The following is a 72,089-nucleotide window of genomic DNA, read 5'->3' on the forward strand; positions in this document are numbered from 1 at the left end:
CACCTGCAGAGGTTTCTAACCATGAACACTACGTTGAAAATTGTTGGTCATTGTAATACGGTGAACTGACTTTTTTTGAAATGTGCGGATAGCAAGAGTCGCCACCGACTTTTATTTTATCCAATTGGAAAGGCAAAAAGAACAGGAAAGACCTTTGAAATATTTTGAGTTCGGGGGGTAAGTTATACAAAGGGAAGGTTTAAAGCACCCTTTGTATCCATGGTTATCCATGGGCTCTTAATTGCTTAGCTCACTTGTTTGTTTGAATTTTTTGAAAAGAAATGTAGTGTGTGTTTAGAAAAGATTTGAATAAGGACTCTAGCTTGTAAATAAGCGTAGCCTTTTTTATTTGATTCTTTGAAAAAGAGGTGTGAAAAGTAATTTGAAAGTTTGAATGTGTGAGCAAGCATTTAAGAACTACCTACCCTAAGATTGTCTTTCTCGTTCTTTAAGTCTTTCGGACGAAAGGGACTATCTATACCATGAGAGGGCATGAAGTTTTTCAATTGGATGTGCGGGTCATCGAAGGGTCATCGAGAATAATCGTTCGCCACAAGACTGTCCCTACCATAAAGAGGTCAGGTAGTCTAAGGGAAGGATATAATAGTCATTTTAGGCAACATTAAAGATACCTTAGCATTCGAAGGGACTATCACCATTTTATTGAGGGATGATATCATATTTATTGTAGACAACTAGAAGGGACTATGATCTTTTATCGGAGGGACATGATGATTTTGAATCGAAGGCAGCAGGCTAAGGTATCCCTACATCCGAGGGACTTGACTATTTTTGATCGAGAAGGCAGCATAAGAGTGGTTACCTTAAAGGTGGGTGTGTGCACCAATCACGTGAGTTCAGTTCGAATATTTATCTTTTAATTATTAGTGATTCTAAATTAATTTGCAGGCTTGTACTCCCTAGGATTACTAACCACGTAGAAAATAGAACAGTTTAATATTCCTACGCTATTACAATAAACACTTGTTGATGCGGGAAAATTAAAGGCAGAAAAATAAACCTAATTACTACTACAATAAAACCCTTGAAGGGTAACAGAAAATAAAAGGCGGAAAGAAATGTAGAAAACTTTTTGTACATGGCTTTGGGGCAGATACAATAAAGTAAACAGATCAAAAAATTAAAATTGTAATAATTAGGCAAATAAAATAAAAAGGCAAGGCAAAAATAAAGGCGAAAATTAAATAAAGGCAAAAATTAAATAAAGGCAGAAATCAAATAAATAAACAAGTTTTACCCCAAGACTGGGAAAAAACAAACGACAATCATAGAATATGAGATGAGAAGAGAATACGCGTTTGAAGAAATTTAATGTTTAATTACAAAGGCAAACCTAATCCTTGAAGGTTAATGGCTAAAAACCTAATGAGAGATTTTTATAGGGGAACTAATTACTAAGCCTAACTGTTGTTATAAGAAAAAGTCAATTGATTAAATAAACCTAAATCTTATTAAATTAACCTAATTATTAAATTAATTAACTAATCCTAAATTAATTTATTTAATTATTAACCTAAAACCTATTACTAATTTATTAAATAAATTACCTAAAATTAATTACTAAATTATTGAATTAATTATCTAAGTATTTAATCTAATTTAAATTAACTAAAAATAATAATAATTTTATAAAAAACAAAAAGGTTTTAAAGTTTTGTATAAAAACCCAAAAAAAACCATGTTAACAAAACTATATTGGCTTAAAAGAAAAATTTATATAAATGAAAATAAAACAAAATAAACAAATAATAATAAAATAAAATTAAAAAAATTAAAAACCTGGGCGCTGGAATCTGGTACGGTGGAGTCTTGAAGGAACACCATGAGCATCATGTGCTCGGGCCGTTGGATAGCATTGCTATGGAGATCTAATGGCAAAGGCGTGAGAGTGCATGGAGCGTGAACACGCGTTGGGTGTACCAGATCCGTAGGTAAGGTAAAACAAAGAAAATACCACAAAATTAACGCAAGAGCCAGGGATCGAACCCCTGCCCTCGCGCTTAAAACCTTTTACGTATTGTTCCTCCACCAAGCCATTGACTTCTTCACTGACGACAATCAACCAAAAAATAATATGTATAAAAATACCTGGGTAACGGTAATTCAACCAAAGTCCAACGCTGGGCCCCACGAGGCATTTGACTGGCCGACCAGGAGAAGGGAGAGAGCCTGGTAGTTGAACGACGAATGAAAAGAAGCCACGCGTGGGGGGAATTACTATTCATCATCTTCCTCTCATGCACCTGCGGATTCTATTGCGATTTTTCTCACGAAATAACTTGCGGATTTCACAGCTTTTCCTGGGAACTTTCATAACTTGCAAAAACACGATGAAACAACAATCCCAACGGACCATATCTCCATAAAATCACGTTTTGAATTCAAATATGAGGTTTCTTTGATCTGAAGCTGCTTGGAGCATGGGATATGAAAGCTTTCAAGCTTGGTGCCCTAATAATGGTGATTGTCGTTCCGGCCACCAAAAGCTGCAAATGAATGATCAAATTGCTTCTAATACATCACATGAACGTGTTAGCAACGTTATTTCTAATCGAAATAGACAATAAGATTGAAAAAGATTATAAACATGTTTTGAGAAATATGAATGTGCATGTGCAGCATAGGACGAGCATGGGACTGTACCAGGAATGCTTCTTACCTTCCTTTACCTGCAGAACCAGGCTGGATGATTAGTAGACTTTGAAGAGGTCTGTGAATCAAGTTTTTGAAAATTGTGAACTTTAGGTGTAACTTTGCACTTGGAAACCCTAGTCCTCCTTGGCCAATTTTCGTCCCCCTTAAGGCTGAGTATTAAGAGCAATATATAAGGGTGAGATTAGGGTTAGATGAACTTGGAAAGAAACAATTGGATTGTGTGGAAAAAATTTGATTTGAAAAATCATATAAAATCTTTCTAATTCAAGCTCCCATTCTATTTTCCAATATTTTTCCTTCACGTGTTCCTTTGCTTGTGATTGTGATTTGGATCTGAATAAATAAACAAGAGTAATTCAAAGAATATCCTTTTATTCAATTATGTTTTTATTTGAATTAAAATGACTTTAAATGAATAAAAATAAAAATAATTAAAATAAAATTCACAAAACGAATAAATATTGGCTCATGGGCCTCTTGCAAGCTTAGAATCACGTGGGAGAGCCAAAAGTCCAAACCCAATATTCAAAAGTATGAATTTTGTCCATTTGAGTTCCATGCATTTCTCAAAATTAGTCCAAATCGCACCATCCATAACTCTCTCAATTTTTATTGTATGGAAGTGTTTTTGAGCTTTTTAGAAAGCTTAGAGTGTCCTCTAAATGATGCTTTTGGTTTCATCTCAATTAAATATTCCATGCTTAGGTTATGAGCTTTGACCCAAAAGGTATTTTTGTTGACTTTTTGGAGGACCTGTAATGTTTTGGCTCATATCTCTCAAATGAAGAATTTATAGCCTTGGCATGTGAGAGACAAAATTGTAGATAATTAAATTTCCTTAAAAATGAGATTTTTATGGGAAATTTCTGATGTTCCATGTGACAGTTATGGCTGGTCAAAGTTCAGTTGACTTTCTTCTATGAAACCCTAATTTAGAAACTTTGGATTTTGTTGATTTCTGAAATTTTCTTGATGAATCATGATAAATCCTTGATCAAATGATGAATGATACTTAAAAATTAGGTTGGTGACAAAAAAATCAGGAGTTTTGACTGTACTTTGACCATAGTTGACTTTTAGGTCAAACTAGTCGACTGTTGATTTTCTGAGCAATTGACTGGTCAATCCTTAGAATTGAAGCCTGGATTTTGTCATGGAGATAGTTTGAAACATCATAAGCCATATGAAATGCATTGGGGATCTTGATTTATTAAGTTTCTTCAGAAGAATCAAAACCCTAGTTTATTGAGCCATTGTTTAGGAGAATGTGTCTTTGAATCTTGAGTCTTGGTATGAGCTTGGGAAGTAAAATGAGATGGGCAAATTTTGGGGTATGACAGTCATGCTGAAGAAGCAAGAAGGATACCTTTTACATTAGCTGAAAAGGAAAAAGAATGGTTATATTGTCTCCCGGCGGGCAGTATTACATCATGGGAAGAGATGGAAAAGGATTTCTTGAATGAGTATTTTCCATCATTGGTATTTCTAAGAAAGAGGTATAAAATCCTGAACTTCAAAAAGAAGGAGAGTGAGTCTTTAGGAGATGCCTACAAAATATTCAAAAGGATCCTCGTGGTGTGCCCAACTCATACAAAGTAGTTGATCGATACAGCAGTCGGTGGCTCGACTAATTTCTCAACATCCACTAGTATTAAGAAGATCATTGAAGCGATATTTTAAAATGAGCATTTGGAGTTGTATGACATGTGTACTAGCAAACTTGAGGGAGTTATTGATGTGAAGTTGGAAACCAATGAAATTTGTGTAAAAGATACAATAGCTGCAGAAATTGAAAAGAAAATGAAGGCTATGAATATAGGTTCACAACAGGTAGCTCAAGTTCAACCTGCTCAGACTGTCAGTTGTAGGATTTGTAATGGACCTCACCAAACTGTGTACTGCTTTGCAACTCCACAACAAATTGAAGAGATCAAGTTCTTAAAGTAAAACTAATCGTATTCAAACACCTATAATCCGGGGTGGAAGAATCATCCAGACTTCTCCTGGAAATAATAATAACAAGTTCCACAAAAGACAGAAATGGAAGTAGCTATAGAGAAAATGGTTGCACACAGTTCTTAGTTTCAAGAAGAGACAAGAAGCAACCACGGGAACCTTCAATCAAAAATCTTTAAGTTCAAGTGGGTCAGATAGCACAACATCTATCTCTGCATGCACATGATACTGTTCCGAGCTCAACTGTGAAAAATCCAAAAAATTAAGAGAATGTTAATGTTGTCACAACAAGAAGCCAGAAAGTGTAAGTATATAAAGAAGAATAGGCAATAGATGATAACTTTGTCATAGAGGTAGATCTGGAAGTGAGAGAAAATCAGAAAAAGCCTGAAGAGGTTGCACTACCGGTTAAGCCATTTGAGAAAATGAGGCATAAGGAGTACTAACTCTGGGACAAAAACAACAAAAAAACACAAGGAAATACACAACTAAACAACCCACCACAAACTGTAAAAGAAAAAAGAGGAAAACCACAGAATTCGGAATTCCGACTGAGTTACTCTCTTGAATCCAAGGAAACCTGCACAAACAACAATCCACAAAATTACAAGAACACATTTACGGAAGGACAAAGCAACTCACCCCGCTACTAGTTCAAAAATATGATAGGAATCGTTTGATTGGCACAGAGACCTCGCCTAGAGTAGTTCCTCATAAAGGTATTACTATCTAATGAGTATTCGTTATGGCGGTAATATTTTAAAACAGGATTTGTGACTTTAGGGACCTTTTATTTAGAACCGTGAACTCGTTATTATGACTGATGGTTGTGTAGTGTTAACCTTCGAGACGTAGGTCTCACTTGGTTGATGCAAAGAACTTATTCAGAATATATTCTTTTGGAGATATTACTGTCTATTGAGCAGTCGTTATGCTGGTAATATTTTCAAATAGGATATATGATTTTGAGAACTTTATCTAGAACCTTGGAGTCGATGGTTATATAGTTTTGAACTTCAAGATGTAAGACTCGTTTTGGTTTATGCAAAAGACCTTACCTAGAAGAGATCCTCTAGAGGGTATTTTACTTTTACGAGTATTCATTATGGTGACAGTATTTTCAAACAAGATCCATAACTCTAGGAACTTTCTTAAACCCTAGAGCCTACTTTTGAGGGGAGTACTGGTTGGATATCACTCATAATCCTTCTACCATGAGAAACTATACGCAGAATTTTTGAAACCACCTGATGCATACCTTTGTGCATCCACGTATAGCATAACGTTGCATTTCATAAAAGTCATTTTGCACATAAAAAAACACATTCAATTCCTTTCCATTGTTTCTATCCAAAGCAAGCTGATTACCCGACCCTCGCTTAGAATTTGAAGCATGTCTTGAAAAGCTATGGGTAAACTCAAGCAAGGCTTGCAAGCCATTTGAAAATTGTTAAGAGATGAGGCCAGCCATTTGAAAAACAAGATGGGCCTGGCCATAAGAGGTAGCTTCGGAGTGCGCTATTTAGTTTCGTTGAATCTAGTGGGTCTTGCTCTGATATGTAACATCGGGATTGGGATCAATTAGTTGTGAACCTTGAGCATTTTGTTATTTCGAAGATTTTGTATTACTTTTATAATCACGAAGTATGATGATTTTATCGATGTTTGAACTACATTTCATGGTAATGATTAATTTATGAATAAGTTTCAAATAAATATTTATTCCCCCGCGGAGTTTAAAATAATTTGATTAATGGTCCTAAAGATGCTATTTATCTTTAAATGTTTTACAACCCGTGTTACGGAGCATGATTAATTGTTATGTGAGGTTTTATGAAGATGTGACATTCTTGCTTTGCTTTACGTTTATTTATTTATTAAAAATATTTATGAAAATCGTGGGGTTTTATAAGGGTGTTACACAAACTGTGGTAGGTTCTTCAACAACTCTTGCTACCTCATTAACATAATGTAGAACAACAACAACAGCATCTCCAATGTATTCAGTATCAATATTATCAACAGACCCGACATTGTTTTGATCAACAACCGCAACCCCTTCATCCTCAACAAACTGATTGACAACAGCCTCAGGGGAGTTTAGCCCATATTTCTGCCCAGTAGGTTCTTGATACTTGGGATTTGTATATTGTGATGTTTTCTCAGCAGCTTGCACTCTTACACTACATGACCTGTCTTCTTGCAATGACTACAGAAATCGGGTAGATTCTCATACTCAATATCAAAGAGGAAGTCGAATCATTCTCTTTCCACCAACACATTATGGTTCAGAGGCATTGCTAAATCCATATCAACAAGCAGTCTTAGAAAATGACTAAAAGTTATGTCCACCTTTGGTTTGGAAGATGCAGAACCAATGTAGACAGAGGTCCCTACACATCTTGCGATAGAAAATAAAATATGGAGTCTCCAATACTCCCGAGAAACCCCTAAAAATCGCATCCAAACTAGGGATGTCAACGGGACAGGGAATGCTCGGAGGATGCTTCCCTGCTTCCCGCCCACCCCTAATTTATTCCCCATCACCATCCCTAATCTACGCCACGGGGGGATATTTCCCCCCATACCCATCCCCACGGAGATCTAATCTCTAGAAAATTTCTATACTTTTTGATCAAAACTATGACACTAGTATTTCGTTATTACCATATATTTGAAGAGTAATTACCATAAACACAATGAACAAAAAGAGTTGTTGTTGTGATGATGGAGAGAATAGAGAAGATGATAAATGAAGAAGGCAAAGATAATTGAGAAAAGAAAATAAGGAGACGGTGTGTACATTCTATGTATTGGGTGCACTTTTTAGAGTTAGATAATTGGGTAGTGAAACAATACATTATAAAATAACACATAAAAATAAAATGTTACACCAATGACTCTTCATTATTTTATTACATTAATATTTTTTATGTAAAATTTTATAATTATATATTATGTAATATACAAAATATAAAAGTTAAATAATATGGTCGGAGTCGGGGAATCCACGGGGCGGAGGGTATTTTCCCAATCCCCTCCCCAAAGTATCATCGGGGAAACTTTTCCCTACATCCTCGTCCCCATAGGGAAAAAATCTCCAACTTCTGTGCTCCAAACAGATAATCCCCATAGGGATCTCCATTCACAAATGCAAATTGACATCCCTAATCCAAACTTGAGCAGAAGTTTTGTTTTGTAATGCTGGGTTAAAACCTCTTGTCCAAGACAAGAGCTTCAAAGATTTAAGGTTTAGATTGATTGATCCTCAAGCCCTAAATCTATGTATATCCTCAGTAATTGAGAACGTGAATTCATAGTAGCATTTCCCCAAAGACTGAACTACCCCATTTTTCACCCCAGACAACACAAGATTAAGCTTCTTTCGCAACACAACAACCGTAAGCGGTGTGGATCCTTTTGGCCATAACATTCTACCATGAAATTATTCTTACATTCATCAAATCCAACTTTGTATTCATCCTCAAGGATGATGATTAGGGGTGTAATTGGATCGATTTGGACCGATTTTTGGTTAAAAAAAGGTCCGAACTAATGATATTTCCATCGGTTTGGTTTGGTTCGGTTTTCAACATTTTTTTAAAATGGAACCGAATCAAACTAGTCGATTTGGTTCGGTTCAGTTTGGTTGATCGGTTTACAATGTTTATTTTTTAAAACATTATATTCATCCATATATTCTCCATTATCGTGTTTTTTGGTGTATTTTATACTATTATTTTTTAAAATATTATATTCATCTGTATATTCTCCATTATCGTATTTTTTGGTATATTTTATACTATTATTTTTTAAAATAATAAATTTCATGTTATTTATTTCATGCTATATTTGTTCAAATAAATTACAAGTTGCTCTTAATCCATACGAAATAGTGACACGATTTCCATTGCATCATGAAATAAGTTCACTATCAAATATAAAGGTTAATACTTAGCATCAGAAAATTGGAAAGGGATTTCAAAGCTTAACATATAGAATATAACAAAACACATATTCATTAACATGTTTCACACCTCAAACACGCATCAAAACTATTTTGTAACAAAACCTGAATGAATTTTGATGAAGAAAAAGAAGAAGAAACAAAATATATGAAAATTAACAAAGAGAACTTGAACACGAAGAAGACGACAATAACATATCAGAATGACGATAGTGAAAGGAACAATAGTTGTGGACAGCAAGAGCAGTAGTTCTGGGAAAGCATATTTTTTGCGACTTATGGTTTCTACTTTCTATGCTTTAGAGTTTGGTTATAGATGTGTGTTTTGCTTAAATAAAGAAAGTCTAAACAAAGATGGATAATGGTTGGACCGATAAAAAATTTGAGTTTATTGATGGGTAGAATAAAATATTTAGAGCATCATTATTTCCATTGGTTCGGTTCATCGGTTTGGTGGTTCCTAAAAATTAAAACCTAGAACCAAACCAAACCACATTGGTTTTTATTGGGTTGGTTCGATTTTTGAACCAAACCAATAATAATCGATCTAATTTTGGTTTGGTTTGGTTTGGATTGTTGGTTTAATTGGATTTTATTTATCCGCTTACACCCATAATAATGATAGAGGGTCTGTCTGCTTTTGATATTATTAAAAAAAACTAAATATTAATGAAAAAAATTTTAAATACAATTTTAATTGCAGATTATAATACTTTTCTAGACTTGATATATAGCTTATGTTGTGAGCAGATTGAATAGGTGTACTCATAGCCCCAATGAGCATCATTGGGAAGCGCTTGCAAGAATTATGAAGTACTATATATGAATTATGGTATCAAGTACAATCGATTCCCCGCTATCCTGGAAGGTTACAATGATTCCAATTGGATCTCGAATTCAGACGAGATAAAATCCACTAATGGTTATATATTCACAATTGGTGGTGGTGCAGTTATTTGGAAATCAGCCAAGCAATTTATTATAGCCTGATCCATAATGGAATCAGAGTTTTTAGCTCTGGAGATGGCTGGTAGTGAAGCTGAGTGGTTGAGAAACTTTTTATCATACATTTCATTTGGAATAAAACCCACTCCATCAATGTCAATACATTGTGATAACCAGTCCTCAATTGCAATTGCTAAGAACAAGACATTCAATGAAAATAATCGACATGTTTGATTAAGACACAATATGGTAAAACACCTGTTGAAAGATGGAATAATTTTCATAGATTATGTGAAATCAGAGGTAAATTTGGCCGACCTCTGACTAAACCCTTGGGTAGAAAAATGATTTATGAATCATTGAAAGGAATGGGACTTGATCCAATTTGAATTTGGTAAATAATGGTAACCCCAACCTTTGTTATTAGAGATCCTATAAAGAAGGTTCATATGGGTAATAATAAGTTATTTACTGAACTGACATCACTAATATCCATTCCTACTATGGAGTGCTGAGGTGCATTAGTAGAGGATAAGCTTAGGAGCTTTTATTGATTTCCATAGCCCTTATGGGTAGTATATGAAGTGCATCATATATATACTTGATGAATTCACATATATGAGTGTTAAGTGGAGCTGCTTGCATGAGATTTGGCAAATCTTTATAACACTCTTGAACGCCAAGCAGGCGCATGGTCGAGTTGGCGCACAACGGCGATGTCAGCAAGAAATTGTGGGGGTGTAATGACTGGTAAGGCCTCTAGCACACACCAAAGTGTACTGGTTCATAGAGCTTGCTTCACCTATTCACTTGTGAGTTAAGTATTATTAGTCTAGGCACTGGTTCATAACCCAAAAGGCACTAGACTAAAAAAATTACATTTTCGAAAATTGTCCATGAAATTTCCTCCTTAAACCCTTTATTTGGAACTTTGAAGTATGTGGGGGATTTTTGGAAAATTAGTGTATTTTAAATTCCATCCTCCACCAGTGGAAGTTAGTGCAAAATCAGACCAAAATACTACTGCAGCTTTTTTAAGAACAACTTCCACTAGTGGAAGTTTAGTGCAAAATCAGACCAAAACACTACTACAACTTTTTAAGAACAACTTCCACCAGTAGAAGTTTATTACTAAATTAGTATGGTTTGATGTGTTGTCGTCCAAGTTATTAAACTTTGCACCATCCACTTTGACTAAATCAATGTGGTTTGTTGTGCTGTCGTCCAAGTTATTAAACTTTGCTGCCCATCATTTAGTTCCTTCCTCTACCTTGTTGTTCACTAATTTTGTCCTATAAATAGTTTGCTTATTTCTCATTAAATAAGATACCAGAAAATTATCTTCTTCTCCTCCCTTCTTTGTTCCTGGAAAATATATTTGAAATTCTCGCTAGTTCTTGAGTTACTGATTTCTACAACCAGAGTGTTTAGCATAGTACCTGAATAAAACTCTCAAGGACAGTGAATCTAATTCACGACTCGGTTCGGTTACTTTCCTTAATTTACATTGTGGTTTCGTTGTTGTTGAACTTGTTGCTATTTTTGCTCTCTTAATCCAATAATATATAGGGCGTGCACGTTTTTTGACAGATTAAAATTATAATCTCAAAAATGTCATTTCTAAAAATCTTAATGTCGGAAATTTAAGTCCCATCAATTTGTTTGGTAAATAATTAAGGTTTTTAGAAATTTTTTTTAATTTTTTTTATTTATAATTTTAAAAATATAAAATAATATGTTAAGATAATAAGAAATTGGGTAGTTATTGTTACTTATTGTTTATTCTCATGAGAATATACGATTCTCACACTTTGACACAAGAATAAGTATTTAGTCTATGTTTGGTAAGACATTTTTTGAGCTTATAGTTTATATATCTTATAGCTTATAAGCTCATAAGACAATTTAGATATGTTTGGTGACAGTATTTTCATCACGGGCTTATAGCTTATTTTGCTAGCTTATAACTTATTTTTCAAAAGCTATTTCAAATAACGTTTTAACTTATAGATTATAGCTTATGTTTTTTTATCCTTATTATTTTACCAAAAATCTACCTTTATCCTTTATAATGTATTTTAGTTTAAAACGTAATAACCATGTATTAAATATCTTTTATGTCAACTTACATTTATAAGTTAGTTAAGCAACTAATTTAACCAAACACTTCAATTAACTTATCAGCTATCAACTCAACCATCAATTATAAGCTATCAGTCATCAGCCATCAGCCATAAGCTATCAGCTAGCTTATCAGTCAACCCTTAATTTTCCCAAACAGACCCTTAAAATTTCATCTGTATATTCCAAAGTATTTTTATGAAATAAAAGAATAATGATTTCCTGTCTCAAGTTCTCATAAACCTTTTTTCTAGCACCGAAACAAACACGCCCATAAAACTATAGATTTTCCATAAATCTAGTTTTGTTTTTTTAGGCATCTTTATTTCATTATACTTTATAAATTTATATATTACATGGATTAAAATGATATTTTCTAAAAGCAAATATGATATATATATATATATATATATATATATATATATATATATATATATATATATATATATATATATATATATATATATATATATAAAGAAAAATGATTTTTCACAGCGATAACAATTGTTGAGAAAAACACAAAGTTGCTGCAAATTGTATTTTTTACCACGAAAAAAATTCCGTTGCATGTCATTGGTATACATGTCGCTGTAAAAAGTTTTGTAATGAAATTTGATATCGTTGTCATAACTGTTTTCACAACAATAATTATTGTTGCCTTTTTTTATACAACATAATGTTAATAATCGTTATAAAATGATTCTTTTAACAACAATTTCAATTATTTTTTTTGGAGAATATATAACTTTTATTATTCCTCAAAAACAGTTACGTACAACCGACCCACTTGGATTCGGTAACCAAAATATTCAATGATTATTAATTTTTAATTTTATTTTAAATTAATATCATTTAAATTTTTAATCTAAATTGTCATCATTATTTAAAAATGAATGATTTTACAATATAAATCATGACATTATTAATATAATTTATCTTCAATCCAAAATAATAACTAATATAACATTAAAATATCATCAATTATTCCAATTAACATAAAAATTGAAATACCTAAAAAAAATAAAAAATCAAAAAACAATAAATAATTATCATGAAACAGAATAAAACAATAGAAGAAAGAGAGAAGAAGAGAATATATTCTATTAATCATATTCGGAATGTGAGAGATTCTGATACAATATGAGTCATATTCATAGGACATATCTAATAAATGGAAAATTAACCTGAAATTTCTTAATTGATGGACATCCATAATCATACCGTTTATAACACTCTTCCTTGGATGTCCATAAAGAATAAGTCTCGTTAAAACCTTATTAGAAAAAACTCAGTGAAAAAGTTCTAGTGAAGGAAAAAAATACAACATTCTTTGTGAAGGAACTACCTTGTTATTAATCAATACACATTATTACAAATAAGAAAGAAATTTATAGGGAGATAATAATTCATTATTCATAATAGTCCTCCTTGATGTTTGTTCAGGATATGGCTCGTTAAAACCTTACTAGAAAAAATTCAGTGGGAAAAAATCTAGTGTAGGAAAAAGAGTACAATTTCTTTTAAGAAAAATTCATTTCTCCCCCCTTACCTCAACGAATTCATTTCTCCCTCTCAGCTGAACGATTATTTCATTGAGAATTTTTTGCACATTGTTTCATATCAATTCAGAAACATTTCTCACTCATTCATAAAACACTTGAGCACTATTATATAATTGTAAATTGCTTGTTTGAAAGAGAAGATCAATCCTAGTGATTGATAAATATTCATCTACTTTCGTTACTTAAATAATTTTTAGATTTGGTTGTAATACCTTGTTGTCCAGGATTGTTGGATACAAGAGAGTGGAAAAGAAAGAACTATTTTCTTTGTCTACTTGATTGGTTTGTATATCTTGTTGTCCAGGATTGTTGGAAGCAAGAGAGTTGAGTTTGAGAGGATTGTTCTCATTTCAACTTGGTTGATCATAAAAGGATTGTTCTTGGTGATTGTGTTGGTCTTGTATGAGTCTTAACAATACTAAAATCTCTTTCATGTTGAAAAAGGACTAGAGTACTCTCGGATTGTGACGGAAACCAAGATACATCCTTGTGTTTTTTATTGTTTTCAGCACTTTATCATTTTCATAAACACTTTCAAACTAGAAAAATAAAGCAACATACCACTAAAATAAAAAATTGACCAGAGCTCCAAGATAATATTCCTATTTAAGCATAGCCTCCCAAGTCTTGTTTTTTGTCTCAGATGAAATTGCCTCAGATAAACATACAAAGCTTTTCTTTGGGTGTTTCAAATATATAATTTATAATTGATGATCTCATAAGTATCAACTATATATTTAACTTTAGACATCTAAAGAATGGATCTTCATGTCCATTGTCTTTTTATGAACATATTTATTACATGATATTCAATATCAATTTTAACAATATATGTGATACATATACATGAATTTCTAAATAATCCAAAAAACAAGATATTAGTCTAATTAATTGAGAAAATAATTTCACAAACTTTTGGTTGTGAGTAGAAACATATGCATGATCTTTTAGTCGATGCAACAATTAATATCATAAAAATTCAAATTCTCAAATTTTTCTTTGGAAACATACAAATTTATTGCATTGAAGAAACTTATGGTTCTCCAAAACTAATTCTCGCATCATAGTAGATTTGAGATGATCCAACTGATTTTGCCAACAACACATTTCAGTGTGTTGTGGTTACAATAATACATATATGTATTTTAATTATTCTAAATTGTTTGAATAAACTCTATGATTTTCTAGTAAATAAATCTTCATAAACCATACATACATATTTTATTTGATTTAATTGTTATAAATTAAATCTAAATTTATTTCATAATAATATTATTCAAGTCACACACATTAAGTCAAAAGAACTCTATGAATCAACCCTATTTTATATTGTCAAAATATTTTAAAAAACATAAATATTAGCTATTTTTAGTTATAAACACTAAATGATTTTATAATAAAAGGTAAGTAATTTATTAAATTATTTCCATGAAATTATATAAAAACATTAAATTTCATTAATTAAGTTATGGTAAGTTAATTATGGTTTTATGTTAATACTATTTAACCATACGTGTCATAAATATGGACAGGGTTAATTTGGATGTAGTATTATGATTTTTCTCAAGTTTATATAATGAAATATTTTAATTATATTCTAGGGTTTAAATGAAGTAGAAAATAAACGAGCGCCATATTCAAAAAGAATAAATAACAAAACCCAAGCTCCGCCAAATTTCAAGTCTAAAATAACTACTATAAAACATAAGGCTTATTCAAATTCAAATCTCAATCATAACTACAAATTTGTATCTCTTTCTCATTGTGTTTCAGTAAACTATAGCCGTAGAGAGAAATGGAGAGTGGTGGCTCAATGAAAAGAACAACCAGCAATGAATCACCTTTTACTCCTCTTGATCCAAAAAGGCCGAGAGTTGTTTCGGATGAAATTCCAGATGTTCCTCCTGCTTTTCGGCCTATAACTCCAGATGTTCCTCCTGGTTTTCTGCCTATACAGATTTCCAATTTGGATGAGCCAGTTTGTAACCGAAGAACCAATGCCAAACGTGACAATCAACATATTGATGAGCCTTACGTATCCGACATCTCCGAATATCTTCGCATGATGGAGGTAATCTATTACTGCCATCTCTGTTATATCATTGCGTAATTTCTGTGTCTTTAAATTAATGTCTTCTTGCTTGTTTCTCAGATCGAGGAAAAACGAAAACCGGCTATTGATTACATTGAAAGAGTTCAGAGATGCATGATGACTACAAACATGAGAGAAAAATTGGTTGATTGGCTAGTTGAGGTTGCAGATGTATACAAACTTTTACCAGAAACTCTTCATCTAGCTGTTTCCTATATTGACAGATTCCTATCTATCCAATCTCTCAATACATCCAAGCTTCAGTTGCTTGGGATTTCTGCTATGCTCATTGCGTCGTAAGATCTCAACAATATTTTTTTTCCATCAAAATTATCAACGTTTTCTTTGTTTGCTTAAGCATTAAAATTTCATGACTTTTAAATATGCAGCAAGTATGAAGAAGTCAATCCAACAAGAGCGGTACAGTTCTGCCAAATTACTACCTATGAACTGCATGAGGTATCACACTCATTTCTCTACTTTTTAGTCAAATTTTCTATAGTTTTATTCTCTGTTGCTTTGTTTCTCATAATTATTGCTTTTAATGTAGGTTTTAGAAATGGAAGCTCGCATACTCAAGTCCCTAAATTATGAAATGGGAAACCCTAATGTCATCACATTTTTAAGGCATGGATTTTTTTTTTCATATCTTAAATTTGAATATCTAAACTTTGCTGTACTGATTATATTAATCATTTGCCATTTGGTTTGTTTTACTTCAGGACGTTTGCTGTGATTGCTTGTGAGAATCAAACGGTAAGTTGAAATGTTGTTTTATTACTAGTCGATAACGTCTAATGTTTTCAAAGTGATATTAATTATTGTTGGTTTTTGTTTGCAGACTTCCCATTCCCAGTTTAAATATTTGTGCAACTATCTTGCCGATTTGAGCCTGCTTGACTACGAGTGTCTACAATTTAAGCCTTCTACATTGGCTGCCTCCGTTATATTTCTGGCCAAATTTATTATCCGGCCTCGAGTAAATCCTTGGGTAAATATTTAATGTTATGGACTATAATCTAGTATTTCGATGTACTTAATATTTTCTTGCCAAATTTATTATCTGGCCTAGATTACATGTTTGATGTTAGAGACTATAATCTATTTGATTGTCTAAAAGGATAGTATTTCAATGTACTTAATGTTTTGAATCTATTGCAGACTTTGTCCCTCCATGAATCTTTGGGTTATGGATCTGATGATTTGGAAGATTGTGCTACCATTCTACATGATTTGTATTTGTCAAGAAGGGCAGCATCCTTGAAAACTGTCCGTGACAAATACAAGCGGAGCAAGGTGATTTTTTCGACTTTTTGTTGCAGTAATTTTTAGTATTGCAAGTGTATTGACATGAAATCATTCCCTGGAACAGTACAAATGTGTAGCAAACTTGTCTTCCCCGCCTGAGCTGCCAGAAAGTTACTTTGAAGATGTTCATGCCTTCTACCAGTGCAATGGAGGCGCGAACATCACGACAGACGATGAGTGGGATTGAGCATGGTGGTTAGGGAAGATAACAGTGAAAGGATGTTGTGGCCGCTACATAGAGATGCAAGGGTTTCGATGATGCCATAACTAGTGAAGCTAAGTCCATGATCAAGTCAATATGGATTTAAGTACCATAGATGATCGTATCAGTAAGGCTCAATAATTCTTACGATGAAGGACTTATATGAAGTGCATCACTGGAAATGAAAAGGTGATTTACATGTTATTAGGTGGAGGTGGTTCCTATCTGCGAGGTAGCTTTGTTACTAGTGCTCTTGGTTTTAGCTGTTGGGCGTTGTGGGTTTTTCGTGGTTGTTGTCGTTAGTATTTAGCAGTACTGTTCGGACTTTATGAATCACTAACATAAAATTATAAAATGTATTAATTAATTTTTACATTAATTTTTTTTTATGAGAACTCATTAACTAATTTATGGACTGTATTAACCACCTTAAATATAATATTAATAAAAATAGGGTAATGTTAACGAGTGCCCCAAGGGCACTATTTAAGCATTCTATATAAAAAAAATTCCTTAAATAAATGATTTATTTCAATATTCAATACATTGAATACATGTTATTTTTCAATAAAATAAACTTTCTTATTCTTTAAAAAAGGCTATTATTTCCATTTTTAAAATATTAAATGTAAGTAGTACTTACCTTTTTAAACTCTTAACAAGTGCACCAGGGGCACTCGTTAGCATTCCCCATAAAAAAAATATAAGACTTAACTTTTAATGTCACACACTAATAACAAGTTTAATTTCCCATTTAAGAGTACTTAATGTCGCGATATCTATTATGAAAAATACCACAAAATACACCGCTGTGAACTGTGAAGAGTTGACTCCTAAATCAATTGATTCAAGGCATTTTATCCAACTAACAGATATCAGTAGAGTTACTCATGTTAAATAAAAAAAATCCATACTGATTGAAATAAAATAAATGGAACTCCCTTGTAACATTCTATGTCTAAACATTCTTGCATCGTTAATTTTTTTTTTATTTTAATTTGGATTGTTATTAATCAAACAATTTTGTTTGAAATATAATTAAAAATTAAATTACAGAAATAATAATAAAATTTTAAGTTTTTTTTTTATAACAACTTTGTATTCCAACGATAGTTTTAGGGGTATTCTAACTCAATACAAAATAAATGATTCCATTATTATATCACTCTAGTTTAAGATAATGAATTGGACATTTGAATCATTCATAAAAATTACAATTTATTCTGTCTTTTGCACATATAGCAAGAAAACCACGCGGCATTGAAGTATATTTCTTTAAAATCCCCCACAGTTTCATTGAATAATATGTCGTTGTTTCCAGATGCACCAACAAACAGTCAACCACAACACTTCTGCCCTTTTATTTGACATCCTCTCAGGACCGGCCCAATATATATTGAGGCCTAAGGCGGATTTTAAGTAAAATTTAATATAAAATATTTAAATTTAGTTTTTAATTTTTTAAAACTTAAAATTATTTATTAAATTATTCTAATCGATTTTATTTAATATGTTTTTTTTCAATAAATGTTAAAATAAATTCATTCAATATTTACTTATACAAGTTTAAAATTAAAAAGTATTAATTTTAATATAGCTATTATTATTATTATTATTAATTAGGGGTAATGACATAAAATGGTAAAATAAAAATGATTGAATTTTTTTACAGTAAAAAATATATTTATATTACACAAAAAAATAGTATATATATTAAATTTATGGTGGTCGCTTAATGCATATTGCTGGATGTATATTATTGTTGTTAATAATAATAATTGATTTAAATAATAAAAATAATATGTGTAACACTTTGAGTTCTTCCATTACTATTCTTTGCAGGATTTTTGTTGATTCTCTCTCCAAATTAAATGCAAATATTAAATTATGCCATCTATATTTTCTCTTATAGCCAATAAAAAGTGTAAAGTGATCCTAATATAACATAACCTAGTACTAATCCTAATGCATATAAGGAAAAAAAATAGAGGCCCAAGGCAGTGGCCTAGGTTGCCTACCCCTTGGGCCGGCCCTGCATCCTCTATTTTTATGAATGAAATCACCTTCAGAATTTGACGGCTGCAGTTTTTTCCGCAAGTATTTCAACCTCCAACCACACCTCAATCTTCTGCCTTTTTTTTTAGCATAGGACAATGTATCATAATATGATTTATGTCTTTTTCCTGAGTAAAACAACACACACAGACTTTATCATGAGTATTATGGATGATACCCCTTTTAGAAAGTTGCTTCCTACCATAAAGAGGGCATGTAGTCTAAGGGAAGGATATAATAGTCATTTTAGGCAACATCAAAGATACCTTAGCATTCGAAGGGACTATCACCATTTTATTGAGGGACGAGATCATATTTATTGTAGGCAACTCGAAGGGACTATGATCTTTTATCGGAGGGACATGATGATTTTGAATCGAAGGCAGCAGGCTAAGGTATCCCTACATCCGAGGGACTTGACTATTTTTGATCGAGAAGGCAGCATAAGAGTGGTTACCTTAATGGTGGGTGTGTGCACCAATCACGTGAGTTCAGTTTGATTATTTATCTTGTAATTATTAGTGATTCTAAATTAATTTGCAGACTTGCACTCCCTAGGATTACTAACCACGCAGAAAATAGAACAGTTTAATATTCCTACGCTATTACAATAAACACATGTTGATGCGGGAAAATTAAAGGCAGAAAAATAAACCTAATTACTACTACAATAAAACCCTTGAAGGGTAACAGAAAATAAAAGGCGGAAAGAAATGTAGAAAACTTTTTGTACATGGCTTTGGGGCAGATACAATAAAGTAAACAGATCAAAAAATTAAAATTGTAATAATTAGGCAAATAAAATAAAAAGGCAAGGCAAAAATAAAGGCGGAAATTAAATAAAGGCAAAAATTAAATAAAGGCAGAAATCAAATAAATAAACAAGTTTTACCCCAAGGCTGAGAAAAAACATACGACAATCATAGAATATGAGATGAGAAGAGAATACGAGTTTGAAGAAATTTAATGTTTAATTACAAAGGCAAACCTAAACCTTGAAGGTTAATGGCTAAAAACCTAATGGGAGTTTTTTATAGGGGAACTAATTACTAAGCCTAACTGTTGTTATAAGAAAAAGTCAATTGATTAAATAAACCTAAATCTAATTAAATTAACCTAATTATTAAATTAATTAACTAATCCTAAATTAATTTATTTAATTATTAACCTAAAACCTATTACTAATTTATTAAATCAATTACCTAAAATTAATTACTAAATTATTGAATTAATTATCTAAGTATTTAATCTAATTTAAATTAATTAAAAATAATGATAATTTTATAAAAAACAAAAAGGTTTTAAAAACCCAAAAAAAAACCATGTTAACAAAACTATATTGGCTTAAAAGAAAAATTTATATAAATGAAAATAAAACAAAATAAACAAATAATAATAAAATTAAAAAAAATTAAAAATTTGGGCGTTGGAATCTGGTATGGTGGAGTCCTGAAGGAACACCATGAGCATCATGTGCTCGGGCCGTTGGATAGCATTGTTGTGGAGATCTAATGGCAAAGGCGTGAGGGTGCATGGAGCGTGCACACGCGTTGGGTGTACCAGATCCGTAGGTAAGGTAAAACAAAGAAAATACCACAAAATTAACGCAAGAGCCAGGGATCAAACTCCTGTCCTCGCGCTTAAAACCTTTTACGCATTGTTCCTCCACCAAGCCATTGACTTCTTCACTGATGTCATACCCCAAAATTTGCCCACACTTTTCAAAAATTTAAAACTATTTCAAAAAATTGAATTTTATAAAATCTCGGGTTCATTTACATTTACATCTTAAATTTTATAAATACTCGATTTAAAGTCTATTTTAAAATATAGTAGTTTACTCTTAAATTGCTTATATTTTAATAAATAGCAAAATGCTGGCTGATGCTTCATACACTTTCAATTGTTTTTTTTTTAACAAATAATATAGCACAATTAGTAGGGAAGTAACATTTGCAAGTATAAGGTCCTGAGTTCAAATCCCAATTTTGACATTTTCCCTTTTTTTCTAACTTTACCTTTATTTTTATTTCAAAAAATCACAAAAGAATATTTTTCCTTTTAATTTTCGTTTTTATTTATTTATTTATTTATTTATTTTATCTTTTAAAAAAAACTATTTTATGATTTATGCACTTTTATCACAAATTAATCAAAATCACAAAAGTATAAAAAAGTAAGTTATTCATTTATTTATTTTCCATGTTTAGAATAGTATTTTTAGAAGTGAGTGAATGCAATTGATTTCTAAGTTAAATATTTTTATCACATTTATCTTCCTACCATTTGTGTTAACCCAATTTGTATAAAAAAGGGACCAATTATATTCCAATGGGGATACCAATCGTTAGTTGGTCCAGTGGTGATTGGCGCTGGACTTGGCAGGGAGAACCACGGTTCGATCCCCCGCAACTGCGATCGGGAGGGGGCTTGACCCACTTGATGCCAGAGCTGTTCCCCCGAACCGGACTAAACCGGTGGTTATAAACCAAAAAAAATCACGGTTGGCTTTTAGAAATAAAATCGAACCAAACCAAACCAATGCGGTTTGGATTGGTTTGGTTGGTTCGGTTTTTTTACGAAAATTTATTGAGTCATACATATACATATAAATGACAACATAATTTTATATTTAGTCATTTATGCGTTATCAATTAACAACGAAATTCATCATATTTGGATAACAACTCTCCATTTGATATACAAAAATAAGATTAGATAAAAGTGGAATAAAAAACATAAAATAGTAGCATAAAACAATATCAAAAACATTATATTGAAATAGAAAAAAAGATTAAAGATTAAAGAAGATGAAAAAGAAAGAGTAGAAGAGAGGAGAGATTATATAAGAAGAGAAACATTAAAAACGTAATTGGAAGAGAGAACAACGTAATTGGAAGAGAGAATAGTAGAATAAAAATAATAATATAAAAAAGAAAGAACTTAAGAGATGAAAGTATAGAAAAGAAGAGGTGATATGTACTTGGAAAAGAAGATGAGAAGAATGTGCAATACCGCTAGGAGAGATTTGAGAAGACTTAAAGTGAAACCTTAAGTGTGGGGAAGAGAAAACCATTTGAAATCATAAAGTTAAGGCATAATATGTTTGAGTTTGGGTTGGATATAGGTTAAGTGAAGTTCGAGGTTGTAACATAATGCGGTTTGGCTCGGTTTGGTTTGGTTTGTAAAATTCAAACCGCAAACCGAACCAATCGCGCGGTTTGTTAAAAAATGGCCCAAACACATCCGAACCAAATGCGGTTTTTTACGGTTTCGGTTTGGTTCGGTTTTGCGGTTTTCTATTAGGCCGGTTTGATTTTGAACACCCCTATCCACCACTGCCGCCGTTGACGACAACGCACACGGTCGGCTTCCGTCCTCAACCAAACCGCGACCACCGCGAGCCGTCAAAGCCACCACTCGCTTCCGACGCAGCACCCCCCACGCAGGCCAGCCTCGACGGAGCTCCTCCACTCTTTCAACCACTTGCGGCCCACGCCGTCCGGCCACCACTCGTCATAAAATTAGCATCCCTGTCGGCCTCGCGGATCCGTTGAGACTCAGCCACCGTGAGTAATTTCTTCAGTCTGCTTTTATGTATTGATTTTAAGTATCTATTTGTTTGAAATTTTGAATCTATAATTGACTATGGTTTTTTTATTGCCTACTGTAAGAGAAGAAGGGGATAGAGTGATTTGAGAAAAAAGAAGTGAACAATAAATCTAGGTTTCGTGTACATCTAGTATATTATGTTTTCTTATTTTTTTTCCTTAATTTGGGCCACGTGTCTAAGCTCCATTGGCTGGGCTGTTGGTTGTAAAATAAAATGGAAATGGTAGAGATTCACCGTCTCTGTATGCTTAGACTATTTACAATGGTTTCCAAATTCAACACCCTACTTTTTCACTTTTTATACTCCACATCATCTTCTCTCTCTTCCACCTAATAATTCTAACACACATTCAACTTTTACTCACTGCAATAGTTTTGTTTAATAAAATTCAACACCCTACCCCACTACTTTTATTTCATATTCTTATTTTCTTTTATATTTTTGTTTTATGATTATATATTAAAATTAATTATATATTAATATTATTATCAATTGAAATTAAATTAAAATAATTAAGATTTAAATAATTTATTTTAATTTTTTCTAATTTAATAGCTTATTTAATTTTTTTTCTAATTTTATATTCTTAAATTTTTTCCTTGCAAGTAATAAATAAGAGAAATAGGGATAAGCATTATTAAAACAAATAAAATTATAAAAAACTAAAAATCCAATACAATACACTAAACACACAACACACCTAAAATGAAACACATAATTTAATTAGTACAATAGACTCAGTTCACAAACAATTTATTTAATCATGAAACATTCCGAACTTTGCCCATATGTGTTTGACTAGATCTGCTTGCAATTCGTGATGTACATTTGAATCACGCATCACAGATCTAACACGCACATGATTCGCAAATGCAGGTAGCACCTCGGTCGAGAATGACTCCGGTGTACTAGACTCACTTGCCTCAGATTGATCATAATTTGTCCAATGTTGAGCATATGTATCTCGTTCATCCTCAACAATCATATTATTTAATATGATACATGACCTCATGATAAGAGCCAAATTGGTTATGTCCCACAAACGGGTTGGTTCGCGAATGATTTTAAATCGAGCCTGTAACACCCCAAATGCACGTTCGATGTCCTTCTGACATCCCTCCTGATATTCTGCAAATAACTTATCTGGTTCACTTTGAGGAAGTCTAATTGATTTGACGAAAGTCGGATAAGAAGGGTAGATACCGTCAGCTAGATAGTATGCCATATTATATGGACGTTGATTCACAAAAAAGTTCACTCTTGGAGTATTTCCCTGTTCAACATCATCGAACACGGGTGAACGGTCTAGAACATTTATATCGTTCAATGTGCCCGGACATCCAAAAAAGGCATGCCAAATCCATAGATCATAAGTTGAAACTGCTTCAAGAATAACAGTAGTGGTTCCCTTATCTCCCCGAGTAAATAGACCTTCCCATGCTGTAGGACAATTTTTCCATTCCCAGTGCATGCAATCAATACTCCCAATCATCCCCGGGAACCCCCGCATTTCACAAACATGCAGTATTCTTTGCAGGTCATCTTGAGTTGGGGCTCTGAGATACACTGGCTCATACAACTGTATGATTCCTTTACAAAATCTACGCAAGCACTCCAATGCTGTAGTACCTCCTATTTTGATGTATTCATCGACCGCATCGGCTGCCACACCATATCCTAACATTCGCATGGCCGTGGTACATTTTGCTAATGGAGATATACCTTATTTATTAGTTGCGTCAACTCTTTGGGTAAAGTAGTTGTCAGTGCTAGATAGGTCCTCAACGATCCAAAGGAACACATGTTTCCGCATCCGGAATCGCCGACGAAACATTGCATCGTCATATGTAGGTTGGTCTGCAAAGTAATCGTCAATTAGTCTTTGGTTTGCCGCTGCATGATCTCTATTGAGATATTTTCTCTTGACACGATGTGTATATCCTCCCTCTAATTAGAACCAAATTTTGATCAGTGGTCCATTTGGGGCTTTTCCGGCGTACAGGAGTTGAATCCTCTGCATTTGGAGTGGCACGAAGAGCCATTTGTGTAAAAATTCAAGAAATTCATCAACTCCAACATTTGGGACATTTTCATTTCCCATTGGAGTCAAAGAATAACCAGGGGGTGCTTGAGATGAATATGACATCATTGATCCATAATATGGACGATAATTTGGATTAGATGACGACATTATGAAATTTGGAGGAAATCCATAATTTGGTATATTTTGGGGACCTTGTTGGTTGGAAGATTGATTTTGAAGTATATAATTGTTGGGATTTTGGTAGTTGAAAGGATAATTAGTAGAATTTTGGGTGTTAGAAGGGTTATTTTTGTGATCCATTTCACTCCAAGTATGTTTAGAGCTACAAACAAGAGTTTGTTGAAGGTCAAATAGAAAAATTAGAGAGAAAAAAGTGGAATTTTTTGGTGTGTCCAAATCAAATGAACCAAGTCTCTATTTATAGACAAAAAAAAATGATGAATTTTGGTGAAAATAAAAATAAATAAAAAATTTATTTACTATAAAATAAATGACATTAAATAATTATCATGAAATAAAAATATAAACACTCACAACAACCAATAATAATTTACCAAAAATATTATGTGGCCCCCACTAATTTCTCATTCAACATGTTGAATGTTTTCAACACTAAATAATCCACATCACTTTCAACATATGATTCAACACACCATTGTACCAATTCAACTATTGAAAAAAAAAATTCAACACCTCCATTGTAAATAGTCTTAGAAGTTTGCTTTGTCATTGCTTAGAAAAATGTTATAGTAATTAGTTTCTTTCTTATAATATATAAAATACAAAAAAAAGAAACTAACAATAAAAAAAATAAAAAAACATATGTTTAGAATTAGAATTAACTTTTATTAAAAACACAAAAAATATATTACTTTAATTTCTCATAATAAAAATGCCAAAATATATTATTTAATTCTAATTGTCTGTTAGAGATTAATTTGCTTATTTCTAAACTTCTTTTATTAATTTTTAGTCAATATTTGTTCATATTTTTTCTATTATTTGTATGTCATTTTATGCATCATTATTTTACTAACATTTTTTGTGTTTATGTTGAGGTACTTATCTTGGGGCATTTGAACTATTTCATGGACATTCACAAGATTGTTCATGTTTGTACATATTATGGTCGCTTTTATTTTTTGGGTTTGTAATATTTTTTTTCATCCCCGTTTGGTAATTTTTACTCCCCTAACCCTGAAGTTGTAATAGCGTAGATTTACGTTTCTGCACTCCTATGAACTGTTGATATATCTGTTTAGATGCATGCTTAGGATTGTATGGCAAGATTTAAAATCAACTGTTAGATCGCTAACACAAAGATTAAAAAAAGATTAAAATATCCGAAATAACACACTCGCACTCACTCACCTCTAGGGTACGCCCCTTTTGGTTGCCTTCGAATATAAGGTCGTGTCCCTCGAAATGTAGAGGTACCCATTAGCAAAAGTCCCTCAATATAAAACCGTCGATTGTTGCCTACGAAAAAGTGACGATAGTCCCTTCGAACTTGCTAAAGGTACCTCTACCTGTTGCCTTCAACGACCTCCGATGACCCTTCGATTGTCCCGAACACGTCCAATATAAACAAGGACTACCTACTTCTACATAGTATGGATAGTCCTAGGAACTTTAAAAAGCATAGAAAAAGACCAACTATTAGGGTAGTGCTCTTAGATTTCTTGCTCAAATACAAAGCTATTTTCACACTCCTTTCAAAAACAAAGGCTACGCTTTTAAGCTAAAGCCCTTTTTTATTTAAAAAGCTCTTTCCAAACAAACGAAAACAAACATGAGATAAGCAAACTAATAGCCCGTAGATAACTACGGATGAAAAGGGTGCTTACACCTTCCCTTTTCATAACTTACCCCCCGAGCCCGTTTTCTTTTTAAGGTCTTTTTCTGTACTTTTTACCTTTCCTAAAATTGGACAAAATAAAAGTCAGTGGCGACTCATGCTTAACCGTGACATTTTAAAGTCAGTTCACCGAGTTACAACTGACAACAATCAAACAAAAAATAATATGTACAAAAATACTTGGGTAATGGTAATTCAACCAAAGTCCAACGCTGGGCCCCACGAGGCATTTGACTGGCCAACCAGGAGAAGAGAGAGAGCCTGGTAGTTGAACGACGAATGAAAAGAAGCCACGCGTGGGGGGAATTACTATTCATCATCTTCCTCCCATGCACCTGCGGATTCTATTGTGATTTTTCTCACAGAATAACTTGCGGATTTCACAGCTTTTCCTGGGAACTTTCATAACCTGCAAAAACACGATGAAACAACAATCCCAACCGACCATATCTCCATAAAATCACGTTTTGAATTCAAATATGAGGTTTCTTTGATCTGAATCTTCTTGGAGCATGGGATACGAAAGCTTTCAAGCTTGGTGCCCTAATAATGGTGATTGTCGTTCCGGCCACCAAAAGCTGCAAATGAATGATCAAATTGCTTCTAATACATCACATGAACATGTTAGCAACGTTATTTCTAATCGAAATAGACAATAAGATTGAAAACGATTATAAACATGTTTTGAGAAATATGAATGTGCATGTGCAGCATAGGACGAGCATGGAACTGTACCAGGAATGCTTCTTACCTTCCCTTACCTGCAGAACCAGGCTGGATGATTAGTAGACTTTGAAGAGGTCTGCGAATCAAGTTTTTGAAAATTGTGAACTTTAGGTGTAACTTTGCACTTGGAAACCCTAGTCCTCCTTGTCCAATTTTCGTCCCCCTTAAGGCTGAGTATTAAGAGCAATATATAAGGGTGAGATTAGGGTTAGATGAACTTGGAAAGAAACAATTGGATTGTGTGGAAAAAATTTGATTTGAAAAATCATATAAAATCTTTCTAATTCAAGATCCCATTCTATTTTCCAATATTTTTCCTTCACGTGTTCCTTTGCTTGTGATTGTGATTTGGATCTGAATAAATAAACAAGAGTAATTCAAAGAATATCCTTTTATTCAATTATGTTTTTATTTGAATTAAAATGACTTTAAATGAATAAAAATAAAAATAATTAAAATAAAATTCACAAAACGAATAAATATTGGCTCATGGGCCTCTTGCAAGCTTAGAATCACGTGGGAGAGCCAAAAGTCCAAGCCCAATATTCAAAAGTATGAATTTTGTCCATTTGAGTTCCATGCATTTCTCAAAATTAGTCCAACTCGCACCATCCATAACTCTCTCAATTGTTATTGTATGGAAGTGTTTTTGAGCTTTTTAGAAAGCTTGGAGTGTCCTCTAAATGATGCTTTTGGTTTCATCTCAATTAAATATTCCATGCTTAGGTTATGAGCTTTGACCCAAAAGGTGTTTTTGTTGACTTTTTGGAGGACCTGTAATGTTTTGGCTCATATCTCTCAAATGAAGAATTTTTAGCCTTGGCATGTGAGAGACAAAATTGTAGATAATTAAATTTCCTTCAAAATGAGATTTGGATGGGAAATTTCTGATGTTCCATGTAAGAGTTATGGCTGGTCAAAGTTCAGTTGACTTTCTTCTATGAAACCCTAATTTAGAAACTTTGGATTTTGTTGATTTCTGAACTTTTCTTGATGAATCATGATCAATCCTTGATCAAATGATGAATGATACTTCAAAATTAGGTTGTTGACAAAAAAATAAGGAGTTTTGACTGTACTTTGACCATAGTTGACTTTTAGGTCAAACTAGTCGACTGTTGACTTTCTGAGCAATTGACTGGTCAATCCTTAGAATTGAAGCCTGGATTTTGTCATGGAGATAGTTTGAAACATCATAAGCCATATGAAATGCATTGGGGATCTTGATTTATTAAGTTTCTTCAGAAGAATCAAAACCCTAGTTTATTGAGCCATTGTTTAGGAGAATGTGTCTTTGAATCTTGAGTCTTGGTATGAGCTTGGGAAGTAAAATGAGATGGGCAAATTTTGGGGTATGACAGTCATGCTGAAGAAGCAAGAAGGATCCCTTTTACATTAGCTGAAAAGGAAAAAGAATGGTTATATTGTCTCCCGGCGGGCAGTATTACATCATGGGAAGAGATGGAAAAGGATTTCTTGAATGAGTATTTTCCATCATTGGTATTTTTAAGAAAGAGGTATGAAATCCTGAACTTCAAAAAGAAGGAGAGTGAGTCTTTAGGAGATGCCTACAAAATATTCAAAAGGATCCTCGTGGTGTGCCCAACTCATACAAAGTAGTTGATCGATATAGCAGTCGGTGGCTCGACTAATTTCTCAACATCCACTAGTATTAAGAAGATCATTGAAGCGATATTTGCAAATGAGAATTTGGAGTTGTATGACATGTGTACTAGGAAACCTGAGGGAGTTATTGATGTGAAGTTAGAAACCAATAAAATTTGTGTAAAAGATACAATAGCTGCAGAAATTGAACAGAAATTGAAGGCTATGAATATAGGTTCACAACAGGTAGCTCAAGTTCAACCTGCTCAGACTATCAGTTGTAGGATTTGTAATGGACCTCACCAAACTGTGTACTGCTTTGCAACTCCACAACAAATTGAAGAGATCAAGTTCTTAAAGTAAAACTAATTGTATTCGAACACCTATAATCCGGGGTGGAAGAATCATCCAAACTTCTCCTGGAAATAATAATAACAAGTTCCACAAAAGACAGAAATGGAAGTAGCTATAGAGAAAATGGTTGCACACTGTTCTTAGTTTCAAGAAGAGACGAGAAGCAACCACAGGAACCTTCAATCAAAAATCTTTAAGTTCAAGTGGGTCAGATAACACAGCATCTATCTCTGCATGCACAAGATACTGTTCCGAGCTCAACTGTGACAAATCCAAAAAATGAAGAGAATGTTATTGTTGTCACAACAAGAAGTCAGAAAGTGTAAGTATATGAAGAAGAATAGGAAACAGATGACAACTTTGTCATAGAGGTAGATCTGGAAGTGAGAGAAAATCAGAAAAAAGCCTGAAGAGGTTGCACTACCGGTTAAGCCACTTGAAGAAAAAAATAAGAAGGAGGCGAAATATGTGATCAAGTTACCATTCCCCTTTATAGTAGCAAAGAAAGATTCAAAGGAGAAAGATTTTGAGAAATTAACTACATTGTTGTTTAAGCAGTAAAGCGGCAAGCAACAAAAGTTTTGGAAATATTTATCCGAAAAATTATCGTCTCCATAGGTACTAGTGCATTGAACTTCCGTTCAACAGTTTCCACGGTTATGAGTTTGGCTTAGAACAGTTAAAGCATAAAAATGGAAAAGTATATATGAACATAAAAAGAATACATTTTTTGGAAAGAAATAACTTATCAAGCATGTAAATACACTCACTCCTCACAAACTTAAACTTATCACTCCATTGCACTCAACTTACAATACTCGTCAAAATCACCACGTTCCTCTCACATCAATGTCCATTTCTGCAACACCGACGAGAGTTCAACCATATTTCTCTTTCGATGATGTCTCAACCGGTCGAACAACACAGAGGCATTAAACTTCGATATTATGTGGATGTTAACCCCAATCCTATCTCTAGAATCAAAATCTAACAGATATCTCCCTAATCAAGACTTGTGATGTCTATTTCTATTACAACACAAATCCAAAGTATTTAAGCAAAAAGATCAAGGAAACATCGACAAAGATTTGTAAAGCAAAATTTATACAACAATAGAGTAACAAATATACATATATTTAGAGTAAATATACATACAAACCCAACACAAAGGAAACATACAAAGAGGAGAAGAGATAAACCAAATATCTCACGGGTTGTCAGCTCCGATTGATGAGCAATCCACCTTTAATCATCCAAATGCACAACCCCATGTTGTTTTCAAGCTCTCTCTACCAAAAATTTAAGGTTTGATGGATTGGAACCAAAAATACCCAAAACATAACCTAAAAATGTGATTTTTTTTACCCCTTTTAATGTATTTATGTCCTACCAAATTCGTTGGGGGAGCCTGGATTCGTCGGGAGAACTACTCCAATAGGAACAACAAAAAATTATGCAATATTTTGGCCATAACTTGAGAACCATAACTCTGATTTATGCCCGGTTTGAAGCGTTGGAAAGCTTATTCAATTTTCTATCTAACAATGAATAAATATCAATCAAATTTATGATTTCTTATTCTTTGATTTTGAGCCTTATTTGTGGATGAGTTGCTCAAAATCGCGCGTTAGAAGTCGTGTCTTCGACATTTTATTGCTCATGCTCCAAATACGTCTTAATACCTACAAAATGAATATAAAACTATCAAACGGTACATAAATACACTAAAACTCGATTAAATACAAATGTATACATATTTATGTAAAGTACACTAAAACGCGTACAAGTTGAGTTAAAATAGTAGATAAGTGCACCAATACTATAAACCAAAGTAACAACAAAAACGCACTTATCAAACTCTCGCCTAACTTAAACTTGTTTGTCCCTAAACAAGAAGTAATCAACTCAAATAAACAAAAGCGACATCCAAGCAATTACACAACGAGTGGTTTTAAAAAACAGAAACAAATGTATGGTTCAAATAAAAAATGGTACACACAAAGTAAATACTTACCACTAAACTACGACAATAACATAAATATGACACAAATGCTAAATACAAAGAATATACTAAAAATTCTAAAACAACACTAGTTCACACATGAATCACACCTAGCATACAATTATCGGTAGATGAAAAACACAAAAAAGGGAATTTTCACTCATCCAACAATCTTGTAAACAAAAGACTAAATTATACAGTCATCCAAAAATCATGTTGAAAACACAAAGGCAAGAATCACAAGGACTTTTCAAGGTTGTAATGTGAACTGGTCAACAAACAAGGGATAATTCCTAAGGCTAATCAAAACAAAAATTTGCCCAAACCTAAGGGAGTGATCAATTCACCAAAGATTCAAACACCAAATTCCAATCAAACCTCTTCTGAATCCCAAATTTCACACCAAAGCACATACTTATTCGCACAATTATTCGAACTATTTTTTGTTTTTCTTTATTAAAGCATTTTCCTTTTTTTTCTTTTACTTTTTCTTTTCTCTTTCAACCTCATAGCAATCAACCACAAGTGCATAATCATTTTACTCTCCAACTTGAGTTCAACTGTTTCATTATGTGAATACTCCCTACTTTCTAAGGCAAGGTAAAAATTCATACAACAACACAACGTTGAAGGTTCAAGAAAAAATTAACTATCAAAATCCATATAAAAAGTGAACTAAATACTTATTGACAAGCATCAAATTCAAATAATATAGACAATTACAAAAGGCTCAAAGGGGTTATGAATGATCACACACTCACAAGATGAAATGACAATTTGGTTAGGTAGTTGTGCTTAAAATGAAACAAAAATGCCTTGATTATTTTCATGCTTTCATATAGTCAACACAAACAAAAGATTAAGCATAATAAAATCTAGTTAGAACAAGAATGTTGGTCTCCAGCATATGTGAACAATTGAAAGCTACATCACAAAAAAGGTAGGAACTAAAGTAATTCACAAACGAACAAGTATACGAAAGAATGAATGGCATAAAAATTGTAAAAAGCCTAAGTATCATGAATATGCTAAAGTCAAGAAAGTGATAAACACATACCTTGAATGTGTACAAAACTTTAACAAAATCATTATCATACACTCGCAAGTTGAAACGATTAAACTTGGAAAATCACCTCCAATTCCATAAGTTACTCAAAACGAGCTTATTGACAAACATACTCTGTTTGATAAGACATGTTTTCGAGCTTATAGCTTATGTCTTATGTCTTATAAGCTCGTGTGATAATTTAGACTTGTTTGGTAACGGTCTTTTCATCACAAGCTTATAGCTTATTTTACTAGATTATAGCTTATTTTCCAGACGCTATTTCAAATAGCGTTTTAGCTAATGTCTTATAGCTTATTATTTTTTCTTCTTTTTTATCCTTATTATTTTAACCTTTATAATTTATTTTAATTTAAAATAAAATATTTATATATTAAATATCTTGTATGTCATTTTACATTTATAAGTTAATTTTACCAAACACTTCAATTAGCTTATAAGCTATCAATCTCAACCATCCGCTATAAGCTATAAGCCATCAGTCATCAGTCATCTGTCATAAGCTATAAGCTATCAGGTAGCTTATCAGTCAACCGCTATTTTTATCAAACAGACTCAAAGTATTACTATAAACAAATTAAGAGACCGAATGAAATTGTCTAAACAAATTTAAAAGTGAAGATTTGAAGTTTAAGAATTGGTCCGATCTAAATTTGTTTAGACAATTTCATCACACTACCTAAACTAAACAAAAACTAAAAATATAGACATGCTTGTTTAACGTCGTAAGCTCGACGTCTGTTATTTAAGAACGTTTCTCCAAGTTACTTCCGTCCAACTATTCCTAACCATACACAAGCAAACGTGAAAGGAAACCAACAATGATATAACAAATTCACAAGTAGGGGTGGAAATAGGCTAGGCTAGGCTAGGCTTTAGAAGGCCTGGGCCTGGCCTACGATAAACTTTAAAGGCCTAAGCCTGGCCTAAGGCCTATCATAGGCTTGGTTTTGTGGCCTGGCCTGGCCTTTTTAAAAGTCTGGCCTGGCCTGAAAGCCTATTTAAAAAGCCTGTATCTCATTAAAGTTTTTAATTAATCTATATAACTTAAGAAGTCTTGTAGGTCGGCCTATATATACATATATAAGTGAACCTATTCAGCATTTGTTATATATATATATATATATATATATATATATATATATATATATATATATATATATATATATATATATATATATATATATAGGGTAGGCTATTCAGTTTTTTCTAATATATATGCATACATGAATCAATTTATTTAACATATCTCTAATATATATGAAAATATAGGCCGGCCTATAAGGCTTCATAGGCTTTTTTAATAGCCTAAGCCTGGCCTATTTAATAAAATAGGCTTTTAAAAAAGCCTAAGCCTGGTCTCTTTATTAAATAGGCTTGGCCTGGCCTAGGCCTATGTCGGCTGGGCCGTAGGCCCCTGTAGGCCGGCCTGGCCTATTCCCACCCCTATTCACAAGTATAGAAAACATGTGCAAGTATAGTAAACATGTACACAAATATAGACAAGTTATAATATACAATATATGCGATATATACAAAACTCAAAATATTAGAAACTATCGCAATGCAATTCAATAAAAACACAAATCCCCGGTAACGACACCATTTTATTGAAGCGGTAAAGTGGCAAGCAATAAAAGTTTTGGAAATATTTATCCCAGAAATTATCGTCTCCACAAGGACTAGTGAATTAAACTGTCGTTCAACAGTTTCCACATTTATGAGTTTGGTTTAGAACGGTTAAAGCATAAAAATGGAAAAGTAAATATGAACATAAAAAGAATACATTCTTTGGAAAGAAATAACTTATCAGGCAGTGGCGGAGCCAGGAATTTTATGTAGCCTGGGCAAAAAATTTAACTGCATGTTATATGTGACAATATATAAATAGTCATAAAATGTACCACCAAATATTTACAATATCTTTGCATTAACTCTTCTAGATTAGGAAATGCATCTAAAATTAGGATGCTGCCTTTTTCAAAGCGAGGCTTGATTACAAAAATATATCAATAGAAGTTATTTTAGTATTAGATGACCTTGCGATAATTTCTTTACTATCTTATGCCACAAGTCATAAAGTGGAGATTTCTTAGTGATATTGCATTCACTTTAATGTTCGGCCCTCCCGAGCGGCTTAAAGGGAAAACAATAGAAATAATAAGTTGCATTCTTCGACTCACTATATTCAATCCATGTATAATTCTTATACTATGCTTTACAAAATGCTCTTGAAGACTTCCCAAATTGAGTACGACGAAATCTTGCTAAATTTGGTTGTGTTGGACCCTTCAATATATATGCCCTCCTCACTTGGTCTGGAATATCCGGAGCATACTCATGAATTTGTTTCCTACATCCTGATCACGCACAATCTCATTTGGATTAAACTCATTGGCCACATTAGGGAGTGTTTCTTCTACTTCGGCTTTAGGGTGCTTAACATTCACTTTCTCCATACTTGTTCTAAGAACAAAAAACCTCATCATCTTTGAAATTTAATAATTTAATTAAAAAAATTAAATAAAAAATTTTTAACGCACAAATTGACGAGTCCGAATATTAAAATAAAATAAATAAATTGTAGCAACAAAGTTATTTTATTTAATTATTGTAGTATTTGTTAAAATAAAAACTACAATATAATATTAGAATCTAAATAAAAACTACAATATATAAACTATAGTATGTCAAGTAAAATAATTTATATAGCAATTGTAGTACAGTATTAACCATATAAAAATGAAATTGAACCTATAACCTATATTGCAAATTGCAATTGTGGTACAGGTACTAAGTTACTAACTATAAGAATTAACCTATATAATATAATATATATAATATAATAATAATATATTGTTATAATAAAAAGAAAATTTAAGAGAAGTACAAGTACCATTACCTGTCCTGCTATGCTAGCTTGAAAGCGACGGAGAAGGGGAGAGAAAATACGAACAGTCAAAGAGAGAAGAGACAACATGTCTACAGTGACGGTACCATGATTAGTTTTTCTTGTAATTTTTATTGTATGGCAAGAAATAATTAATTGGGTTGGGTCTACCTGAACTATTGGGTATTTGTTTGTTTTAATTTTCACACTCTTATTTTTACTAATTTTGTCCCTGGTTTCGTTTAAAAATAGACTATTAAATTGGGAGAAATACAAACAAATTAGGGGTTGAGCCCGGGCACGTGCCCGGGCTCGCTGGGCTATAGAACCGCCCCTGTTATCAGGCATGTAAATACACTCACTTCTCACAAACTTAAATCAATCACTCCATTGCACTCAACTTAAAATACTCATCAAAATCACCACATACCTTTCACATCAATGTCCAATTCTGCAACACCGACGGGAGTTTAACCATATTGCTCTTTCGATGATGTCTCAACCGGTAGAACAACACAGAGGCGTTAAACTCCGATATTATGTGGATTTTAACCTCAATCCTATATCTATAATCTAAAGTTAATATATACCCCCCCTAATCAAGACTTGTGATGTCTATTTCTACAACAACACAGACCCAAAGCATTTAAGCAAAAAGATAAAGGAAACACCGACAAAAATTTGTAAAGCAAACTTTATACAACAATAGGGTGACAAATATACATAGATTTAGAGTAAATATACATACAAACCCAATACAAAGGAAACACACAAAGAGGAGAAGAGATAAACCAAATATCTCACGGGTTGTCAGCTCCAATCGATGAGCAATCCACCTCTGATCATCCAAATGCCTAACCTCGTGTTGTTTTCAAGCTCTCTCTACCAAAAAATGGAGGTTTGATGGATTGGGACCAAAAATACCTAAAACATAACCTAAAAATGTGATTTTTACCCCTTTTAACGTATTTCTGTCCTGCCAGATTCGCCGGGCGAACTACACCAATAGAAATAGCAGAAAATTCTACACTATTTCGGTCATAACTTGAGAACCGTAATTCCGATTTGTTCCCGGTTCGAAGCGTTAGAAAACTTATTCAATTTCCTATCTAACAATGAATAAATATCAATCAAATTGATAATTTATTATTCTTTAATTTTGAGTCTTATTCGTTGATAAGTTGCTCAAAATTGCGCGTTTGAAGCCGTTTCTTTGACATATTATTGCTCATGCTCCAAATACGCCTCAATACCTGAAAATGAGTAGAAAACTATCAAACAGTACACAAATACTGAAATTCTGGTAAGACAGACTCAGGATGTCACTCACGATGTCAAGACATCTAATATGTTATTAGCTTGGTAAAGGCAGAACAGAAAGATCCCCAATTTTAATTACACCTAATAAGGAGTCCATGAGTACTGGGATTATGTATGTTCAGTCAACATAACCAGGTTGTAATATTTATTGGTTCTATTAAAGGAACAGCTATCAAACTTGAACCTGATGTTATACGCGATGTTACAACATCCAAGACTGAACAGACAATACAATGCAGAAGATAAATAATACAATGAATTGTTAACCCGGTTCGGTTTAACTACCTACTATGGGGAATACCAAGCCAGGAAGAAGATTTCACTATCAGTAGTACTATTTTATGTAAACAACCTCTGGTTTACAGATAAACAATCTCTGGTTTACCTAGTCACTACCCAATGCAACCTTTATCTTAAAACTCCATCTAAGACAAGAGAACATCTGCTTACTCCCTAGTGATACCTAACTGTTACAACCTTGCAACAGCTATTTAAACAATTAACAATAAACACTAACTTGATCTTGCTTCACAACTTCAATCAAGAACGCAATACTCGACTCTTATCTACAGGTTTCGAGTGAAAACAATAACTTCTCTTACCTATAGGTTTCGAGAAGGACATAGCAGTCATCCCACAACCTGGGTGGTCTACCTATACAAACCCTAATGACTACATCTTTCCAATACAAGGTTTGCTTACATTCGTCACTTAAACTAGGTTATAAAGGTTTCTATTTATAACCTATTCTCAATTGGACTTGGGCTTACAAATCGCAACTCTCCTGGCTATTACAAATATGCAGATATCTTCGGCTAAAATAAAGGTCTTCAATCACAAGTTTCCTAATTTATCTCCTAAATTAGAAACTGCTGAATCTTCAATATTCTGATTTGATTCTTTGATATTCTGACTTGATTCTATTGACCTTTAAATCTGCGCCACATTGGATTACATAATATTCATAGACTATTCTGTATCTGTTGAGAATTAAACTAAATCTTTATTCCAGTTCTGCAGGCACGATGTCATGAGTTGATGTCATGACATTCCATATAACATCTTGCGTGTACCTGTTTTGTTCTTTTAACTTTGCAAGATCTATACACACTTAGAATATATATAAATGTGGGTTAAATGACCTTTTTAAAAAGGAATTTTTTTATTTTATTTAATTTTTATGATAATGGATAATAAGTTATTATTTTTTTCTTTATTTAATTAATGACATTTTTTAATAGGAAATTATTTTTCTTTATTAAATTTTTATAATAATGGAAAGTTACAATATATATATATATATATATATACTAGTCGTCTACCCGTGCGATGCACGGATAAATTTTATTGATTTACTACTAATAAACACATATTTAAAAAATATTTAAATATTTTTGTTCTTCTTTTTGAAAAAGAATATTAAAAATTTAATTTTTTTTTCATAATATAATAATATATACAGTTAATATAATTTAAAAAAATTAAAATTAAAATATAATAAAATTTGCAAAGTGTAGTAATTTACACGAAAATTATATAGTAATAGTAATATATATTTTTCAAATCATTTTATTTTGTTTACATAAATAATATAATCCAAAATTAAAGATAAATTAAAAGCAAACAAATCATGGAAACAAAAAAGAATATTATGAGAAGAAAACTTAAATAAGGGAGAGAAACATACCACAAAAGAATTAAAATTTAAGTAATATAATAAATTAATAAAATTTATTAATTAAATAATACAATTAAAAAAAACTAAATTAATTTTATTTGAAGGGCCAATAGTGTTTTCAGTAACATCAATAAGTAGTGGTTGATGTAGAAAAATGAGTAAAATAAAATAAGATTGTGGTGTTGATAATAGTGGGGAAAAGAGAAAGAGAGAAAAGGTGAAAGAATGATTAAATCGAAATAACAGTATAATAATATAAGTGTAAATTAATTGTTTTATTTGACTATCTAATGAAAACCTTAGATAAAATTAATAAATGTTAAATTTTCATTTGAAAAAGAAAAAAGTATTTACATAATTAGACGGACATAATTAAATTTACATATTTAAAGTCAAACAAAATACATCAACTTATAATTACTCCATTTGAAGTTGAGAGAGAAATATTTATTAAGTTCTTAAAAGAAAATCAATATTATCAATTGAAATCTACACCTCTGGAAAAATAATCAAGAATTAACAAAATTCAATAAAACTAAAATAACACAATATATTATAATATAAACTAATAAAATAAATTAAAAATAAATACTATAACATTCATCTTAAAACAAAAAAGAACGTGCTAATAACCAATTACATACATGATACATTTAAAGGTAAAATAGAAAGAAAAATAAACTACACCAAAAGAGAGATTTTACTCACTATAGATTATAGATAATTTTAGTACAAATAGTAGTTATTCAAGTGTAGCCTACTATAATTTCTATAACATACATTCCAAGACCTCATTTTTTCTTCAATTGCGAAATATGGTCCAACTGTCTCCTCATATTCACTAACCTGTAGACATTAATGAAGCATAACAATAGTTAAATAACCATGCCATTCATTTGGAGAAGAGTAAAACAGAAAAAAATCAAGTTAATAAAAAATAATAATGACAAATATGAGTTAAAAGGGAGTGCACTGACAGTGTAAAATAAGTTTACACTATCATCCAATAGAAAATTATAAATGTGTCATGTAATTAAGTTTTTTTTTAAATAAAAAAATGATTTAATTGGATACATGGGTGGTGATTGGTTGACAATGTAAAAATATTTTACACCGTCAGTGCATCACCACTTTTCTCGACAAATATTATGTATTGGTTCATAAACTATTGTAAACCCTGTAAAATTTGAAGATAGGGCTTTTATGGAAAGTATCCATATATATACACGGAGTTTATGCTGAAATGCACTACTTGTGGTGGCAGATTTTGTGGTAGTTTTAATTGTTCGTGGGGCATTTACATATAGAATTTAAATTAAAAAATAAATAAACACAAAAAATGAAAAAAAAATCACGTTGTAAGACTAATAAAAAGTTGATGTTAGTGGAGTAAAGAGAAGTTATCTTTGTTAATTATATTGTACGTGGGGCACTTACATACAAAATTTAAATTAAAAAAATAAATAAACACAAAAAATTAAAATTTACTGCTCCTTTATTATTATTAATATTATTTATTTGACTTAATATTTATAATTTAGTATGATTAAATTAGTGATAAATAAAAAAAAGGTAGTTAAATTACCTTCATATTGCAAGATAGTGGAGAGAAATAGCTATTTTTAATTATTTTATTCTTCATATTGCAAGATAGTGGAGAGAAATAACTATTTTTAATTATTTTATTTAGACTATGTTTTAAAATTATTTTATTTTAATTAACTGTAATTGGTGGAAAATTTGGGGGGAAAGTTTTGGAGGGAAGAAGTTGTAGGATTATAATTTAGTATGATGATATGATATATATATATATATATATATATATATATATATATATATATATATATATATATATATATATATATATATATATATATATATATATATATATATATTTTGTAAATATAACTTAAAATTGCATGTTCATTTTTTAATTTTAATTTTTCTAATAATCTAAGATTATTATAGTATTATTTTATAATAATGGAATATTCATTTTTTACTTTTAATTTTTCTAATATTAAATTTTTATAATAATGGAATATTATTATAATATTATTTTAATTTTTCTAATAATGGAAGATTCATTTTTTAATTTTAATTTTTCTAATATTAAATTTTTATAATAATGGAAGATTATTATAATATTATTTTTTCTTTATTTAATTTTTATACTAATGGAAAGTTGTTCATTTCTTATTTAGTTATGATTTAATTATTAAAACTTTTTATTACAAATGATGTAAAATTAAATATAATTTTAATTAATTAATTAAATTGAAATAGATTGATGACTAATCTCGTTGATTCATTGTTAATAGAAAATAATAAATTGTTACGAGAATAAGATTTTGTTACTTTATTATTTTTTTTATAAATCAATTAAATAATAGTCTATCGAAAAGAATAAGATTTTTTATAGAGTTAGTGGGATGTAGAAAAAATGGTTTGGTGGTCGATAATAGTGCGGAGAAGTTATAATAGTGAAGATAATTTTACGGTAGAAAAAAGATTAAAATCAAATAACATATAAATAGAAGGAAAATTACAAAAATATTCTCATTTTTATAAGATATGAAATAAGGAGAAGAATATTTTAATCATCTTACGAAAAAATTAAATGTCATTAATTGAATCAATTACTTCAACAATATTTTTTTTCTATAGAAAAAATATAATTAATATTAAATAATTCTATAAATATTATAAATTATAAATTATTGTTTAAAATATCATATATATATATATATATATATATATATATATATATATATATATATATATATATATATATATATATATATATATATATATATATATAACATATCAAGTGAGAGCATTTTATAATCAGAGATGAGAGGAATAAATATCAGCCATTGAATTTAACGAGAGAGATAAATTAATAGTCACATTAATGTATTAATCTTCTCTCTTGACGAATTCAATAGTTGATATTTATTGCTCTCATCTCTTATTTTAAAATGCTCTCAATATATATATATATATATATATATATATATATATATATATATATATATATATATATATATATATATATATATATATATATATATATATATATATATATATATATATATATATATATATATATATATATATATATATATATATATATATATATATATATATATATATATATATATATATATATATATATATATATTAAAATTGCATGTTATAACTTACAAGATCGTGTAAAAAAAAACACAAAAACTTAACTTAGACTAGAGAAAAAATATTTGTTATTTCTTATCTTTTTGAAATTTTTACTAAACAAAAATTGTTTTTCTCTTCAAGTATAAAAATAAATAGGCTTAACTGTAATATGTGATACATGTGTTATTTTTTATAATTCATATATGATCACCGAAATAAAGTTCATTTTACCAGTTCTATGAATTTTATAATAATAAATACTTCTCTACTATCAAGCTATTAAAAAAGAAGTCCACCAATCTACCCATATTATCCTTTTTGTTTCAACAATTTACAAGGCAAAAAAGGACTAAATTGTCTTTTCATAATCCAACCATTTTATTCAACTTCCAAACAAACCAAAATGCAACACATGTCCCCAATCTTTTACTTTTTCAAATTATCATTTTCCTTTTCTCTCTACAATATTTTCACTTTCATTTTAATTTTTTCTCTAAATTTTCTCTTTTCTTTTTTATTTTTTAAAAACATAAATAAATTAATAAACTGAATTAACATAATTATTTCAAAAATATTATTTCAAATGTCAAAATTTTTATTTTTCTCAATAAAATATCTACATGTTTATTTAAATAAAATCTATATCATAATAAATAAATTTGTAACGGACACGATTAGTTAAATTCACGCAATTTTTTTTTTATAAATATTACTTTCAATATGCATTTGAGTATAAAACCACCATACAAAATTATTCTAACATATGCAAATGCATGAATATCATTATTCTTTATACAATTATATTTATTATTTAATATTATAATTATTTAAATAAATTATATATATAATATCAAATAAATGTACCCGTGCGGCAGCACGGGTAATTTACTAGTTATAAATTAAATCAATTACATTAACTTCAACACAAATAAGTCTTTCTTATAAAAATAATAAACTTTTTAGGTAAAACAATTTTATTTTTCTTATTTATATCTTTATTACACTTGAAAATAAAATTGTGTGTACCACATCAGTACTCGTGCAAATGTACTGGTAACACACTAATACCGTGTGAACGCACGTGTAACTATATAATGTGTATAAACGCATGTGTAACCATACTAAAATCCGTGTGAATGTATGAGTTTAATTTATGAAAAATTAAAATATATATTATTGATGTAAAATAATTTTATTTTTCTTTTCAAAGCATGCCTTTTTCTAAAAATAATAAATTAGAATCAATATAAAAAAATTTCCTAAAAAAAAAGATATAAATCTTTTTTTGGAATCAAAAGGGGAAAAGTCATTTATAAATTAAAGTGTAATTAATAAAAAAAATTAGATCTAATTTATAAATTTTTTAAACAAAATAAAAAATTTATAGTCAGATTCTTAAAAAAAAAATTATAATCAATAAAGCATACACAATTACACATCATATTTTAAAAAGAAACAAATAATAAAATATTTGAGTTAGGCCCGCGCATAGAGCCAAACCAAATCTTTTGAACTTTTTGCGGTTTAATTATTTTCAATTAATATGCGCGCGCCATATTCGAAAAGAGTAAAAAACGAAACCCAAACTCCGCCAAATTTCGAATATAAAATAATATAAAATAGAAGGGCTCAATCAAATTCTAGTCATCCAAAAACCCTCATTTTCATCTCTTTCAGATTGTGTTTCAGAGCAACAGTAAACTATACCCAGAGAGATGGAGAATGGTGGCTCAAAGAAAAGAACAATCACCAATGAATCACCCATTGCTCTTGTTCCCAAAAGGCAGAGGGTTGTTTTGGAACAATTTCCAGATCTCAACTTTCCTGATTACCAGTCTATACAGAACCCCCAATGTACGGAAAACCCTAACCTCACCAAATCAGAATCAACATCAATCCTTTCTTTACTTCCCATTTCCAATATGGATAACCCAGTTTGTAACAAAAGCAATGCCAAACGTGAGAATCAACCGATTATTGAACCTTATGTATCTGATATCTCTGATTATCTTCGCGCAATGGAGGTAATCTAATCTCCAATTAATCAAATCTTTGTGTGATTTCATTGACAATTTCTAGGTGTTTAAAATTTTGCCTTGCTTGTTTCTCAGATCCAGGAAAAAAGAAGACCGGATGTTGATTACATGGATAATGTTCAGAGAAGCATTACTACAAACATGAGGGGGACATTGGTTGATTGGTTAGTTGAAGTTGCTGATGAATACAAGCTTCTTCAAGAAACCCTTCATCTAGCTGTTTCCTACATTGACAGATTCCTATCTATTGAATCTGTTGATAGATCCAAGCTTCAGTTGCTTGGTGTTTCTGCTTTGCTCATTGCATCGTAAGATTCAACAATTTTTCCTTTTGATTTTATTTATTTATTTTAAATTATCAATGTTGTGTCTGTTTGCTTAAGCATTAAAATTTCATCAATTTTAAATCTACAGAAAGTATGAAGAAATCACTCCACCAAAAGCGGTAGATTTCTGTGAAATTACTGATAACACCTATGAACTGCATGAGGTAAATATCATAATCATACTCATTTCTCTACTCTTGTATCAAATTTTCTATATTTTTGTTCTTTGTTGCTTTGTTTCTCATATTTATTGTTGTTAATGTAGGTTTTAGAGATGGAAACTCACATACTCAAGTCCCTAAAGTTTGAAATGGGAAACCCTAATGTCACCACATTTTTAAAGTAAGGATCTTTTTTCAAACTGGATTTCTAAACCTTGTTGGAATGAGGTTACTAATACTAATTATATTTATTTGCAATTTGATTTGATTCACTTCAGGAGGTTTGTTGTGATTGCATCTGAGAATCGAAAGGTAAGTTGAAATGTTGTTTTATTACTAGTTGACAATGTTAAATGCTTTCAAAGTGATACTAATTATTGTTTGTTTTGGTTTTAATTGCAGACTTCAAATTTGCAGTTTGAATGTTTGTGCAACTATCTTGCTGATTTAAGCTTGCTTGACTATGAGTGTATAAAATTCTTGCCTTCTGTTGTGGCTGCCTCTGTTATATTTCTTGCCAAATTTATCATCCGGCCTAGAGTACATCCTTGGGTAAATATTTGATGTTATGGACTATAATTAATCTATTTGATTGTCTAAAAGGGTAGTATTTCAATGTGCTTAATGTTTTGTATCTATTGCAGACTTTGTCCCTCTATGAATCCGTGGGTTATGGATCCTATGATTTGGAAGAATGTGTTATCATTCTACATAATTTGTATTTGTCAAGAAGGGCAGCATCCTTGAAAGCGGTTCGCGACAAATACAAGCAGAACAAGGTGATTCTTTTGACTTTTAATATATCTTTTCCGTAGTTAATTCATATCATTGCAAGGAGATTGATTTGAAATCATTATTTGTAACAGTTCAAACGTGTATCAAACTTGCCTTCCCAGCCAGAGTTGCGAGAACATTACTTTGAAGAAGTTCATGGCTGATAACTATAAAGGACATTTTGAGGCGTCCTAATATGATCTGAATTAGTTTCTTCAGCACAAATGGTGATAATTTCAAATTCTGGTGTTATGTGGCTTTAAGGGGATCGGTTTCTTCTAAAGAAGTGGTTGATAATTTCAAATGTTACATGACTTTTGACAACCAATCATTTACTGATTGTAACATCTGCCTAATTTCATTAGTCAACTTATCAATTACCACTGATGGTCACATCTGCCAGATTTTGACAATCCTTGCTAACTCCTTGCTAAAGGCTCAACTTTGTGTTCAAGTTGTCAGATGAAGCCTATTCTCCTTTGATCTTTCCTAAGATAAACTAATTCATATGTTTGGTCACTTGCTGAATACTTTATACTATATTGGTTGTTGTTGGTAAATAAAAGCATAGAGTTGTTTGTTGTTTATGATTTGTATGGTCAATAAAGTTGCAAAAGTGTAAACAATATAAGTGGCTTATATGTGATACTACATGATTATTATTTTTGCAATGAAGAATACAAGACTCTTCCTTTATAGAATTAATATCCGTCTCTAGCTTAATTCAATAATTTATACCCTTTCTGTTGTCACCTTCCACACCTCTATTTGATTATTCTTTCTCTCTTCAATGTCTCTTAAGTTTTTAGCAATCTTATTCCTTCTTTCATCTATTTTCTTTTTTATGAGATAATGGGGGAAAACAGAGTAAAGTGTGATGCAGCACCAATATTGCTCTTGACAGCATTTGAGACAATGGATGGTAGTTATTCTGTTCCATCAACATCAATGTAAAATGCAGTCATCAGCCAGTAATTCATTCCTTTAGTAACTGTAGTTATATAATACTAGCGGGATACCCGTGCGTCCGCACGGGTACTGGTGTGGACCGTAGAATTGTCACTAGTTCGTCATGAAAATTTAAACAAATTAAAAAATATTATTAGAAAAAATAAAAAATGGACTACAAAATAATTGTATAAATTTTTAAAATAATTGAGAGTATCAAATTCAGTGGGAGAAATCACCCTTGATGCAGGCTCATCACTTGAAGTTTCATCATCCAATTACTCATCATAATCTGATTCTAACATAGGCTCATCACTTGAAGTTTCATCATCCAATTACTCAATTCTAACATAAATTTGGAGGTCTAAGACAAAATTTAAAATAAAAATTTTCAAAAATAAAATATATATTAATAAAATTTGTATTAATTTTTTATTTTAAAATAAAAGAACGCATTAATAAATTTTTTAAATTATTGTGTTCTAATTAAATCTCTAAATAATATAAAATTAATAAGTAATCTTTTAAGTATATTTTTTTTTTTTTTTTTTTTGGAAATGAAAATACTTTATTTCAAACCAAAAACAGTGAAATACAAGGCGATCAAAAGATCCCGCCAAACAAGATCTCCCTATGGCATCATTAACTTAGCAACATAATGCCTCAGTTTATGATTCTGCCAGCTCCTATAAACAATGTGATCAATAATTTTTGGTCCTATGCTACCATTATCACTCGCCTTAGATCGTCCAAAACAACACCTATTTCGGAACAACCAGGTTTCATACATTGTTTCAGTGAACGCGCACTTTAGAATTGATGCTTTACTACCTTTCCCTTTGCTCTTCAACATAACCCACTTGATTTCCTCATCCCACCTAAGTGGGGTATGAACCAGCTGCATCCAAGAGAGAATAAACATCCAGATCTCACGAGTGATTCTGCATTCAAACATTAGGTGATTCAGAGTTTCTATTTCACTACAGAACGTGCATTGGTTACTATCGAGGAGGCCAAAACGATGAAGACGTTCTTTGCATGGGAGTCTATTGTTACACGCAATCCACAAGATAAATTGCGCTTTAGGTCTAGCAAGGTTTTTGTAGACTAAGCTTTGCCATTGAACCACGGGAAGGTCTTGCAACAGGTCATGGTAGGCAGTTTTGGTGCTGAATTTAGGCTGCAGCATCATAACGTTCCAGCAGGGAAGGTCTATAGCAGATTGCCTTTGGTTCAGGATTGACTTTAGGATCCAAGAGCATGAAGCTTTGACAGGCACAGTCATGATGGTCCAATTCTTGATATAATAGCAGTGTATCCACTTTATCCACAAACTATCTGATTTTCCACTTAGATTCCAAAGCATTTTCAACAAGCTCACTTTCCTCCAAATCTTTAAGTCAATAATGTTCAGCCCTCCAACTTTTCTCGGGTTACACGTTTGCCCCCAAGATACCGGAGATTTTCTGGTTAACTTGTCACTACCAGACCAAAGAAAAGATCTACAAACAGCTTCAGCAGATTGGATCACTTTCATGGGCCAACGATATTTATTTTATTTTATTAATTTATTCCCTTAATTAATATTAAAAAATTATCATGTTATTTTTTATCATCTTAATTGTGTGAATTAAATATAATAATTTTATGTACTGTGCTACATTTTAAAAATAATTACTTGTTATATTTATATGTTTTAAATATTATATTAAAAATAGAGTTTTATTTTTGAAATTTAATTTAAAATTATTTATTAAAAATATTTATTTTTATTGGTGTGAAATCGATCTTAGTGAATTTTTTATAGCCAAATGAAAATATATAAAATATTAAAATAAAAATTACACATAATTTTCTTAAATAAAAAATATAATATAACTATATATATTTAATATTAATTTTATATACTAAAAAAAATTATAAAATTTTGAAATAAATAATTAATTATAAAGTAAAAATTGAAAAATGAGACTAAATAAAATGAGTGCAGTGAGAGATGAATAAATTTGATACCGCTTTTATAATTAAAAGTTAGTATAGAATTTAATGTTAGTATAGACGAAATATTAATGAAGGGATAAAGTTGAATAATTTAATTAATATTACATTAAGAAACAAAACATCCTTAATGCTTTTAAGAAGGAGGGAGTATTGTATTAGAATAAAAAAAAAATATTGCACTAGGAGTTGAACTGCAAACTTTTAAAACATAAAATAAAAGCAGGTTACCGCTAGACTACCCACATATCAACTAGAACTATTAACAAACTTGTGCATACGCTCGGGTTCTGGTTTAGTACACGCATTTGTTTACATAATATAATTATTTTAAATCTAAAAAAATTTGAATCAAAATTTTTGAATTATAAATACTATTTTTCGTATATAAAAATATTTAAATCAATAATAGATTTTTTCTCGTATACAAATATTATTTATGTTTAGGTATCATTTAAAAAAATATCTAGATCAATAGTAAATTTTTATTTAGAAAAATATTTAAATTAATAATAGATTTTTTTTCCGTATACAATTTTTGAATCAAAATTTTTTGAATCACAAATACTATTTTTCATATATAAAAATATTTAGATCATTAATAGATTTTTCCCATATGCAAATATTATTTATGTTTAGGTATCATTTACAAAAATATCTGAATCAATTGTAAATTTTCGTATATAAAAATATTTAGATCAATAATATTTTTTTTCCCGTATACCTTTTTTGAATAAAATTTTTTTGGATCATAAATACTATTTTTCATATATAAAAATATTTAAATCATTAATAGATTTTTCCCATATAAAAATATTATTTATGTTTAGGTATCGGTTACATAAAAATATTTAGATCAATAATAGTTTTTTTTCCCATATACCTTTTTTGAATAAAATTTTTTTGATCATAAATATCATTTTTCGTATATAAAAATATTTAAATCAATAATAATTTTTTTCCCGTATATAAATATTATTTTTGTTTAGGTATATATCATTTTCAAAAATATTTAAATCAATAGAATTTGACTATAAATAAATAAATAATTATTCCTATTTACATCAATAACATATATTTGTGAAATGACATCAATAATAAATAATTATTCTAATATTTAGTTGTGCAAATATTATTTTAATTGTATAAACTTCATTAATGACATATATTAATATAATAATATTTTGAATCATATAAATTAAATTTAATGATAATTAACACACATTTTTGTATTTTAACCAATAAGACGCCTTTTCAAGTATATTTTTAGACTCATTTTAATTGAAATAATTTTTTTAAACTAAAATTATTATAATTTTCTTAAAAAATATTGTATCTTAAAATAAAAATTATATCAAATTATATTTCCTCATTATTAATATTCAATTACAAAAGTTAAAATTAAATACTATTTTAAATGTAAATTAACAATCATTTAAAATGATCATAATAATTTTTTTATTAAAAAATAATTTATTGGAATTTTTTGATTAATAATTTATTAGAAATAATAAAGTAATAAAAAGTGAAAAGTGAAAAGGTGAAAAGTGAAAGTGAAAAGAGAGTTAAATAGTGAGTTGGAAAAAATCAACAAAAGACATTTTTTGCCCCTAAATTATTAATTTACACTAAGATAATAAAATGGTATTTTTGTGATTTCTAGAACAACTACTTTTCTTATATTATAGATTTGTGAAATAACATCAATAATAAATAATTATTCTAATATTTAGTTGTGCAAATATTATTTTAATTGTATAAACTTCATTAATGACATATATTAACATAATAATATTTTGAATCATATAAATTAAATTTAATGATAAGTAACACACATTTTTTGTATTTTATCTAATAACACGCCTTTTCAAGTATATTTTTAGATTCATTTTAATTGAAATAATTTTTTTAAACTAAAATTATTATAATTTTCTTAAAAAATATTGTATCTTAAAATAAAAATTATTTCAAATTATATTTCCTCATTATTAATATTCAATTACAAAAGTTAATTTTTTAAAAATTAAATACTATTTTAAATGTAAATTAACAATCATTTAAAATGATCATAATAATTTTTTTATTAAAAAATAATTTATTGGAATTTTTTGATTAATAATATATTAGAAATAATTAAGTAATAAAAAGTGAAAAGTGAAAATGAAAAGTGAAAAAGTGAAAAAGTGAAAAGAGAGTTGAATAGGGAGTTGGAAAAAATCAACAAAAGACATTTTTTGCCCCTAAATTATTAATTTAGACTAAGATAATAAAATGATATTTTTGTGATTTCTAGAACAACTACTTTTCTTATATTATAGATTTATGTTTTTGTTTAAATATAATTAATTATCAATTGAGTTGGAGGCCTCTATATAGGCTAAAAAAGTGAGGCCCAAGGTAGAGGCCTTACTTGTCTTGCCCTTGGGCCAGGCCTGTGCTCAAAAATTGATTGCTGGCAAGTCACCATTTTAACAACACCAGATGAGTCATTTTTTGTTAGGAACGAAACGTTAACTATCTCATCTAACTACATGAATGCTAAGCGTAGAACAACACTCATTATTAATGAACCAAAGAAAATAGGCGGAGCTAAGAGTTGGGAATTTTTATGTGATCTCCACCAAAAGTAGATATTCTTAAGAGAATTGTGCCAACAAAGCTTAGAAGCAGGGCCAACTTAATTAAAAAGAAATTACAAAAACATAAAATGTAACATTAATAAGATAAATATCATCTATGAAATAACTCTAGATAATAATACTAAAACAAACAGAACTCTTTAAGACTTACCACAAACTTAAGGAATCTTTAGATGTATATTATATGACTTAAATTCAAGAAACATATAAGTTCAGTTAATTCCACCATCAATAATCAGCATACATTCAAATGCTACATCCATGTTGTTCTGGGTAAGTATGATAAGGAAAAATAAGCATCTTCATAACCCAAAAAAATAAAATAATAACAAACACTTAAACATGTCTACAAGAAAACTTTCACTTCTATGTAAATCATGCTGGCTTTCATCTGGGAGTTGCGATTTAAGCTTGTAGAACTTCTCAATCTGGTGACAATCTCTGATAAAATCCTTGTCCATAACCCTCACAGCACCATAACAAATTGAAACCAAACTCAGAAACTACTCAATTCAAATATGCATATTCGAATTCCGAAAATTCAATCTTCCATCTTTGCTAAAGATCAATGACAATATATAAGCAAACCAGTATATTTCGAGGCTTCAAATCCCCGAGGCAAACTCCAGAAACAATGTGGATATAAGCCAATCCCCTAAAGATCTGCATGCTCGTCACAAAATTTAATCAAAGAGAATAAAAAAATCAGACAAGTTAATTAATCACCATACAACAATGTTAAGATTGCGAGTAAACTTGCTATTATATAGCTCCAGTCAACTCGACAGATTTTTTTTCCTACACTGTTATTTCTATTGGCTTCTCTCATCCTAGTCTGAAGCATTAGAAGATGTAAATGTAAGTACATTAAGGCAATTCAAAAAGCTAAATAAAGGATTCATTTTCTTGATTAAAAACAATTAATTTTAAGTACTAAGCGAGATACCTCGAGAATTTGATGAAAATGAGAGATATTATCTAGTCCCATTCGAGGAGGGCAGCTGATGTAGAAATATGGTTCAAAGCTGTGAACCATGCAGTAAACATTGTTTTAAATCAGTCATGTTCCGAATTATCACACTTTAACAAATCCCTCCACCCAAAGGAGGAGGCGAGCGATTTATCATTTTGTACAGAATCATAGCACATAATAAAAGACAATCCATACCTTTAAAACATAATCAAGACTTGATAACAAAACCATTTATTCTCAATGAATGTAAGAATAGAATTTAGCAAGATCAATTTATTTGGTATAATAATGTTAGAAAGATCTTGCAGTTCACGATTAGTAGCAGCAGCAACATCTTAAGTATAAAAATTCATAATTCTAAGAACTTTAATAAAATAGATCCCATTATAATTCAATTAGTTTATATGGAAAATGATATGATGATGTCCAAATGGAGTTATATATTTATAGTAAAATCTAAATCTTCAATGAAGAAATCTAGGTTTAAATTAAATTGGCCATATAATTCACACAATATGTCAATATCAACTCAAACACATATACAAACACATTGCAAGAGACCGGACAGTTGAACTAAACTAAAACAACCATTTTCTAGAAAGTAATTCAGCATCCAAAAGTATCATGATCAGAACAAAATCCTACAAAATTTAACACATAATTATTCCCCTGCTTGTGATGTTTTAAAATCAGTATAGCATGCCTTAAGAATTTAGGAAAATTGGAGGAATGAGTCGAACAGATCAGTATCAGACGAACACAAAGCACTCATATACAAATTATAAAGCAACAACTGCTCGTGTCAACGCAACACTAAAGAAACATTGAAAAAATGTGACTAAGGAGAAGCATATTTCTTCTCTCTACCACAGACAAAACAATAGCTTTTGAGAACAGTAAGGCAAACATTTAGTTTTTTTAGCGCTTCTCCAAAAACACAAAGAACAAAAATCTGAAAAATCTCACCAAAGTTCTGGAACCATAACATCATCTGCATATCCTTTAACACATCAGAAATCGAGCAACATCATCACAACCAAATTGCACAACATTCATCATCGTCTTTATCGATCTTCATCATCAATAATATTCTTCGTCATCGTAACTCACAGCAGAACAACAACAAATCGTAACTCTGCAATAACCGAACACAACGATTCACGCCAACCCTCATCATCTCGTCGCAACCTTAATCGGACAACAATAACAGATTCACTTTGACAACATCACGCTCAATCAACTTCGATTCAAATCGTGACTTCATAACAACGCCTTCTTCAATGGGTTTTGAACGAAAAAGACAAGAGTTAAGTGGAGAATCAGAGAGAAGAGATCGAGAGAGTCCGGTTGGAGCAGAGAGAGACCGTCGAAGCTTGAGGGTGGCCTCCGTTTGTATGAGAAAAAGAGGAAGAAGAAATGTGAAGAGAGTGGTATCTTGAGATGAGTGATAAGACAGGTTGAGTGTGAGCATGTGTGATAGGCTTTGGAAGACAGAAAAGTGTTCTCTTGGGGGAAGGGGGAAGGCGCGACTGTTCACCCAAAAAGGTGCTTTGAATTCAAAAAATTTGATTTTTGTTTACATTTAGTTGTACTTGAATTACTAAGACCAAAGTAGTTTACAATTTGTACACAAATCAAAGTAACTATCATTGAGTTTAAACTAAAAGTACAAATTGGCTAGAAAAAGTGAATTTTGGACAAAAAATGTCCCTCAAATGATGAGGTGGAGGGTAAAGACAAAGGGTTATATTAGTGTTTTCGAGAGCCATTAATTTTCTTATATTATAGATTAGTCTATTTAATTCACATAAAGCTAGTACTATAAACACTATCAATTTACATAAATGGAATATTACTTATAGATGTTGATGTTGAATGAGATTGCTTGATAAGTAAATAACACTAATATTGTCACAATATAGAAGAGTGACATTCATGACAGGACATTGAAGTTAAGAGTAAATTTTAAAGCTAACAAGTTTTAAAAACAACAATAGCAACACTATAATACTATGCGTTTGCACTAGAACGAATAAGAGTTGGTTGTTTTTTAGTATACCATAAAACTAAATTATCTCCAAGATGAGCAAAATGAAAAAATGTGGACCTACAGGCAATGTTTTAAAAATCGGACCAAACATTAAACTGGTGAGGGTATTGAGTCACTGATTTATTGATCGAACCACTGAGTCACTGGTCGAACCGGCTGATTCAGTCTCTGCAAAATATAACTAGCACTTAAATTTTTTGAAAATATCGTATTAGGCTTAAATGCATTTTTAGTCCCCCTATTTTAATATTTTTTAACTTTTAATCCATCTATTTTAAAACTCACTATTCTGGTCCCTAAACTTTACCCATTTGAAATTTTGTTTGTCCCCTTCCACTTTTGCTTACATGTCATTGATGATTAGGATAAAAAAAATTATTTTTAATGATGTGTTAATGCTGATTGGGATAATTTATTATTAAATTTTTTAAAAATTATTTTAATGAATAATTTAATACTTTTTTAGGCTTAAATAGTCCATTGGTCCCAATAGGGTCAAATTATAACATTTTCAAAAATGTGGGTAATGGGTTTCGAACCCATTCCCTATAAATCATTCCTTTCATTCATTTCCACTAAGTCACTTATGCTACTTGATATTTATTTGCAATGCATGCTATTTGGTTATAAATGATATTTGATTTTTAAATGCATTAAATGTTGTTTGCTTTTTAAATGCAATGTATCCTCTCTATTTTTGGTACAGTAATGTATGCTATTTTTAAATGCATTTTTTTATGTTATTTTTAAATGCGTTAAAATGTATCATATTTGTATTCATTAAATATTGTTTAATTTATCTAAAAAATAATTAACAATTAAATATACTAATTACAATAAATAATATGTATATGTTTAATGTTGTTTTATACAAATTACAATTAAATATACTAATTACAGCAATATATTTGTTTTTATTTTCTTCTAATTTTTGTTTTGTAAGCAGCAAATTTTTTATTTATAAATAGCGATATATTTATTTATAAGCGCTGGTATTAATTTTTATTTTGGTCTAAATAAATAGTAATATACAGTAATTTATATATATTAAATAGTTTGAAACATTTTAATTATTATTTAACTATATTATATTAGGAAAATGCTTATTAATAAGAAAGTGGAAAAACAAGAAATGCAAGAATAGATCTCAACCATCCATTATCACCACAACCTCATGATCCCTATTAAAAAGAAAGTTAAATTTAAAATTAATTTAAAATTTACCACTAAAATAGTGACACATACTCATTCTTGCATTTCTTATTCAAATTGCTTCGTACTAAATAGCACTACTCATTATATTATTATTACAAATTAAAATATTTAATATTTCATATTTAATATACTAATTTAATAGTTGAAATATTATGAAATAATTATTAAATATATAATTATTGAAATATTTAATAGTTGAGATATTTATCAATTTTTTAATTTATTAAATATTTTATTTAATAATTTTTTAAATTGAAGACTAGTAAATACTAAATATTTGAAACATTGCATAGTGGAAATAATACCAAAACTCAAAATAAAACTCAAATATTTGCAACATTGCTTACTGGATATAATATGAAAATATTTGCAGTTATGTAAAATTAATACCAAAACTCAAAATAAAATAAAGTCTATTTCAAAAAAATTATCTCATTATGTAATGTATACAAATGAATTGCAAATATATTACAAGTAATAGAAGTGGTTGAGTGTATAGTTTTTGGTGTTTTTAAGCTAAATGTCATGGGTTCAAAACCCCTTGGACCATTTTTGAAAAATATACATCTTAAGGTTTTAGGCGTTTTTTTAACGGAAGTTGGACTTGAAAAAAAAAATGACCAAGGGACTATTTAAGCCACTTTTTTACACTGTTTATTTAGAAATTTATTATTAAATAATTTTACTGAATAAATTAATATTTTTTACTACATTTTAAATTAATTAAAATAAATTTTGTGGGAGTTTATACCATTAGATTTTAACAAGAGTCCAATATCCAAGTTAACATTTTATTAAGCATGAAAGTGTATATAAACACTAAAGATATTTAATGAAAAATCAATGTGGGACGGGACTTGTTTAAAACACAACAACACATTTCAACTACAAACCATTCATATTCTCTAGCACAACTTCACATAAACCCAACCATTTTTCTATCAAATTCAAACTCCAAATCATACCATAATCATAAGATCTATTCATCACCACCAAAGTTGCACATCAAACTCCCTCCGCCGACAACAACTCGCACAAAATCGTATCTCCACCACACATCACGTTCGATTTCAAACGGTTTCCAAACTCCATACACACACCTGCAACTTTAGAATTTTAGAGAAAATCCTACGGATAGAAACAAGTTCGATTCTAATTCAACTCCATTTCAGTTTTTGTTCTCTCCACTTCTCTTGAAAATGCATGCTAGAAGTAGTAATATTGCTATGATTGTGGATTTCCATTGCATCAGTAACATTCTACAAGTATTGCATGAGTAACATGCTGCAAGTATGGCAAAAAATTGGAAGACCTATAGTTTCTTTTTGTAGTAGTATCACAAAGAAATATATTATACATGGAAAACGTTGTTATTAATGAACCAAAAGAAAGATCAAATTAAGAAATCTCTGCAACATGTAAATAACCATAAAAGGTATTAAAAAAGTAATCTTAAATAATTAGACTAATAAATTGGAAAAAAAAAAAGCAATGTATTGAGGTTAAGAGTCTGTCAGCGGGGAAATGGATTGAAGAACTTGAACTAATGCATCATTTTAGCTAAAATAGTTTCAGGAATTTGGACTTAATGCATCATTGTTTTCTATTATGTTGATGAAGATGATGTTGTATTGTAGAATGAGTATGGTGGTGATGTTATGATGATGTTCTATTATGTCATTTCCATTGCATCAGTAACCAAGTTGTTGATGAAGATGATATTGTTAAACAAGATGATTTTGTTGTGTTGTTGAAGAAGAATGGTGTAGTTGTGTTGTTATTATGTCCCACATTGCTTTTTTAAGAAAAATATTTTGTGTTTATAATGTAATCCATGCATTGATTTTGAATTGAAAAGCGAATGTGTGGGCCAAAAGGGCTAGGTCCATAATAATTTTTTAAATATTAATTATTAATTTATTTAAAAAATAACTTAATTAAAATTATTAATTAATTTACTAAATAATAAAATAATCTAGTCACTAATGTTACATAATTAAAAATATTTTTTTATCCCGAGTGAGGTAAAGTTTAGGGATTAAAAAGTTGGGTTTTAAAATGGAGGGATTAAAACTTAAAAATAGGGGGACCAAAAGTGTATTTAAGCCTTATAAATAAATTCACAAGTTTATAATCTAAATTCAAATTTTACAGATAGGTATCACACACAATAAAATAGTACATAATTACAAAGTATAATTGCAAACAAAAGCTTAATCACAACAAAATCTAATTGAATAATTTATAAGAAAATAATTCCATTGTCTACTAAATTTGATTTTAAAAAAAGAAAAATTGTTTCAATGTTGGGATCTCCTTCTTCAATATCAAAATCATCGGTAACAAAATCAACCGCATCTGCAACAATTTTTTTATCATTCATTTTAATTTTTTAATTTTAATTTTTCTTTTAATTTTTCATTAAAATAGTCAAAACGACGTTGTTTTAATTTTTTAAAATTAAAAAAAATTAAAATATGCAATTAAACCGCTGGTTCACAAAAACCGTCGGTTTTTCCAGTTTGAGCGGTTTACATCGGTTTTGACTGGTTCATATCAGTTCAATGACATTCCCGATCCATCTATTGAACCAGACCGGTTACCTGGCCGGTTCCCGGTCCGACCGGCCAGTTTGATCCGGTTTTTAAAACACTGCCTGCAGGTGTTTGGACATCCTCCTTAGTTAGTATCAATATATGTGGCGAGTTTGTCAACCGAGGAGGGAGAGACATGTAACATACAGTAATATATTTGTAAAAAAAACCTAGTTAGGGCGGTAACTATGCAGCCCCATGAAGGACAACAGTCAACAACCATATGTCATCCTCAAGGAGGTATCTCTTGCCCCCGGTACCTTCCTCTCGCCCAGACCTGGGAAACATGAAAAAAGATGCTTTTGGGTAGAGAGAAGTCAGGGTCAGTAGTTGATCCACGTCTCCCGAAGAAATAGGGATTCAAAGGTCTACCGTTGAGTGAGTAGGCGATGACCCTTCTCAAGAATAATCTAGGCTCAAGACCTATAAAAATATTTATCTCCTAGAGGAAGTAAGGATAGATCCTAACTTACGTATAACACACAAAGTACAATGCTAAGATATATAGCCTCTCATCTCACGTGAGCAGATCCTTAAAAACCATTGTATCACCACCATACAAGGCTTCTTACTGTCGTGGGCAAGTCTTAACCACCCCATATAATTATAGGCATACTAAGGTCTCTGAGTATCCCTTACCCCTGCTGAGATACCATATATACACTTGTACTTTTTGACCAATACAATGACGTCCACCGCATGGCTCCATTAAACTAACTTGGGTCACACCTCTTTTATTCGCATTCCTTCCATCTTCCCTCCAAATATGGCCTATTAAACTCTACACTCTAATACAAATACCATAGTCGGATGTTTCGCTGATGGAGGTAGTTGAAGCTCATCCGAAAGGAAATACGCAAATCAGATACTTGTTGCAAACGTGATATCTCCTGGTATCCCAATGAGAAAATTGGAAAACATGGGCTAACATAACTTTATCCAACAAGGACACCATCAGATTCAACCCTCGTGATAATGACATTCTGGCCATGACTGTGCAACATGGCAACTCGGACATCCAGTGAGTCTTGATAGATTATGGGAGCTCTATTGACTTCCTATTCTATGAGGCTTTTCAAAAACTTCAATTCAATCCTAATCACGTCAAAGTGTTCAATGGCTAGTTAATAGGATTGCCAAGAGAAGATGTTCAAGTAAAGGGCCATGTGACCCTGGAGACATCATACAATGAGGGAGCATACTCCAAGGAGACTAACGTCATCTACCTTATTATAGATGACCTATCGCCCTATAATATCATCCTAGGTCGACTCACCATTAATGCATTAGAGGCTATTATTTCCACCTAATACTTACTCCTGAATATACGTTGCCCGTAGGGCGAGTCCTCACGATTCGAGGAGACTGGTATATTGCTCAAGAATGATACCAGAATAGCTTGGCTACAGAAAGGGAAAAGCTCACCCTTTTGGTCGACCCCTTCTTGAAGTTCCAAATGCAAATATGGATGGTTGGGATCCCAAGTTGGGTACGGACGTTGAAAGCCTCACGCTCACATAGGACTTGAAGGAGCCCCGAATAGAACTTTCGGCCCATCAGGTGACAAAGATAGATATTTCGCTAACTGAGGAAGAAGACTGTGAGCTAGTCGACCGACTCATTAAAAACGTCGACTTGTTCGCTTGGGTCCCGTATGATATGCCTGGGATAAACACTAAAGTGACGAGTCATCGCCTCACCATCCACCCCTCTACAAAACTAGTGGCACAAAGGAAGCGAAAAGTTGGTGAGGAGAAGAGGGTCGCCATTGAGGAGGAAGTAGGCAAGATATCCTACATAGGGTTCATTACAAAAACTAAATACCATGCTTGGATAGCCAATGTGGAGCTGGTAAGGAAGGAAAACAGTAAGTGGCATATGTGCGTGGACTTCACTGACCTGAACGTCTCTAGTCCCAATGACCTGTATCCGCTCCAAATATTAACCGCCTTATCGATGGATCCTCAGGATACCGCATATTAAGCTTCACAGATGAGTAATCGGGGGTACAACCAGATTCAAATGGATCCCATGAACGCTCCTAAAAGAGCCTTATGTTGAATCATGACAATTATTACTACAACTACAATGTCATGCCAATCAGCCTCAAGAATGTTGGTGTCACATACCACCGACTCATGGAAGCCACGTTATCTCATCAGATAGGGAAGAACCTAGGGTCTATGTTGATGACATGATAGTGAAAACCGTTGAAGGACAGAGCCATGCTAGATATTTAAAGGATTTCCTGCAGTCGAGCATGAAATACAATATGTGTTTGAATCCCGCCAAGTGCTCTTTCAAAGTCCAGCCAGGTAAGTTTCTAGGATCCATGTTGATGAAAAGAGGCATTGAAGCCAATCCGAATAAGTGTGATACAATCATAGTAATGAGAATCTCTACCAATGCCAAGGAAGTGCAGCAGCTTACAGATCGACTTGTAACCCTATCTTGCTTCCTCTCATTTGTTTGCGATAAGGCTTTCCTTTTCTTGTCGTCATGAAGAAGAAAGAGATATTTGAGGGGACAATAGAATACGATGAGGCTTTCTTGAAGGTAAATTCCTTCCTCGCGTCTCCTCCCATGCTCACTCTCTCAAGGGAGGAGTCACCATAATCCTCTACTTCTCAGTCATAGATCAAGCAATGAGCTCAGTACTCGTCCAAGAGACAGATAAGGCTGAAATACCCGTGAATTTTGTAAGCAATGTGTTTAGAGGCGCAGAAACGCGTTACCAGAAGATTGAGAAGCTAGCACTAGTTGTCATCATCGCAACGAGGAAGCTGATACCTTACTTTTAGGGTCACATAATCTTTGTTAAAACCAACTATCTTGTATGACAGGTCTTGAAGAAATTTAGATTTTGCAGGAAGTATGGTGTCTTGGGCGGTGGAACTCTCAGAATGTAACATCCAGTATATCCCAAGATGAAACATTAAATCCCAAGCTCTGGCAGATTTCGTGGTAGAATTTAGCTCACCGGTAAACGAGGAGACGCCCCTAGAGTTCGCACTGTATAATGATGGTGCCTCAATCATTAAGGGGAGCGGCATTATGATAGTCTTAGTAGGACCTGGAGACAAGCTCATCGAGAAAGCGATTAAGTTCAAATTCACAACCATTCACAATCATGCATAATATGAGGCACTTATTGCTGGCATGGTTCTCGCCTTAGAAATGGGAGCCTCCATATTGAAAGCCATGAACAACTCCCAATTGGTCCCTAACCAAGTCTCCTAGAAGTAAAAAAAAAACAACTAATAAGATATCTGCAATGGGTATGAATCTTATACTCTTATTTTACTTCTTTTGAGGCAGATGAGGTTTACTCCCTGGAAGTTGTTCATGAGTCTCATTGGATGTCGTCTATACTGCATTACCTGTAAGAGGACGAACTCCCACTAGATGAGGAGGAAGAAGGGAGAATTTGAATTCAAACTGCTAAGTACACCCTTATCTCTGGAAATCTTGATAAAATAGGGAGAGTTTTTTCAATCCTGCGTTGTCTTGGAGAGTATGAAACCACCCGAATACTTGATAAAGTACACAAAGGAGTTTGTAACAGTCACATTGGGGAAAATTCCCTCACCCACAAAGTGTTAAGGGTGAGAAACTATTGACATAATTTTATGAAATACATTATTGCTTTTGTCAAGAAGTATGATCAGTGTCAAAGACATGTTGACTTTCAACATGCCCCAGCTGAGCCTCTTCAATCGAAGACATTGGCTTGACCTTTCTACTAGTGAAGGTGGACATCTTAGGTCTGTTTCCCTTAGCGCCAGACTAACATAAGGTTTTTATAGTATGAGTAGATTACTTTAAAAAGTGGATAGAGGAGAAAGTTGTCACCAATATCACATCAGAAAGAGATTTTTGTTTATATTGGAAAAATCATGTGCGGGTTTGGGCTTCATGAGGCATTAACTCCAACAACAGAACCCAATTTTCCAGCGCCTTAGTCACTGACTTTTGTCAGGATTTAGGAGTACAAACAAAATTTGTATATGGTTTTCATCCCTTAGCCAATGGGCATGTTGCGTCAACGAACAAATTAATTATTAAGGGGTCCAAGAAGAAACTTGACGATGCCGAAAGCTTATAGGAAGAATTATTCCATGTAATATTATGGTCATATCACACCACCCTTCACCATACCAGTAAGGGAACTTCATACTCAATGGTATATGGAGCCGACACCATGTTGATGTGGAGATTCACATGTCCTCGTGGCGTCGCTCCAAGTTTAATCAAGAGGTAAACAAGGCATGATTGGAATGCGCGAAAGACCTAATCGATGAGTTGAGAGAAGTCGCCCTTGTCCGAGAATTTGTCTCCAAGCATATAGCCACCAAAAGGTACAACTCCAAAGTCAAGTCAAGGGAGATGCAGGAATGAGATCTATTCTTAAAGCATAAATGGTATGCTACCAGAGCATACCTGTTGTATAGGGTTGGCACTACCATTTTTGTGGCCAAGAATGTCACTTATGTGGATGTCATCTACCTGCGGTACTTCGAGGACTTTGAACGAATGCATGAGTACAACTAAGGGTTCACTTATTTGGTCTACTTGTACTCTAAGTTATTTGAAGGATATATGTGGAAGACAAAGCAGGTGACAGGCAGTATCACACTTTTGACGATAACATTTTTTGGTCTTTTAGTGCTTGTGTGTCATTTTCATTAAATTATTGCAACACCGTTACTAACTAACGATTTGTGTGTTCCAACACTTTTTTAGGCTTGGATCCTCCAGCACTTCCCATGCATCTCTGGCTGGTCATGTGTACCGACTTATACTGAGGACATGTCGCGTGCTTTTGCATTCTCCCCATTCAGAAGGAACCAGGCGACGTTGTCATTCAAAGTGTATATTGACCGCTTGGTAGCAAAGGATATACACTTCAATTCTTATGTCGATCAACGTGAAATGATTCCCTTTGATGACATAGTCTTATACTCGGGATGGTTGGCTTGCGGGTCACGTCTGACGTCTCCTTATCTGCTTGAGCGCGTCATACGCCAGTTCGGCTACATGCAATACATTCCCAAAGATCCTTCTGTGCATGCTCCTCCCGTTGTGAAACCTAGAGATATGGATGTCGTGTTTTATGATTATGTTAATCATATGGTACCAGATGAGGCACCGAGTACCATTGTTGAGAACAACTAGAGCTACGTAGAAGGTTATATCTAGTGGTTCTTCCATGTGTCACATCCTTATATGGTACATGAGATCTATCTAGGTCAGCTCATCAGGAGATACTAGAGGAGGAGCATATTAGGACAAATCATGTTGTTGATGTGTTACCTAGATGTCATCGTATTATGGAGATTGAGCAGGCATTGAAAATGCCATGATGTTGGAGGCTTAAGAGGCTCTGTAATACAGGAGGCAGCGTAGCAATAGGGGGCACGAGGTTGAGACCAACTTCGAGCTCATCATACGCAGTAGATTATAGTATGTGTACTCTGGATATATTTTGGGTTGTATTTTATTTATCGAATCTGTTATAACTTTTAGATTGAATTTATGTACTCTTGACTTATAACTTTCTAATGTCATTTACTTCATAGTCTTAGTATTGTCGAATCATAGCATATCTTCCAACTATTTAATCTGAGAAACACTTAAACTTAATCAAAATTTACTATCTACATTGGATTTGAAGATACGTCTACGAAAACTTTACATAGATGCATTTCTAAAATAATCTAACACTTAGCTAATAAAAGTCCATCCAAAAATGCATATCCACGTTTAACAACAAAAGATGTGTCCAGAGATACATCTCTAAAAACCGAGAATCTCTTTTAAAATTACATAGGATGCTTTTGAGTTACATAGAGTGAGTTAAGAAATTTCTATTACAAGCTGGGATTATTGCCTTTAGATAGGCCCACTCAATGAATAATAAATTTAGAGTTATATTGTAAAAGAAGGTGACACCAGAAAGGATACAATTTATTGAATTAAAATAGAGGTGGATATCTCATCTATGCAGAAAGAGTCTATTGTTCATTGCAAACTAATAATCATGTAGTATCACATATGTGCCACTTAAATTGTTTGCACTTTTGCAATTTTGTTGACCATACAAATCATAAACAATTAAACAACACTATAATTTTATTTACCAACAAGAACCAATAAAGAATAAAGTATTCAGCAAGTGACCAAACATATGTTTTAGTTTATCATGGGCAAGATGAAAGGAGAATAGGCTGTATTTGACAACTTGAACAGAGTTGAGCCATTAGCAAAGAGTCAGCAAGGATTTTGAAAATCTGGCAGATGTGATCATCAGTAGTAATTGATAATTGGATTATGAAATCCAGCAGATGTTACTATCAGTAATTGATAGGTCGTCAAAAGTCATGTAAAATTTGAAATTATCACCATCTTCTGTAGAAGAAACTGATTCTCCACAAGCCACAACATCAAAATTTGAAATTATCACCATTTGTGCAGAAGAAACTAGTTCCTTTCATATAAGAACACCTCGAAAAATCCTCTATAGTTGTCAGCCATGAACTTCTTCAAAGTAACAGTCTGGCAGCTCAGGCAGGGAAGGCAAGTTTGCAACACACTTAAACTGTTCCAGAGAATGATTTCATGTCAATACACATGAAACACTATGAATTGACTACAAAAGAAATACTTAAAAGTCAAAAAAATCACCTTTTTCTGCTTGTATTTGTCACGAACAGCTTTCAAGGATGCTGCCCTTCTTGACAAATACAAATCATGTAGAACAGTAACACATTCTTTCAAATCATCAGATTCATAACCCAATGATTCATAGAGGGACAAAGTCTGCAACAATTCAAAACATTAAGTACATTGAAATACTACCCTTTTAGATAATCAAATAGATTAATTATAGTCCATAGCATCAATATTTACCCAAGGATGTAATCTAGGCCGGATAATAAATTTGGCAAGAAATATAACAGAGGCAGCCACAACAGAAGGCAAGAATTTTATACACTCATAGTCAAGCAAACTTAAGTCAGCAAGATAGTTGCACAAATATTCAAACTGCAAATTGGAAGTCTGCAATTAAAACAAAAACAAACAACAATTAGTATCACTATGAAAGCATTTGACATTATCAACTAGCAATAAAACAATATTTCAACATACCTTTCGATTCTCAGATGCAATTGCACCAAACCTCCTGAAGTAAAACAAATCAAATTTACAAATAAATATAATCAGTACAAGTAACCTCGACCCAGCAAAGATTAGATATTCAAATTTAAGATGTGGAAAAAGATACTTACTTTAAAAACGTGGTGACATTAGGGTTTCCCATTTCAAAATTTAGGGATTTGAGTATGTGAGCTTCCATCTCTAAAACCTAGATTAACATCAATAAGTATGAGAAACAAAGCAACAAAGAACAAAACTATAGAAATTTTGATACAAGACTATAGAAATGAGTATGATATTTACCTCGTGCAGTTCATAGGTGTTATCAGTAATTTGGCAGAAATCTAGTGCTTTTGGTGGAGTGATTTCTTCATACTTCCTGCATATTTAAAATTGATGAAATTTTAATGCTTAAGCAAACCAACACAACACGGATAATTTTAAAGAAAAAACAATAAAAAACAAAACGTGTTGAGATCTTACGATGCAATGAGCATGGCGGAAACACCAAGCAACTGAAGCTTGGATCTATTGAGAGATTGAATAGATAGGAATCTGTCAATGTAGGAAACAGCTAAATGAAGGGTTTCTGGAAGAAGTTTGTATTCATCTGCAACCTCAACTAACCAATCAACCAATGTCCCTCTCATGTTTGTAGTAATGCATCTCTGAACTTTTTCCATGTAGTCAACCGCTGGTCTTCGTTTTTCCTGGATCTGAGAAACAAAGAAGGCATTAATTTGAAAACTCTATAAATTGACAATGATTTGAGTAAACTGAAAATTAATTTAACAAACACAGGGGGCTTGGATTTACCTCCATTGCGCGAAGATAATCTGAGATATCAGATACATAAGGCTCATCAATCTGTTGAATGTCACGTTTGGCATTGCTTTTGTTACAAACTGGCTTATCGGAATTGGAATTAGGAAGTAAGGAAATGGTTGATGTTAATGCAGATTTGTTGAGGTTAGGGTTTTTTCGACACTGGAGTTTCTGTATTGATTGATAATCAGGAATATTGAGATCTGGAAATTGTTCCAAAACAACTCTCTGCCTTTTGGGAACGAGGACAAACGGTGGTTGATTGGTGGTTGTTCTTTTCTTTGAGGCACGGGTCTCCATTTCTCTGGGTATTGTTCACTGTTGCTCTGAAGCACAATAGAAGAGAAATGCGAGATAGGGTTTTAGAATTAATGGAACTGAGCTTTCTTTTTTATACTAACTCTAAGGCTATGTTAGGTTTTGGTGTATATCTTAGATTCGAAAATGGGCGCCATTTGGGTTAGGTTTTTTCTTCTTTTTTTGAATATGGCGGTCAAAGCGAGCGCTCGTTTTCTCCTTCTAATTAATTAAATTCAAATATAATATTCAAAAGGCTTGGGCTTGGCTCTAGTCTATTCGCTAGTATTGGCCTATTTTCGAGTTTTTTATTAAACCCTCAGACTACAAGCATTTTCCACCTCTTCAATTTTCCAATATCTTAAATTTATTCCTTTCATAATTTATATTCTAAAATTTTACAGTTTTTTAAATGAATTTACTCTCAAATTAACCCAAATCTAGTAAACAAAACATGCACTAGTTATTTAACCAATTTTTTTTAAAAGTGATATTAATCATGTTTCCCTATCGATTAAAAATGCAATAAGTTAAAATGAAGTTTTTTGTTTTTTTTTTAAATTGCAAAAATATAATTCAAGTGAAATCTTTGGAACTCTTTATATATGGGTGTGTTCAATTAAGATTGATAATTTTGATGAGTTTAATTTTATAAATATAGGATTAATTTTATTTATATTGGTTTTTATATTGTTGGTTATGAGACAACCAATGAGAGATGAGGCAAGTACGGCAAACTAGTGTTTGGTTGTGATAAATGAGAATATTACAAAAACAATAGTATTTCAGGTGTCTAAAGGTTGGGTGTTTTTTTCAATTCAGATAAATGTTTAGTAGAGTGTTCAGGTTAGATGTGGGTATTTACAACCGTGATCTAGCAAATTCGTTAGAGGGGTATGATATCCTAAGACGTTTGAAATCAGATTAATAATTTGTGGATGATATGACGAAGCACTACATGGCACTGAGGTTCGTAATGGGTACATTCAAAGATCAGAATCCATAAAATTTGACAAGTGTCAACTGTCACATAATCATACAAAGCATGTTGTTTTATTATGAGAGGTTCATACACATGACTGCATCATTCGAGTTTAATTCATAATGAGAAGTATTTGTATTGAACAAGAAACGTGACGGAATCTGATATTGTGAATGGTATATTCTAGACATATCTTATTTCAGTGAAGCTTTTGAATATGTTTCATTTTGTTCTAATCTTCGACTCCATGTACAAAACCAACATGAGTCGACTCCTAGTACTTGAGATTGTTTATTTTACGTTGACGGGGTTAACATTATCTATTGGTTTTTTTACTTTGAAGATGGAACATGAAAGGGAAGTCAAAGGTAAAGTATTTGATCTTCCTTTCCTGTTGTTCGTCAACCTATCAGCAAAACGACTGAAGTAATTGATTCTTCTTTCATGTTATTGATCAACCTATCAGCATAAACGAATGAAGTAGTTGATCTTTATTTCCTGTTGTTGATCAACCTATCAACGAAAGCGGCTAAAGTAATTGATCTTCCTTTTTTGTTGTTGATCAACCTACCAGCGTAAGCGACTAAAGTAATTGATATTCCTTTCATGTTGTTGATCAACCTATCAACGTAAACAGCTGGAGTAATTGATCTTCCTTTTCTGTTGTTGATCAACCTATCAGTATAAGCGGCTGGAGTAGTTAATCATGCAATCCATTGTTGATTAGCCTACCGGCGTAAGCGGTTGAAGTAGTTAATCGTCCAAATTCATTATTGACCAACCTACCAGTATAAACAACTGGAGTAGTTTATCCTTTGATCTTATTGTCAAAAGTAAATGCTAATCCTCGAATTAGTGTTGACCTTCATTATCTCCAATGAGAGTAATCTTCCTCAAACTCCTAACATCTCATTTTTTTTCTTTCTTCGAAGGACGAAATTAGGGTCGTTTTTTGTATTTAATTATCTTTTACCACGAATGTATGAAGATAGTTGTCACTCATACTCTCGGGTTCACTACTACAAATAACCATTTCACCTCAGACACAAAATGGATATAATCTAGATTGCACATGCGAGGTAATGAAGGGCGGCATGAAAATTTGCCACTTTACCTAATCCTTGCTCTATGGAAACTTGGCTACCCAATGATAGACAAGCATGAAGTCAAGTTATTATAGGGTTTCATCTTACACGAGGGGGCAGAGGACACCAATATGTTAAGGAAGATAAGAGGATCCTGGAGTAGAGTTTATAAAAAAGGGAAGGAACTTGGAAAAAATAATTGCATTTTCTGATGTGTAGATAATAAGCTCAGAGTCTTGAGTTCTTGTTCTGACATCTTCTGATAATACTGAGTGTTTGAGTGTGACTTTGATTTTCTACTCAGTATGGTTTTTCTCCGTTTGGATCTCTTTACACAGTTAAGTGTTTGATCTTTAGATCAATACAGAGCCATGCTCTGATACCAATTGAAGGTGGAGAAAAATACAAGAAATGGGGGATTGAATTGTGTTCTTTATCGATTAAAATTCCCTTTCTTTCTTTAACGTCTTTTATTTCTTTTTATTTAATCATCTATTGGATTATGCTTTTGATGTTGCAGAAGCATGAGGATGTAGAACTACATAACCAACTAGATGTTCATTTTAAATTCTGTGTGTCATTAGAACTTCTTACTTGCTCAGTACAGTTCTGAGGAGATTTTGCTTGATTGTTCTAAGTTAAAACGGATAGTGCAGAAAGTAAAATACACATTCATTTCTATCCTGGTTCACATTCTGAATAAGGCTACCTCCAGTCCACCTTCTTCAGGTGATTTTCCTCTCAACAAAGGTCGTAATCCACTATAACCAAATCCTGATTACATCTGCACGAACCTTCGTCGTGATTGATTATCCTGCACAGCCAACTGCTGTGACTAACCATCTGGACAATGAACCGTTCAGTGATCTCCACGAGATATAACGTCCACTGACTCAAGCACCCTGCACAAGCCAACTGCTAGTGACTAACTGCAAAGGAGTGTTCAGTGATCTCCACGAGATATAACATCCCTTGACTTCCTGCACAACCATCCTGTTGTGACTAACCCTGCATAAGCCAACTCCTCGTGACTGACTACAAATGATGAACCGTTCACTGATCTCAGCGAGATATAACGTTCATCAATCTTCTGAAGATTACAAGTGTGCTTCTTAGTTAATCAGATTGTCTCCTATTCTAAATACATATATTTACGAAACACTGACTATAAGTCACTTCTAGAGCCTAAACAATTTATCAGAAGTTTCTAAGATATAACATAATACGAGCAACCGCTCTGTGTTTTACATTTTAAATACAATAAACAAATGTCTTGCAGTATTCTTGTCTTCAACTTCTGGGTGAGATCTTCTTCTAAAAGCAGATAAAGAGCACCAACTCTTATGTTGGATGCTTCTATCTTAATCTTCTTGTTCAAATCTTCTTAAGCAGATTCACAGCATCAACTCTGTTTTGAGTTGCTTCTTCAAATGATCTTCTGAAAGCAGATTTAGAGTTGCAGCCTTAGTGAGTTGCTTCTTCATATTGATCTTCAGCTTCTGCTTCTTCAATACTGATCTTAAAGCCTATTACAGCTGATGACATATTGATAAACATTGGCAAACATGAAACACTTCTTCGAGCAACAACTCAGTGTCTTCTGTTTTATATGTCTTCCAATATGATCATTTAACCACGTGATCAAGTATTCTTGGATATCTTCCAACTCCATTTGAGGATACTGCTTAACAACTGATTTTCTTATTCTTCATCTTCTGAGACACTACTTGTTTTTCACTCTGTAGATTTATCTTGGATACATACTCTGATGTTTATTCTAGATGCATACTCAGATACATACAATAATGCATATCTTCATGATTTAAAGCTTGGTATATTACCGTTGGAGTTTAGCCGTTGAGATTTGAATATTGCTTTGAAGGACTTCGTCTCGATTTGATCATGAATGACAAATGTTGCTCTTGGCAGAAACTTATCTTCAACATGATGATTATAGTGGATGGCGTGTTTCTTTGTTTAAGCTTGTCTTTCCAATGCGCTGTATGTGGCTTGCTTCTTCAATCAACCTTGGGAGTTGTTCCACTTAATATTGAAACCGTTTTGCTTATGATGAATTTTCTAACGGCTCTCCCTTAGATTCTAGGCTCTTTGTATTTTATTCAATTATGTATAATGAGCTGTAGATTCTTCATTGTCTTGTATGTGACCTCTACTAATGTTTGTATTTTATATGTCACTGTATCATGGTCTTCCGAGCTTGTAACTTTAGAACTTGTGATCTTTATACTTGCGTGATCTTCTGATGTTTGCAAAGCTTCTTGTAATGATCTTTCTTATTCACTTCCTTGCAGCTTCTGATGTACTTTCTGATTGAGGCTTTATTTGATATGATGACTTTTAGTTTTCTTCCATCTTCTAAATGTTTGATTCTTCTTTCATATCTGATTCAATTTCTAATATAGTTTTTGTACTTGTGATTCTAATGCAACCTATATAAGCATAATATTTGCACACTAAATGAAACCATTAGTAATAAAATTGTTACTTACAAAATATATGCTTGTTATCATCAAAACTAGATTCTGAACATAGATTCTCAATCTTGTTTCAACAACAACCCTTAGGGATGGCTCTTAAGGGTATTGCTCATAACATCCTGGAACCTTGGATGGTTATTAGAGATTTTAACATTGTTCTTTCTACAACTGATATATTTGGTGGGAATACGTTAAGAGACTCTGAATATCAAGACATTAAAGCAATGATGGAAGAGAGTGGCTTACACGCTCATGATACCATGGGAAGTCACTTTATCTGGTCTAATGGTGTGGTTTAATATATAATAGACCATACCTTATGCAATAACAAATGGTTCTCCATACATTCCTAGAGTGTGAAATACGGGTCCTCAATGCTCATATTTATGACCATCATCCCCTGAAGGTGGATGTGAAGTATCACCATGTTGTAATCAAGCCTAAATCTCATTTCAAGTTTTTTAATCACATTACTGATAACCCTCTATTTCAGCAATGTGTAACAAATTACTAGAACAGTGAGATTAAGGGCACCCCCATGTACAAAGTTTGGAGGAAACTTAAAAGAATGCAACCAAAGTTGAGGAGGATTACTAGCAAAACTACCATAGGAGTGGATAATATTCTAAAGAGTAGAGAACATCTTCAACAGGCTGAAGCCACTCTAGCTACTGACCTATCCAATCCCCGATATGTTACATATATGAAAAGATGGAAAAAGGAGGTTCTACCGACCATGGAAATTAAGGAAAGGATTCTTAGACAAAAATCTAAAGTGACTTGGTTGAAACTTGGGGATGGGAATAACTCTTATTTCCATGCAATTGTTATAGGTAAAAACAAAGTCACTGGCACTCATTCCCTTGAAGACCATGAAGGGAAGATTTTAACTGAGGCCAAGAAGATTGAAGCTGAAATTCTGAGGTTCTACAGGGAGTTAGTTGGTACTGCTAGTCCTTCCTTGTTACATATTGATATATGTGTTATGAGAAGAGGAGCTCAACCTCAGCACTGTAATACGGTGAACTGAGTTTATTGAAATGTCGCGGTAAGCAAGAGTCGCCACCGACTTTTATTTATCCAAATTAATAGAAAGGCTAAAAGAACAGGAAAAACCTTTTAAAAGAAATTTTGAGTTCGGGGGGTAATTTATACAAAGGGAAGGTGTAAGGCACCCTTTGCATCCATGGTTTTCCATGGGCTCTTAATTGCTTAGCTCTTTAGTATTCAAAATTTTAGAAATGTATAGAAAAAGCATTTGAATAAGGACTTTAGCTTGTAAATAAGCGTAGCCTTTTTGAAGGTTTTTGATAAAGTGTAAGAAAAAGATTTTAAATCAGAGCAAGCAATTAGGAGGTAATTACCCTTACTAAAAGGTTCTTTTAGCCTTTCAAGGCTATCCATACCATAAGAGGGCAGGAAGTCCTTTTATTTGGAGATTGAAGGGTCATCGAGAGTTCGTTCGCCATAAGAATGTCCCTTGCCATAGAGAAGGCAGGTAGTCCAAGGGAACGAAAAGAATAGCCATTATTAGGTAACCAAGAGGACACCTCAGCAATAATCGAAAGGGACTATCACATCATCGTAGGCAACTTCGAGGGACGAGATCATATAATCGAACCGAAGGCGACATCATTGGGACTTATGATCTCTAGTGATGAACTAAAGGCAACATTTGCTGAGGCGTCCTCGTATCCGAGGGACTTGACTATTCTGCACTAAAAAGGCAACAAGGCAACAGGCAACAGAAGGGTTTACCATAAAAGGTGTGTGTGTGCACAATCACGTGATTCAATTCAGATAATATTATCTTATAAATTAGTTATTCTAAATTATGTTCAGAATTGCACTCCCAAGAATTACTAACCACGCGGTTATAATAACAATTTAAGTGCCTTCAAGGCCAAACAATACAAACAGGAGCAGTTACAAAATAAGCCATGGAGAAAGGGAAAAAAGCAATAAAATAAACCCCCAACAGAGCAATAGGTTTAGCACAAGTAATGATTAAAGAAGAAACTAAAAAGGAACGAGTTTTAGGGTTACCGAAGGTTTGAGCTATGACCGGTTGGTTAACCCTGAAAATCAATAAAGGCAAAAGAGAGGGGTAAGTGTAAGAGAAGTTCATTGACTACGTGGGATAAACCCTAATTTAAGGCAAAAGACAAAAATATTAAATTAAATAGGGATTCATAAAGCTTAACTTTTCGATTGGCATGACACGTAGTCGGAGGATCTTGAGATAACCCTGAAAAGTTGCACAAAGAAAAGAAATTTTTTTAGTGTATGAATGATCTAATGATAAACCTCACA

The 72,089-nt window shown here is 31.9% G+C and overlaps 4 protein-coding genes across 4 annotated transcripts; 2 read left to right on the forward strand and 2 right to left on the reverse strand.

The window, feature by feature from the left end:
• The first annotated feature begins 15,202 nt into the window (after positions 1-15,202).
• Positions 15,203-16,814, forward strand: LOC131657798 (G2/mitotic-specific cyclin C13-1-like). Its single transcript, XM_058927157.1, has 7 exons — positions 15,203-15,298; positions 15,380-15,615; positions 15,709-15,778; positions 15,870-15,995; positions 16,161-16,310; positions 16,481-16,615; positions 16,692-16,814. The coding sequence occupies exons 1-7, from the start codon at positions 15,290-15,292 to the stop codon at positions 16,812-16,814; spliced, it is 849 nt and encodes a 282-aa protein (XP_058783140.1). The 5' UTR covers positions 15,203-15,289.
• A 6,440-nt stretch (positions 16,815-23,254) lies between these two features.
• LOC131657799 (uncharacterized) lies at positions 23,255-24,187 on the reverse strand. The gene has a single exon (XM_058927158.1). It carries the CDS (start codon positions 24,185-24,187, stop codon positions 23,255-23,257), a length of 933 nt encoding a protein of 310 aa, XP_058783141.1.
• Positions 24,188-42,872: 18,685 nt separating this feature from the next.
• Positions 42,873-45,033, forward strand: LOC131655297 (putative cyclin-A3-1). Its single transcript, XM_058925188.1, has 8 exons — positions 42,873-43,241; positions 43,329-43,561; positions 43,668-43,743; positions 43,845-43,921; positions 44,019-44,052; positions 44,143-44,292; positions 44,385-44,519; positions 44,607-45,033. Exons 1-8 carry the CDS (start codon positions 42,933-42,935, stop codon positions 44,676-44,678), a joined length of 1,086 nt encoding a protein of 361 aa, XP_058781171.1. The 5' UTR covers positions 42,873-42,932; the 3' UTR covers positions 44,679-45,033.
• A 17,889-nt stretch (positions 45,034-62,922) lies between these two features.
• On the reverse strand, positions 62,923-65,260 carry LOC131655298 (putative cyclin-A3-1). The gene is made up of 8 exons (XM_058925189.1): positions 64,906-65,260; positions 64,573-64,805; positions 64,393-64,468; positions 64,221-64,297; positions 64,081-64,114; positions 63,841-63,990; positions 63,616-63,750; positions 62,923-63,529 (listed from the first exon to the last, which is right to left on the reverse strand). The coding sequence occupies exons 1-8, from the start codon at positions 65,212-65,214 to the stop codon at positions 63,458-63,460; spliced, it is 1,086 nt and encodes a 361-aa protein (XP_058781172.1). The 5' UTR covers positions 65,215-65,260; the 3' UTR covers positions 62,923-63,457.
• Positions 65,261-72,089: the final 6,829 nt, after the last annotated feature.

This window comes from Vicia villosa, linkage group LG3 (genome assembly GCF_029867415.1).
Source record: "Vicia villosa cultivar HV-30 ecotype Madison, WI linkage group LG3, Vvil1.0, whole genome shotgun sequence".
Lineage (NCBI taxonomy): Eukaryota > Viridiplantae > Streptophyta > Magnoliopsida > Fabales > Fabaceae > Vicia > Vicia villosa.

Excerpts from the sequence above, each read along its gene's own strand:
- LOC131657799 (XM_058927158.1), bottom strand. The coding sequence starts at position 24,187 with ATGCGAATGTTAGGATATGGTGTGGCAGCCGATGCGGTCGATGAATAC.
- LOC131655298 (XM_058925189.1), bottom strand. The coding sequence starts at position 65,214 with ATGGAGACCCGTGCCTCAAAGAAAAGAACAACCACCAATCAACCACCG. Across the intron at positions 64,806-64,905 it reads ATTATCTTCGCGCAATGGAG|ATCCAGGAAAAACGAAGACC; the intron begins GTAAATCCAAGC and ends TTTGTTTCTCAG. Across the intron at positions 63,751-63,840 it reads GGCCTAGATTACATCCTTGG|ACTTTGTCCCTCTATGAATC; the intron begins GTAAATATTGAT and ends GAATTGTTGCAG.
- LOC131657798 (XM_058927157.1), top strand. Across the intron at positions 15,616-15,708 it reads TCTGCTATGCTCATTGCGTC|CAAGTATGAAGAAGTCAATC; the intron begins GTAAGATCTCAA and ends TTAAATATGCAG. Across the intron at positions 16,311-16,480 it reads GGCCTCGAGTAAATCCTTGG|ACTTTGTCCCTCCATGAATC; the intron begins GTAAATATTTAA and ends AATCTATTGCAG.
- LOC131655297 (XM_058925188.1), top strand. The coding sequence starts at position 42,933 with ATGGAGAATGGTGGCTCAAAGAAAAGAACAATCACCAATGAATCACCC. Across the intron at positions 43,242-43,328 it reads ATTATCTTCGCGCAATGGAG|ATCCAGGAAAAAAGAAGACC; the intron begins GTAATCTAATCT and ends CTTGTTTCTCAG. Across the intron at positions 44,053-44,142 it reads TTGCATCTGAGAATCGAAAG|ACTTCAAATTTGCAGTTTGA; the intron begins GTAAGTTGAAAT and ends TTTTAATTGCAG.